Source organism: Acomys russatus, chromosome 30 (genome assembly GCF_903995435.1).
Source record: "Acomys russatus chromosome 30, mAcoRus1.1, whole genome shotgun sequence".
Classification (NCBI taxonomy): Eukaryota; Metazoa; Chordata; class Mammalia; order Rodentia; family Muridae; genus Acomys; species Acomys russatus.
This window is the reverse complement of record NC_067166.1, coordinates 32,410,831-32,482,919: the sequence shown is the minus strand read 5'-3', so window position 1 is coordinate 32,482,919 and position 72,089 is coordinate 32,410,831. Positions and strand designations below refer to the sequence as shown.

The 72,089-nt window shown below is 41.7% G+C and overlaps 1 long non-coding RNA gene across 4 annotated transcripts; it reads left to right on the top strand.

Annotated features, from left to right (window-relative positions):
• Window positions 1–31,324: 31,324 nt before the first annotated feature.
• On the top strand, window positions 31,325–55,292 carry LOC127212267 (uncharacterized). Of its 4 annotated transcripts, none has more exons than XR_007833535.1 (4): window positions 31,325–31,454; window positions 49,663–49,790; window positions 51,586–51,639; window positions 55,147–55,292. It is a non-coding gene; the product is annotated as an uncharacterized LOC127212267 (long non-coding RNA). The 4 variants fall into 4 exon arrangements; XR_007833536.1 differs by lacking the exon at window positions 31,325–31,454 and adding an exon at window positions 43,179–44,040; XR_007833534.1 differs by lacking the exon at window positions 31,325–31,454 and adding an exon at window positions 44,146–44,274.
• Window positions 55,293–72,089: the final 16,797 nt, after the last annotated feature.

Here is a 72,089-nt window from a genome sequence, read left to right as displayed (position 1 = left end):
AAATAAAATAGGTAAATTAATATGATTACATGGAGGCTCATGTGTCATATAATGACACACATCAAAAAAAAATTGACTACTTCAAGGGCAGTGGTATTATTTACTCCAGGACACTGAGTGAGTTTTAAATATTGTGCTATTAAACTCTTAGGCCATATTCTAATCAACTCTTATAGAACTCACATATTTCATCAAAATATAACAGAAAAAGAAAGAGGGGAATGCTCATCTTGTGTCTACAGATTATTCCCCACCCTTACACCACCCAGTTATTTTTCTTTGCAAAAAATTAAATAGAGCTTCAATATGTGCAATACCAGTGACAGTCATGGCAACCAGTCCTATTATAAACCACTTTCTTATAGAATTGGTCATCCATCTGCAACAGCACAAATGAAAATAAAAGGCTCAGGTACATATTGAGTGAAATTTCACTTAGTTAAGTACAAGACCTATCTGCTTAAGTATTTTGAAACCATGAGTAGAATTTGACAAGGGTTTGAATCTCCGGGGGAAGGTACACATATCAATGAGGGGATACACTTGAGCTAAGGGGGGCTTGGCAGGTAAATCTTTTAATTGCTTTTTGAAAAAACTATGTCATGCAGTATTTTCGTAAAGTACCAACCCCCCCTGTTCATATGCGTTTAAATGAGTACATGTATACTGCTAAGCATAACGTACATATTCACACACACATCTCATGTTCATGAGTTAGAATGACAGAGAAACTATAGGAAAGGTGCTTTGATTTAGGTCTGTTTGCTTTCCTGTCTCAGAAAGTAAAATATGAACAGAAGATTTCCCACCTTACATTGTGCACCTCCTTAGTCCATCATCACCACATGTCTATGTATTCCCAAGCAAGTAAGTAGTTAATGCCAGCCAGAAGATCAGAAAAAATCTACATTCTGCAAAGTATGCATTGACACCCAAATTATAAGATACTCAGATTAATATTCTATTTTTCCTAAGATTGATATTCTATTTTTCCTGAACAACATCAAAGAATGACTCGTTACTCCCAGTGTTTCTTCATGCTGAACAGAGAATGCATGTTTATAAAGAAGGCAAGCAGGAGGTCTCATAAAGGTCTCTTTGTCCAGGCTTTGGTTCAGCTATCTTTTCTAAACTCACTAGCCCACTCCTATCCTTGGAATACCTTTTTCTCTCCCTTTATAAACTGCCTCTATTTCCATCATTCAGGAAAGAGCCCATTTGCTAGACAGATATGGTGGTGCATACCTGCAATCCCAGAAATCTAGGATGCAGAGGCAGATGGAGCTCTGTGAGTTCAAGGCCTACTTAGTATACAAAGTGGGTCCAGGACACCCAAGACTACACAGAAAAGCCCTATCTCTAAAAATTAAATAAATAAGGAGCTCATTCACTTTATTCCAAGGTATCATGTAGATTATAGATAGACTCTAGTCTTGGCTTTCTATTTGCACCATGCAGCAAAGTCTCAAATCCTTAGTAATGTAATCTATTGAGCATTAAGAAGTATCTTAACTTGTCAGATATGGTTTTGTATAACTTTAATCCCAGCATTCCACAGGTAGAGGAAGGCCAATCTCTATGAGTTTGAGGACAGCCTGGTCTGCAACGTTAGTCCCAAGATAGCCAAGGTTATGTAGAAAGACCCTATTTTAGAAAGAAAGAAAGAAAGAAAGAAAGAAAGAAAGAAAGAAAGAAATTAAGAAGGAAGGAATGGGGCTGGAGAGATAGCTCAGTTGTTAAGAGCACTGACTGCTATTCCAGAGGTACTGAGTCTGATTCCCAGCAACCACATGGTGGGTCATAACCATCTGTAATGTGATCTAATGCCCTCTTCTGCCCTGCAGATGTACATGCAGGCAGAACACTGTATAGTTAATAAATAAATCTGAAAGAAAGAAAGAGAGAGAGAGAAAGAAAGAAAGAAAGAAAGAAAAAAGAAAAGAGCAATATCTTAATTTGATGTACAGCCATTGCAATAATGAACTACAACCACCATGGTTACCTGCCCTGAGCCCACACAAGATTTACCTTTTGATAGCTAGTTATAGAATGACACAGGCTAACAGAGTAATATCCCTTATTGAGAACTATTGCTCATTGATAGTTTCTGGAAGCAAGGGGATCTTGTATCAAGTTGCATATTCACTTCTGAGATCACCATTCACCAATAGATAACTGAGGGTCACTTAAATAACCCTGGTTAAACCCAGTGGGTCACAAAAGAAACAGACATGAGTGAGAGATGGGAATTTGTAAGGAGGAGAGAGGTAAAAAAGAAGTAGTAGGGTGTAAGAGTGGCCACATTCCAAATTCAATGAATAAGAAATTATTTTAAAGAGAAAAAGAAACATCTTAGATTTTCATGATGTCATTTACAGCATGTGAACACTAGTAACATAAAAACATCATAACATCCAAAGATTAGTATTTGAAATCTGTGTACTGGGGACATTGCTCAGGTAGGAAAACACATGTGGAAAAGGAGACAGAAAGAACAAATGGAAAAGAGCATTGTGAAGAGCCACTCTCTTTGGGAACATGGACACTAGAGGTTATTCAGTCCCCAGTGGATGACCCAATATCCACATGCATATAGGCAAAATTAATTGAATTTGGAGTTATTAATTTTAAAAAATTAAGAGGCTATAAAAACGTATTCCAGTTTTTTCCAAGATGGCAGTGCATTGTATATGATCTACAGGAAGGAGACTAAGGTCCCTACTGGGAGCTACAGACTGCAAGACCTGGAGAACACTAAGTGAGAGGGGTCTGAACAGTGCAGACCACAGGCAGGTCTGGCCTCTAGTCATCCAATGGCCCATGGAAGACGGGAGCTCAGTCCCCAGAATCTGCATTGGAACCTGCCTGTGAACTACAAACTGCAGTCCTACTCCATTGCACAAACTCAGTATATGGGACTGAACTCCAGGCAGTGAAACACCAGAGCTCCTGGCCTGGGGAAATCCCAGGAAACGGGTGGATCGGTCCTCAGACCTCCCCCCGCCCTGCACTAGTCCATAGAATGCCCCAGGTGCCACACAGGGGCCCAGGCGACTGTGGATACATTATGCAGCCACAGCTGTGTGCAATCTGAACATGACAGGGCAGGAACTTAGCTACCGCCCTAAGCAGCCTAGAGCTGCTGGCCCCAGGGAAAACACAGGAAATGGGTGGTTCTGTCCTCAGACCGATCCACAAGTCCTGATGAAGCCCCAGGTGTGAGCAACCACACGGGCACAGAGCCAAAGCCCAGCGCCAAGTGTGCTTGTCTCCCCTGCGCCCTATGTCTCCCTCTCTGACTGATCTGTGGGCCCAGGGGAAGCAGAGCATGGATTGGGGACCCAATGTCAGAGATAGCAAGATGACTAGAGGTCAACATAAAAGCATAAAGAACAAAAACCAAAACAATATGGTATCTCCAGACCCCAGCTATGCCAAAGAAATCAGCCCTGAGAAGTCAAGCACAATTGAAACACAAGAAAATTACCTCAAATTCATAGTAATGAAGATGATAATGGAGGAAACTTTAAAAAAAAAAAAAAACACACACAAACAAATGCAGGAAGAGGCAGCCAAACAGACTGAAGAGAGTAAAGTGGTCTATAGAGAGGCACTAGAAAAAATTCAGGGAAAGACAACAATCAGATGAAGGATGTCAATAAAACAGTTCAAGATCTGAAGGCCAATAGAAAGACACTGGAAGAAATTCAGGAAAATACAAACAATCAGATGAAGGAAATCAATAAAACACTTCAAGATCTGAAGATGGAAATGGAAACATTGATAAAAGCACAGACAGAAGAAATCTGGGAACAAGAGAACTCAGAGAAGCAGGCAAGTAATGTAGACCTAAGCTTCTCTAAAAGAATTTAAGAGATACAGGAAGGAATCTTGGAAATAGAAGATACTACGGTAGAACTTGAAACAGCCATCAAAGAAAATGCTAAATTTGAAATTTTCCTGAGACAAAACATCCAAGAAATCAAGGACACCATGAAAACATGAAATCTGAGGATAATAGGAATTGAGGAAAGAGAAGACACCCAGCTCCAAGGCCCAGGAAATATCTTCAACAAAATCATAGAAGAAATTTTTCCTAATTTAAGAAAGGAGATGCATGTAAACATACAAGAGGCCTACAGAACACCAAAAAGAATAGACCAGAAAAGAAAATCCTCCTGCCACATAATAATCAAAACAAAAAATATACAGAACAAATAAAAATTATTAAAAGTGTCAAGGGAAAAGGGCCAAATAACATATAATAGCAAATCTATCAGAATTACACTCGACTTCTCAACAGAGACCATAAAAGCCAGAAGGGCCTGGACAGAGGTCCTGCAAATCCTAAGAGACCACAGATGCCAGGCCAGACTACTCTATCCAGCAAAACGTTCAATAACCATTGATGGAAAAAACAAGACATTCCATGATAAAAACAAAGTCAAACAATATCTAACCACAAATTTGGATTAACAGAAGTTACTAGAAGGAAAAATCTAACCCAAAGTGACAAACTACAACCAAAATTACATGGGAAATAGATAACTACACCATCACAGAAGCAACCACACAAACACTCTACTGCAACCAACATCACAATCAAGGAACTTAAAAGTCACTGGTCATTAATATCTCTCAACATCAATGGTCTCAATTCTCTAATAAAAAGACACATACTAACTGAATGGATGCATAAACAAGACCCAACATTCTTCTGCATCCAAGAAGGATAGATATTACCTTAGAGTAAAATGCTGGAAAAAGGTATTTCAAGCAAATAGACACAGGAAGCAAGCTGGTGTAGTCATTTTAATATCTAATAAAATAGACTTTAAACCAAAATTAATCAAAAGAGATGAGGAAGGAGACTTCATACTCATCAAAGGTAAAGTCAGCCAAGATGACACCACAATTCTGAACATCTATGCTCCCAATACAAGAGCACCCACATTTCATTCTCCACAGTTGAGTAGAGAGTGGGGTATGACTTTCACACGTACTCTGGTGCCTCATATTTGACCATGTTCCCAGGATGGGGAGACCTGGTGGTACTCAGAGGAAGGATAGCAGGCTACCAAGAAGAGACTTGCTGCCCTATGAGAATATAAAGGGGGAGGAAGTCCCCCCCAGTCACAGTCATAGGGGAGGGGAGTAAGGGGAAATTGGGAGGGAGGGAGGAATGGGAGGATACAAGGGATGGGATAGTCATTGAGATGTAATAAGAATAAATTAATAAAATAAAATTAAAAAATTTTAAAAAAGAAATATTAACAAAGATTATGCCACACATCGACCCCCACATTGGTAGTGGGAGACTTCAACACCCCACTTTCACCAAAGGATAGGTCAGTTAAACAGAAACTAAATCAAGAAACAATGACATTAACCAATGTCATGAATCAAGTGGCTCGATCTAACAGATATCAACAGAACTTTTCACCCAAATATGAAAGATTATACTGTCTTCTTGGCACCTCTTGGAAACTTCTCCAAAACTTATCATATAATAGGTCATGAAACAAGCCTCAACAGATACAAGAAGATTGAGATAATACCTTGTATCCTATCAGATCACCATGGACTAAACCTGGACATCAACAACAGAAATAACAAAAAACCTACACACACATGGAAACTAAATAACTCTCTACTTAATGACAACTGGGTGAGGGAAGAAATAAATAAATTAAGGACTTCTTAAAATTCAGTGAAAATGAAGGAACAACATTCCCAAATTTAAGGAACGAATTGAAAGCAGTGCTAAGAGGAAAATTCATAGCACAAAATGCTTTCATAAAGAAACTGGAAACATCTCATATAGACAACTTAATGACACATCTGGAAGCCCTAGAAAAAAAGAAGCAGAAACACCCAAAAGGAGTAGATGGCTCGAAAGATCCAAACTCAGGGCTGAAATCAATAAATTAGAAACAAAGAGAACAATTTCAAGACTCAACAAAACCATGAGCTGGTTCTCTAAGAATATCAACAAGATGGATAAACTATTAGCCAAGCTAACTAAAAGGCAGAGAGACACTATGCAAATCAACAAAATCAGAAATGAAAAGGGAGACACTGAAGAAATACAAAGAATCATAAGGTCCTATGTCAAAGATTTGTATGCCACAAAATTTGAAAATCTAAGGGAAATGGACAGCTTTCTTGATCGTTTCCACTTGCCAAAGTTGAATCAAGATCAGATAAAAAATTAAATAGTCCTATTTCTCCTATAGAAATAAAAGTGATTATTAATAGTCTACTACCAAAACTGCCCAGGGCCAGATGGTTTCAGTGCAGAATTCTATCAGACCTTAAGAAGGAATAAATCCGATACTCTTCAAGCTACTCCACAAAATAGAAGTATGTGGAACATTACCAAACTCCTATGAGGCCAGAGTAATATTGATACATAAACCTCATAAAGATCCAACAAAGAAAAGGAATTTCAGACCAATTTTTCTTATAAATATTGATGCAAAAAATACTCAATAAAATACTTGCAAACTGAATCCAAGAACCCATCAAAGATATCACTCATCATGACCAAGTAGGCTTCATTCCAGGCATGCAGTGATGGTTCAATATATGGAAACCCATCAATGTAACTCACCATATAAACAAACTAAAGGAAAAAATACTTGATCATCTCCTTAGGTGCCAAAAAAACATTTGAAAAAATCCAGCACTTATTCATGTTTAAAGTTTTGAAAAGATCAGGAATAAAAAGTACATACCTAAACATAACAAAGGCTATATACAGCAAGCCAATAGCCAGTATCAAATTAAATGAAGAGAAATTCAAGGAAATTCCTCTAAAATCAAGGAACAGAAAAGGATGCCCACTTTTTCCATATCTCTTCAATATAGCTCTTGAAGTTCTAGACAGAACAATAAGACAACAAAAAGAGATCAAGGGGATACAAATGGGAAAGAAGAAGTCAAATTACCCCTATTCACAGATGATATGATAGTATACATAAGTGAACCCCATAATTCCACCGGAGAACTCCTACAGCTGATAAACACCTTCAGTAAAATGGCTGGATACAAAATTAACTAAAAAAAAAAAAATGAGTAGCCACACTTGGAGAAAGAATAAACAGGCTACCAAGATGAAACTTGTTAGCCTTTGATCACACAATGAAGGAGGAGGCCCTGTTCGGTCACAGACATAGTGGAGGGAATAGAGTGAAAGTGGGAGGGAAGGAGAGATGGGAGGATACATATAAAAATTTAAAAATCAGTAGCCTTCCTATATACAAATGACAAACATGCTGAGAAAGAAATTAGGGAAACTACACCCTTCATGAAAGCCACGAACAATATAAGGTATCTAGGAATAACTCTAACCAAGCAAGTGAAAGACTTGTTTGAAAAAAAAAAAAACTTCAAATCTCTGAAGAAAGAAATTGAAGAAGAAATCAGAAGATGGAAAGATCTTCCTTGTTCATGCATCTGGAAAATTAACATAGTAAAAATGGTCATCTTACCAAAGGCAATTTACAGATTCAATGCAATCCTTATCAAAATACCTACACAATTTTTTAAAGACACTGAAAGGTCAATTCTCAATTTCTTATGGAAAAAAAAAAAGAAAACCAGAATAGCTAAAGCAATCCAACAGGCTGGTTGCCCAATGGAATCGAATTGAAGACCTAGAAATAAATCCACACACATTTGGACACTTGATTTTTGACAAAGAAGCCAAATCTATTCAATGGAAAAAGGATAGCATCTTCAACAAATGGTGCTGGTCTAACTGGATACCTAAATGTAGAAAAATGCAATTAGACCCATATTTGTCACCATGCACAAAACTCAAGCTCAAGTGGATTAAAGACCTCAACATAAAACCAGACACACTAAATCTGTTAGAAGAAAAAAGTAGGGAAGATCCTGGAACTCATTGGCGCAGGAGACAACTTCCTGAACCAAATTTCAAAAGCCCAGGCTCTAAGGTCAATAATTAATAAATGGGACCTCATGAGCCTGAGAAGCTTCTGTAAGGCAGAAGACACTGTCAACAGAACCAAACTACAGCCTACAGACTGGGAAAAAATCTTCACTAACCCTACATCTGACAAAGGTCTAATATCTAAAATATATGAAGAGCTCAAGAAATTAAACTTCACCAAACCAAATAACCCAATTAAGAAATGGTGCTCAGCAGGCTAACAAGAAGAGACTTGACACCCTTTGAGCATATACAGGGGGAGGAGGTCCCCCTCAGTCACAGTCATAAGGGAGGGGAGTAGGAGGAAAGCAGGAGAGATGGAGGAATGGGAGAATACAGGGATAGGATAACAATTTAGATGTAATATAAATAAATTAATAAAATATTTTAGAAAAAGAAATGGTGATCAGAATTAAACAGAGAATTCTCAACAAATGAACATCGAATGGCTGAGAAACACTTAAATGCTCAAAATCCTTAGTCATCTGAGCAATGCAAATCAAAACGACTCTAAGATTCCATCTTACACCCATCAGAATGACTAAGATCAAAAACTCAAATGGCAGCACATGTTGGCAAGGATGTGAAGAAAGCTGGGAGTGAAAACTTGTACAACCACTTTGGAAATCAATCTGGTGCTTTCTCAGAAAACTGGACATAGGACTACCTTAAAACCCAGCTATTCCACTCCTTGGAGTATACCCAGAAGATGCTCTGCCATACAAGAAGCACATATGCTCAACCATGTTCATAGCAGCCTTATTCATAATAGCCAGAACCTGGAAACAACCTAAATGTCCCTCAGTCGAAGAATAGATAAAGAAACTGTGGTACATTTACACTATGGAATACTACTCAGCTACTAAAAACAAGGAAATTCTGAAATTTATGGGCAAATGGATGGAACTAGAAGTGATCTTACTGAGTGAGTTAAGCCAGACCCAGAAAAACTCACATGGTATATACTCATTTATAATTGGACACTAGGCCAAAAGGGATGTCCCACGAAAGTCTTCACTTACCAGGAGATCGGGATAGATGCAGGGACTTACTATTGGTACTCTAGGTGAGGGAAGTATGGGAGAATGGGGAAATAGAAGGATCCATAGGGTCCTAGAAACCCACAAGAAGAAAATCATGATGTGCAGATCTGGACCCAGGGGGCTCTGCTCAACCTACTGCACCAACCAAGGACAATACATGCAGTAAACATTGAATCCCTAGACAGATATAGCCAATCTACAGGACATTCTCCACAGTTGCATGGAGAGCGAGGACTGACTCTGACATGAACTCTGGCGCCCCACATTTGACCACTTCCCCTTGCTGGGGAGGCCTGTTGGCACTCAGAGAAAGGATAAACAGGCTACCAGGATGAGACTTTATAGGCTGTGACCATATTGTGGGGGAAGAGATCCCCTTCTGTCACAGACCTAGGGGCGGGAAATAGAGTGAAAGAGAGGATATAAATGAGGGGATAACAATTGAGATGTAATCTAAATAAATTAACTAAAAAACGTAATTCCAGCATGTATGAAACAGAGCCAATCAAATCTTTCTGTGAGTTTGAAGCCAGTCTGCTCTGTAAAGTAAGTTCCAGGCTAGTAAGGGCTATATAGTAAGACTCAAAAAAAAAAAAAAATCACAGAAGTTGGGGCGGGTGATATGGAACAAGAGCATAGAAGAAGGCGGTAACAGTAGCTGATCAATAGTACTGTAGATGAGCAAGATCAATATACATTACATAAATGCATTAAACTTCCAGAATAAAAATTCATTTGTCTTTGCAACCACCCTTTGGATGGATGCCTGGCTAGCTTGTACTCTGCCATATGGAACAAAGTTAATAACTCAAAAGGCCCTTTTTTCACACAGCTTTTCCCAAACTCATGGACCTAGCTTACCAGTGGTTTGCTATGTTAGAGGTTGATGGTCACACTGGGAAGAAGCAGTTGTTTATCCCCCATGAAAACCTGTGAGAGTCTAGTTAGGACCACTCACTTCAATGAGCTGCACTGAAATCATTATCCTTTCCCTGACCCAAGAGTTCTAAACCGCAGGTGAAATGTGCTTTAGCTGACTCTTAGTCTGTAGTCAATGGCCTGAGCATCTGGCCTGATTGAGAGATGACAGGCTGCCAAGAATAAATACAGTACTGTTTGGGGGCACCAAACTGAAAAAGAGAGAGAAAGTATGATCATTAATAAGATGGTCCACATCTCCCAAGAGATGGTGTCTCATGAGGCACCACACCCACCAGCATGGCCTGAGGTAACATGCCATAACTGCTACCAAAAGTAGGTCCATTTTATCAGTGCTAGCCTAATGTGCCCCAGATAAGTGACCCAAAACCAAACTTCTTCTATTTTGTTTGCTGCAGTTTTCTAAGGTGCTATAATGGAAGAGAATAAATTTTCACTGAGGAATGTCTTTCAACTAATCAATGAGTGACAAGAGTGGACTAAAATATATTATAACTTTTGAGTTCTTTTAAGTGATTTTTAAATGTACTTACAAATGTAAACTGCATTTGTATCTATTCACATTAACATCTGATATGACTCATCAAAGGAGAAAATCAATTTTGATATTACCTACAATAAATAGTCGGTTTTTATATAACAACATGGAAAATTCTTTTTCAAAAACTTTCATTTGGAGCACATCTGCATGGAGTCAGCAAGCAAAGCCAGGCAAGTGCCCTAGAAATTCACAAGTCAGCTATCATACAGAGAACACAGTGCAGAAACAAGAAAAGTCTTCCTCATAGGGAAAGCAAGAAACAGTGTCCCGGAGCTGTTGTCTACACGGACACTAGGCCTATACATATGCTAACTCTCTCACTCTCCTGTCCAGGTCTCCCTTTTCTCTTTCTCTCTCTCTCTCTCTCTCTCTCTCTCTCTCTCTCTCTCTCTCTCTCTCTCTCTCTCTCTCTCTCTCTCTCTCACACACACACACACACACACACAAAAGTGAATAAATTTTAATTATAAATACACAAATATAAACAGTCCTTTAACCCCTCAGGAAATTGAAGCAGTCATCAAAAGTCTCTCAACAACAACAACAACAAAAAAAAAAAAGTCCAAGGAGGGCAAAATGATTTTAGCACAGCATTCTACCAGACTTTCAAAAAATAGCTAATACCAATACTCCTCAAACTATTCCACAAAATAGAAACAGAAGGAACATTGCCAAACTCATTCTATGAGGCCACAGTCACCCTGTCACCTAACCACACAAAGACCCAACAAAGATAATTTCAGACCAGTTTCATTCATGAACATTGACCCAAAAACAGTCAATAAAATACTCACAAATTAAATCCAAAAACACATAAAAAAAACATCATGCAACATGATCAAGTAGGCGTCATCTCAGGGATGCAGGAATGATTCAGCATATGAAAATCAATCAATGTAATTCATCATATAAACAAACTGAAAGAAAAAAAATCACGTGATCTCAGATGCAGAAAAAGCCTTCAACAAAATCCAATATTCCTTCATAATAAAAAGTCGTGGAAATAATCAGGGATACAAGGCCCATACCTAAACATAATAAAGGCTCCATACAGAAGCAAATAGCCAACATAAAATTAAATAGAGAGAAAACTCAACACAACCTCTAAAATCAGGGACAAGACAAGGCTGTCTACTCTCTCCATATCTCTTCAAATTTGTATTAGAAGTTCTGGCTAGAACAATAAGACAACTAAAAGAGATCAATGAGATACAAATCAGAAAAGAAGAAGTTAAACTATTGCTATTCACAGATGATATGATCATATATGTAAGTGAACCAAAAATTTCTACCAGAGTACTCCTACAATGGATAAACACTTTAAGAAAAGGCTGGATACAAGATTAATTTTAAAATTCAGTAAGAAAGAAATTAAGGAAACAACACCCTTCACAATAGCCACAAATAACAACATATCTTGGTGTAACTCTAACCAAGCAAGTGAAAGACCTTTATGACAATTACTTCAAGTCTCTGAAGAAAGAAATTGAAGAAAATATGAGAATATGGAAAGATGTCCCATGCTCGTGGATTGGTAGGATTAACATAGTAAAAACTGGCAATCTTACCTAAAGTAAGCTACACATTTAATGCACTCCCCCATCAAAATACCAATACTATTCTTTGCAGATACTGAAAGAATAATTCTAAACTTCATATGAAAAAATGAAATATCCAGAATAGCTAAAACAATCCTATGCAATAATAAAACTTCTGGAGGTATCTCCCTCCATCCTGACTTAAAGATAGAGAGCAATAGTTATAAAAACTATTCACACCTAAGGAAATAAAGGCAGTCATCAAAAGTCACACAACAACAACAACAACAAAAGCCCAGGACCAGATGGATTCAGCACAGAATTCTACCAGACCTTCAAAGAAGAACTAATGCCAATTCTCTTCAAACTTTTCCATAAAATAGAAACAGAAGGAACATTACCAAACTCATTCTATAAGGCCACAGTCACCTTGATACCTAAACCACAGAAAGAGTCAGCAAAGAAAGAGAATTTCGGACCATTTTCTCTTATGACCATTGATGTGAAAATACTCAATAAAATACTCGCAAACCAAATTCAAGAACACATCTTAGGGGCTAGAGAGATGGCTCAGGGGTTAAGAGCTCTTCCAGAGGTCCTGATTTGAATTCCCAGCACCCACACGGAGGCTCACAAACATCTATAATGTGATCTAATGCCCTCTTCTGTCATGAAGGTAGAACACTGTATACATAATAAATAAATAAATAAATAAATAAATAAATAAATAAATAAATCTTTTTTAAAAACACATCTTAAAACTATCATTCACCATGACTAAGTAGGCTTCATCCCAGGCATGCAGGGGTGCTTAGTATATGGAAATCCATCAATGTAATTCATCATATAAACAAACTGAAAGACAAAAAACACAGGATTATCTCCTTAAATGTCAAAAAAGTATTTGACAAAATCCAACACCCATTCATGTTTAAAGTTTTGGAGAGAGCAGAGATATAAGGCACATACTAGACATAATAAAGGCAAAATAGAGCAAGCCTATAGCCAACATTAAACTAAATGGAGAGAAACTTAAATCAGTTCCACTGAAACCAGGGATAAGACAAGGCTGCCCAATCTCTCCATAGCTCTTCAATATAGCACCTGAAGTGCTAGCTAGAACAATAAGACAACTAAAGGAGATCAAGGGGATACAAATTGGAAAAAAGGCAAACTATCACTATTAGCAGATAGTATACACAAATGACCCCAAAAATTTTATCAAGAAACTCCTACAGCTGATAAACACCTTCAGCAAAATGGCTGGATACAAAAATCAACTCAAAAAAAATCAGTAGCCCTTCTGTATATAAGTGAGAAACAGGCTGAGAAAGAAGTTAGGGAAACTACACCTTCTGATAGCCACAAATAATATAAAGTATCTTGGTGTAACTCTAACCAAGAAAGTGAAAGATTTATATGAAAGAAGAACTTCAAGTCTCTGAAGAATTAATTTGAAGAAGATTTCAGAAAATAGAAATATCTCCCATGCTCGTGGATTGGGAGAATCAACATAGTAAAAATGCCCATCTTGCCAAAAGCAATCTACAGATTCAATGCAATTCGCATCAAAATACCTACACAATTCTTTACTGAGCTTGAAAGATCAATTCTCAACTTCATATTAAAAAAAAAAAAAAAAAAACAGAATAGCTGAAACAATCCTGTACAATAAAAGATCTTCTGGAGGAATCTCCATCCTGGATCTCAAGCTGTACTATAGAGCAACCATAATTAAAACAAAAAAAAAAACAAACAAACAAACAAAAAAAAAACTAAAAAAAAAAAAAAAAAAAAAAACCAGCATGGTACCGGCATATAAATAGGCTAGTTGATCAGTGGAATGGAATTGAAGATCCAGAAATAAACCTACATGCCTATGGACACTTGATTTTTGACAAAGAAGCCAAAACCATAAAATGGAAAAAAGATAGCATCTTCAACAAATGGTGCTAATCTAACTGGATGGCTACACGTAAAAAAGTAAAAATAGATCCATATCTATCACCCTGCACAAAACTAAAGTCCAAATGGATTAAAGACCTCAACACAAAACCAGACACACTAAATCTGTTAGAAGAAAAAGTGGGGAAGAGCCTTGAACTCATTGGCACAGGACATCTTTCTCAACAGAACTCCAACCCTAAGATCAACCATTAATAAATGGGACCTTATGAAATTGAAAAGCTTCTGTAAGGTGAAGGACACTGTCAACAGAACAAAGCGACAGCCTACAGACTGGGATAGATCTTCACCAACCCTACATCTGACAAAGGGCTAATATCCAAAATATATAAAGAACTCAAGAAATCAAACACACCTACCCAAATAATCCAATTAAAAATGGGGTTTAGAACTAAACAAAGAATTCTCAACAGAGGAATATCAAATGACTGAGAAACACTTAAAGAAATGCTTAACATCCCCAGCTATCAGGGAAATGCAACTTAAAATGATTCTGAGATTCCATTTTACACCTATCCAAATGACTAAGGTCAAAAAGTCAGATGACAGCACATGCTGACCAGGATGTGGAAAAAGGGGAACACTCCTTCATTGCTGGTGGGAGTGCAAACTTTGGAAATCAATCTGGTGCTTTCTCAGGAAATTGGGAATAACTCTACCTCACGACCCAGCCGTACCACTCCTGGGAATATACCTGAAAGACGCTCCACCATACAAAAAGGACATTTGCTCAACTATGTTCATAGCAGCTTTATTTATTATAGCCAGAATTTGGAAACAACCTAGATGTCCCTCAACAAAAGAATGGATAAAGAGACTGTGGTACATTTACACAATGGAATACTATTCAGCTACCAAAAACAAAGAAATCTTAAAATTTGCAGGCAAATGGGTGGAACTGGAAAAGATCATTCTGAATGAGGTAACTCAGACCCAGAAAGACACACATGGTAAATGCTCACTCATAGGCAGATATTAGCCACATAATACAGGATAACTACACTACAATACAGAGACTGAAACATCAACCAAGGACCATGTAGGATGTGGACCTAGACCAGCTGCTCAGATATAGCAGAACAGTCTCCTTGTGGATCCCAAAATGTGGAGAGTAGAGACTACTTCAGACATGTACTCTGGGCAGCAAACTTACATTACTTCCCCCTCACAGGATGGCCTTGCCAGGCTATAGAAGAAGAGGTTACAGGTAGTACAGATGAGACTTGATAAGCTGAGGTCAGATGTTAGGGGAGGAGGGCTCCCCTTTCTGAGGACTAAGGGAGGAAGGTAGAGGGGATGAGGAAGGGAGGGGGATTGGAAGGGAATGAGGGAGGTAGATACAATCAGGATGTGAAGAATTTAAACTGCAGAACAAGGAGGTAACTTATATTACTAATCACACTATATGGGAATAGCTCTGAGACTGGCTGAGACATGACCGTCTAGGCATAGACAATGCTTCTTGTTGGCTACAGAACCCCTATGAATTACTATTACATGCCATTCTCCATATGACATGAATGAAGATTTACAGATGTCTTTTTTTTTCTCATACAAAGAACCTTAATTGTTCTGTGCATCATTCACACCTTTACACTTATAATTTTAGGACTATATAATGCTTGTGAGAAATTATATGCTTTCAAAACACTGACATTGAGTCAGACATGACAGGATTCATTCCTCTCAGCATGCTGGACACTGACATCCTGTATCCTTCATGTTCCTGCACCAAGTGTTGCTGTTCCTCATCAGAATAAGACAACTCTCAGGACAGTTTCAAAGAAAGCTTCCAATCCCAATTGGTCCAGCATTTCAGACTGTCACACACGGGACTCTAAGCTTAGAATTTCTCAACATTTAGAAATTGCACCACAAATGCTATTCCTATCTTCTTTAAGCCTTTCCCAATTTTTATTTGGGCTCCTACTGAGGTACTATTCATCCCAAACCAACCAGAAGAAACCTTAAGAGAATGATGCCCCATTTCCTTTAAGGGGTATTGGGTAGGTTTCTTTGGTTGCTTTCTTGAGCTATAGAAGATTATTATCAATGAGAGTTGGTTACAAGTTATTATTGGTCTTATTTTGAGAGAAAACAAGGTTAGACTCAGAGATATCTCTCTTTTCTTTTATCTTTCATTCTTAGGTTTGGAGATAGGAGTTGAAAAGAAAAAAGGGAAAATATAGAAATATATAGGAAAGATAGAACAAAAAGTAGATTAGTGAATCTACTCCTCAACTTAATGCCTCAATTGTCACTCACAAGGTTGTTTATAATTCACTGGCATAGAATTTTGTATATAGATGCAAAATAAATTCAATTATATATACAATGCTATAGAGTTCAATGTAAGATTATTCTTCACACACAATATATATGCATATATATGTATATTTATCTCTACTCTAATATGAAGTATTGTATCCACATAACTCAATTTTAATACAAGGTTTCCTTCCAATACTTTGAAAGTGTTATTGCTGCAATTGCAGGCTGTTTAGGATAAATAAGTTATACAAGTTAATTGTTAGTTGATTAAATCATGGTCATGTCAATTACTAGTCTACTTTTGTCACAAGAATATACATCTTAGATGTGGCAGATAGATATGATTCTATAGAAAGATAAGATAGGATAGTTAGATAAGGTCTTCAAAAACCTCTGAGACATGTATGATATGGCATTTTAAAATGTTTTTATTATTTTAAAGATTCACTGACAATGAAACGGTTTAACTCCCGGCCTACCTCAAAGAGCATGATGAGCATCAAAGAACCTCCTTATGGAAATGGCTTCAAATGTGGCAAACAAGCCACTGGGAAAAATGTCCTCATTTCTACCACAGAAAGAATTCTGCCTAATAAAGGACAAGCTTGGATGCACACAGAGTCAATGGCCAAACTCTGCCATAACAGGGTAAGCAAGGTCTCAATACTTCCTGCCTCACAATATGTCTGTCAGATATATTGGGTCAGAAGGCTGAAGAAGATGCTCCAATGTTATAGAGAGTTTTTGGTGACTATTCAGGTAGCAAACTGTCTCTGTCATCTTCTCATTTGTAAAGTTACTGCCCTCCCAGCATACTCAGGTAATCAAGTTTATTCCTTCTCAAGTCTCTGATGGAGTTGAAGACCAGGAAGCTTTTACAATAAATCTTATCTGTTAAGGGATTAAGATGTTTTTAGGTTTAGATAGATGTTTTAAGTTGATAATAGCAAGATCAGATGGAGATTGATTTACATTCAGAATTTTAGACACACCAAGGTAGGAAAGATGATTTCTGCAAAGCTGTCAAATACAAATAGTCAAAACACTAAGAATGTAACATTTATATAATTCCCAATTGTGTGATGGTTCCTCTTGCTATAGATAGTTTATTGTATATATGTGTAATGATATAAATGTATATGTTAAAAATTAGAAAATGTTTAATTAGTAAAAAAAGGAAAAGAAGTAAATAAAAACTGCATGATACTGGCATAGAAACAAACTGGTTGATTAATGGAATCAAATCAAAGACCCAGAAATAAACTCACACACACTTTATTTTTGACAAAGGAGCCAAAACCATACAAGGGAACAACATACAATTCAACAAATGGTGGTCATTTAACTTGATGTTTACATGTACAAAATGTAAATATATCCATATCTATCACTCTGCACAAAACTCAAGTCCAAGTGGATCAAAGACCTCAACACAATATCAGATATGCTTTATCTATTAGAAGAGAAATTGGAGAAGAGCCTTGAACTCATTGCCATAGGAGACAACTTCCTGAACAGAACACCAACAGCTCAGGCCCTAAGATCAATAATTAACAAATGGGGCCTCTTAAAACTGAGAAGCAAAGGACACTGGCAATAGAATGAAATGGCAGTCTACAGATTGGGAAAAGATCTTTACCAATCCTACATCCAAGAAAGAGCTAATACCCAAAATATATAAAGAAGTCAAAAAATTAAATATCAACTAACAAAATAACCCAGTTAAAAAATGGGGCATAGAGCTAAACAGAATTCTCAACAGAGGAATCTTGAATGGCCAAGAAACACTTAAAGAATGTTCAATTTCCTTAGTCATCAGGGAAATGCAAATCAAAACAACTCTGAGATTCCATCTTACACCCATCAGAAAAGCAAAGATCAAAAACACAAGTGACAGCACATGCTGGTGAGTGTGTAGAGTAAAGGAAACATTCCTCTACTGCTAGTGGGAGTGCAAATTTGTACAACCACTCTGGAAATCAATCTAGCACTTTCTCAGAAAATTGGGAATAGTGCTACCTCAAGATCCAGCTATACCACTCCTGGGCATATACCCAAAAGATGCTCCACCATACAAGGAGGACACTTGCTCCACTATGTTCATAGCAGTTTTATTCATAATAGCCTGAACCTGGAAACAACCTAGATGTTCCTCAACCAAAGAATGGATAAAGAAACTGTGACACATTTACACAATGGAATACTACTCAGCTATTAGGAACAAAGAAATCATGAAATTTGCAGGAAAATGGATGGAACTTGAAAAGATCATCCTGAGTGAGATAATCCAAACCCAGTAAGACACTCACTTATAAGTGGATTTTAGCCACACAGTGCAGGATAACCATTCTGCAATGCACAGACCTTAAGAACATAAGTAACAAGGAGGATCCAAGGAAGGGTGCTTAAATCTCACTCAGGAGGAGAAATCGAATAGACAAATGTAGTGGTTGAAAAGAGGGAACAAGGTAGGACAAGGATTGCAGAGATCAGGGTGGAGATCAGACCTGGAAGAGTCATGGTGGCAGGACAGAAGGCCCATAGAGAAAACGGAAACTGTGGGTGGGGGCATCCCTCTGACAAGCTGGAGACCTAAGTCAAAGTAGACTTCTGGGAGGATATGAGGGGGAGTCTATCAAAGCTTCCAAGTAGCAGAGGTCACAGAGACTAAAGAAGATTCCCCTTAACTAGACAAGACTCCTAGTAGAGGGAGGGGAACACCAACCCACCCACAGAAGCTTTGACCCAAAATTTACCCTGCCTACAAGATGTGCAGGGATAAAGATAGAGTAGAGATTGAGAGACTGTCCAACCAATACCTGGCCCAAACCAACACCTACCCTATGGATAAGAGCCAACCCCTGACACTATTAACAATACCATGCTATGCTTGCAGAAAAAGGCCTAGCAGAGTTGTCCTCTGAGAGGCTCCACCCAGCAGCACCTTGAAACATGGTAAGACTGACAGCCAAACATTTGGCAATGCGTAGGGAGTCTTATGAAAACATGGGGGAAAGGAGAAAAGGACCTGGTAATGTCAGGAGTTCCACAAGAAGACCAACAGAGCCAACTAACCAGGGTCCAGAGGGCCTTGCTGAGACTGAAGCACTAACCAAGCACCATGCATGGACTGGACCTCAGCTCCCTACAAAGATGTTGCTGATGGACCAGCTCAGGTTTCATGTGGGTCCTCTAGTAATACAAGTGGGGGCTCTCTCTGACATGGATTTTGTTCCCAGCTTTTTGATCACTTCCTCTGGTGGGACAGCATTGCCGGGCCACAGTGGAAAAGGACATTATCAGTCCTGATGCAACTTGATGAGATGGCATAGACGGGAAGGAAGTCTCCCCTTTTCTGATGAGTAGAGTAGGGGAGAGGGAGGGAGATGGGGTGAAACTAGGAGGAGAGGAAGGATGGGCTAAGATGGGGATGTAAAGTGAATAAGAAAATAAAAGAAATTCAGTTTATGGGGATGGAAAGATAGTGCAGCAGTTAAGAGCAGTGACTGCTCTTCCAGAGGACCTGTGTTCAATTCCCAGCACCCACATGGCAGCTCACAACTGTCTGTAACTACACTGAATCTGGCACCCTCACACCAACATACATGTAGGCAGAACACCAATGCATGTAAAAATATTAAAAAAAAAAAAAAAAGAAAAGAACTGCCTTGAGGAATAATGGTATTCTTCAAAGAGCAGACCATTACAGTTATAATGAAAGATTAGCAGGAAAACAACCAAGCTATCTACAAGATCTGGGGAGAGCATCCTGGGCATGTTCCAGGCAATTATTTAGGCAAGGCCTGTTAACTTCAGTCCTCATGACAAGGCATGGACAACCAGTAAAAGTAGCTGTAGTGCCAAAATTAAAAATTAAAGAGGGGAAAGGGTGAGAATCAATGTTTGGGCAACTGACATCAAAAATATGGATACAATATGGCAGAGGGTGGGAGAAAGTGGCCTACCCTGCAAATGCAATATGCTCAGTGAGAGATGGTTTTTGTGAGCATGTCAACAATCAGCCTAATCCGAAAACCCAGCCACCAAGTGCCAGATGAAGAGTCCAAAACTGCCAAGAAACATACCAAGAGGGAAAGATATTCAGTTAAAAAGAACTTTCATCTTGTGGTAGTTTTATGAAAAGGATTTACGTAGAAATCAGGGGCTAATAATAAAAGCATACAAATTACTGTGGGAAAGGATGATTTGTGATAATAATTGTTCAAAAAAATCCTGTGAAGGATAATTTAGTTCTGGTGGCTAATGAATAATTCAAATTCATAACCTTAGGGCCAACCCTGTTGTCAGTATTTTTGTAGTCAGAATCAGAGAGATTATCAACTGAACAGACCCCAGTCTGACCTGTCCCTTACAAGCTATTTCCTTAATGTCATACTGAAGCCTAAAACCCAATTTCCCTCTCTTCCTTTTGTATGCATTTATTTTTATTGTCTTGATTTCCAGCAACACAATAAACAGCAAGAATGAACAAATAAAAAGAGAGTGGTCAAGACAACACAAAAGGCTAGTATACGGAGGAGGGGGGAGAAAGAACAAAGAAAAAATGGCCAACACGTGAGAAAGTGTCCTCTCTCCAAATGTTAAATGTCTTAAGGAAATTTTTACTCAATTTTAGAAGTGACTATGGAGTCTCGCCAATTAGATTATTATAAAAAAAAATCCTTTTCATTGCTCAGTGTTAACTTCTCAAATTTGTAAAATAAAAGAGCAAAGGAAGTGGAATTTAGACAATCTGATTAAAGGGCATTGACTTCAGAAATGATATAATTTTTTCATTTAAGTTTGAGGTATATGTGTTTGTCTGAGTGTGTATATATGTCCAGTACATGTGTGCAAGGACTCATAGAGATCAGTAAAGAGGTAAGATTCTCTAGAACTTGAGTTACAGATAATTGTGAGCTGCCAAGAGAATCCTGGATATTGAACCTAGATGCTCTGTAAGAGCACAAAGTGCCCTTCACCACTGATCCATCTTGTGGGACAACTTCAGAAATAATTTTATCTTCTCCCATTGGTTTGACAGTTCTATAGAGAGCCTTTCTTTTGCTTGGTAATTTGTCAAATTTCTCTAGAAAGCAGACAAAATAAATATTTTATTCTTTACTATGAAACTATATCAAATAAATATCAAGTGTTGTAGGTTGAATACAGGGCCCTGCGAATGCTAAACATGTACTTCACCACTAAGCCATATTCTCAATCAGGTCATAATTTTTTGCACAGTACTGGTAAATAAAATAATCCCAGCTACAAGGAAGCTTGGGAGATGAGAAGACAGTTAAAAGAATCTGAGAAAGGACTAACTGCATTACAGTTAGTTTTCCCTAGAGGCACAAAGGATTTTTTTATTCTTCTTTGAAAATTTCATACTTGTATACAATTTATCTTGGTCATATCCACCCCTAGCATCTCCTTCTAACTCCTGCCCAAACCCTCCAACTACATTTGAACACATATCCCCCTCAACAACTTCTTCTTCTTCTTCTTCTTCTTCTTCTTCTTCTTCTTCTTCTTCTTCTTCTTCTTCTTCTTCTTCTTCTCCTTCTCCTTCTCCTTCTCCTTCTCCTCCTCCTTCTCCTTCCTCCTCCTTCTCCTCCTCCTTCTCCTCCTCCTTCCTCCTCCTCCTCTTCTTCCTCTCCTCCCTCCTCCTCCTCCTCCTCCTCCTCCTCTTCTTCTTCTTCTTCTTCTTCTTCTTCTTCTTCTTCTTCTTCTTCTTCTTCTTCTTCTCCTCCTCCTCCTTCTCCTCCTCCTCCTCCTTCCTCTTCTTCTCCTCCCTCCTCCTCCTCCTCCTCTTCTTCTTCTTCTTCATCTACTGAATCCAAATAGTACTGCTCTCTGCATGTGGGTCATCCACGGTGGCATAGACCACCTACCAGTGCTGCTGTACCCTAACCCCCCAAAAAAGAAAAGTGACTCTCCCTCTCCTGGTCACTAGCCACTAACTGTCAATAACTTTTCACTTAGTGGTGGGCCCTCAGGAGACACTGCCTCCCATGCTGTAATTTTTAACTATCTTGTTTTTGTGCAGGCCTTGACCAGGTAATGGCTGATGCACTGATTTGAGTTCATGTGTGCAACAGGCATGTCATGTCCAAAAATCACAGCATTTCACAGTACTCCTCCCTCTCCTCGGCCTCTTACATTATTTCTTTTCCTTTCTCCACTCTGTTCTCTTAGCCTAGGGAGGTGTGATTGATGTGCACATCCTGTGTATGGGAAAGAGCTCACAGTTGTTTATTTTCAGCATTTTGAAGACTTAAGTGTCTCTGCATTAACCTCTACCCAGTGCAGTAAGATGTTTCTCTGACTGTGGTTGGAAATGACACAAGTCTGTAGATACAAATGCCACATGTTCTCTTTCCTAGCTTCAGGTCTTTTTGTGTGTTTAATCTGGAGTGTGGAAGCCAGGAAACTAAAAGGAGGCCAATGCCGGGATGCACTTCAGGAAAGGGGAAAAAGAGAATATAGGAAAAAGTCAAGAGGGGGGATATTGAGGGTAGAAAGGGTCAAACAGGTAATGAAATAATGGGAATGAGAACACAGTGGGGCACTGGAGGAGTTAAACAACAGGATGTGTGTGTGTGTGTGTGTGTGTGTGTGTGTGTGTGTGTGTGACAGAGAGAGAGAGAGAGAGAGAGAGAGAGAGAGAGAGAGAGAGAGAGAGAGAGAGGGGCAGTAGAACACATATGATACGAAACAATGGGGTAAGCATACTAGGAACTAAGTGTTTCCACAGAGATGTGGCCTTTTTGAGATGTAGGAGAGGAGAGGTGGGAGTTTGTTAACCATGAGTAAACATGTATGAAGGAGCCTTATGGAACCCCAATAATTTATAAGCTAATTTTGCTTTTATTCTTAAGAATCTGACCATCAGCCAGGCGTGGTGGTGCATGCCTTTAATCCCAGCACTTGGTGAGGCAGAGGTAAACCTGGTCTACAAAGCGAGTCCAGGACAGCCAAGGCTATGCAGAGAAACCCTGTCTTGAATGAAAGAGAGAAAGGGGGGAGGCAGACAGAGGGAAGGAGGGAGGGAGGAAAGGAAGGAGGGAGGGAGGGAGGACAAAACAAAATCTGGACCCAGGGAAGCCTGTGGAGACTGATGCACCAACCAAGGACCATGCATGGAGAGGACCTAGGCCTTCTGCTCAGATGTAGCCAATAGGGGCAGCTCAGTCTACATGTGGGTCCCCTAGTAAGGGGGGCAGGTGCAGTCTCTCCAATGGACTCTGCTGCCTGCTCCTACCTGTGGCAGGTAGCCTGGGAAGGCCACCTAGGAAGAGGATGCAGGCAGTCCTGATGAGACTTGGTAGGCTGGGGTCAGTTGGTAGGGGAAAAGGGCTCCCCCTTTCTGAGGACTAGGGGAGTGGGGAAGAGGGACTGGGAGGAAATGAGGGCTACAATCGAGATGTAAGTTGAATAAATACATAAATTTAAATTATATAAAAAAGAATCTGACAACCTTTTATTATTTGTTTTTGTTTGAGATGGAGTCTTTCTACATAATGCTGGCTGTCCTGGAACTCACTATGTAGACCAAGCTGGCCTCAAACTGGTTGAGATCCACCTGCCTTTGTCTCCCATTGCTGAGATGAAAGGTGTGAGCCACCACACTCAACTTAAGTCTGATCATCTTAAAGTAGTGATTCTGGTGTATTTTCACATAGGAGTAGATGTTTCTGTACTCTGGTAGAATATGAGATAGCAAAGGAATGATATGTTCCTGTTTAAAACTATGTCACAGCTTCTTTGTGTGTACATTGTAAGTGTGTGTCATTGTGGACTGTGTCTTTGTAGCTTCTGCTTTCCTTGGTTTAAAAGCGATTGAAGAGAGGCTGGAGAGGTGACTCAGCAGTAAGCACTGGCTGCCCTTCCAAAGGACCTAGGTTCAATTCCCAGCACACACATGTCACTCACAACTGTCTATGACTCCAGTCACAGGCAATCCTTTCTCTGACCTTGGTGACCACTAGGCATGGACGTGGTGCACAGACCTACATGCAGACAAAGTGCCCATACACGTAAAACTTTTCAAATGTTTTAACATGTGGTTGGGCGGTGGTGGCACATGCCTTTAATCCCAGCACTTGGGAGGCAGAGGCAGGCGGATCTCTGTGAGTCTGAGGCCAGAGACCAGGACAGCCAAGGCTACACAGAGAAACCCTGTCTCAAAAAAACCAAAACCAAAACCAAAGCCAAAACCAAAACCAAAAAAATAAATAAATAAATAAATTAAATGTTTAAGTGATCACAGAGGGATGACTCAGCAGTCTCTTATACACGATGACGAAGTGTTGTACATGACTTGTATTTTCTGTACAAGATGAGGACCTGAATTCAAATCCCCAAGCACCCACACAAAAGCCGGGTACAAGGTGACATGCACCCTGTAACATCAGCTCTTGTGGTGTGGAGACAGGAGGATTCCAAGGGCTTAATGGCCAGACAGACACTAAATAATTGAGCTTTAGGTTCAGTGATAGATTGTGTCCCCAAAAAATAGCATGGAGAGGGATCGATCAAGACACTCAAGTTACCTTCCAGCCTTAACAAACACATGTGCATGCATGTGCACACACACCACACACACACACACACACACACACACACACACACACACACACACACACATGATTGCCATGGTAAACACATCACAGTCATATTTTTAGAATGCTGATTTTAAATATTATGCTATGATCTACTTCAACTTGATGATAAGTTAATAGTAAATCTGCTGTTATGGTGAAAAAATAAAATAAATTAAAAAAAAAAAAACATAGTTTTCAAGGAAGACCTTCATTGTACTGGGACACATCTTTCTGGAAGTCTGACAGCCAGAGGAAGTGGTGTTCCAATTGGCATATTGTTGTCAGTTGAAAATATCACTTGCTGGGCAGCAGTGGCCCACAGCTTTACTCTCAGTACTCAGGATGCAGAGGCAGGCAAATCTCTGTGAGTTAAGGAACAGCCTGGTCTACAGAGTGAATTCCAGAATATCCAAGGCTGGACAGAGAGACCCTGCCTTGAAAAAAATAAAAAAAGAAAAAGAAAAAGAAAATGAAGAAAGATCTCTTGTTTTATTTTGTTTTTCAAAATGCCATTATGTGAGGAAAAAGTAGACAAGTCAAGTTTATTTACCCATGTCTCAGAAATAGATAAATTATAAGAACAAAATAAGTAAAAAGAACAAAAGGGTGCAGGATGTAGATGTAAAAAGGAAGCATGAGAGAGGAAAAAAAAAAGAAGGAGGCATGCAAAAAGAATCCAAATATATTGTTGGAAATGACTTTATTCAAATAAGCACATAGTTGTCCAGATGAATACTTTGCATATTTCAACACATTTATTTAAAATTTAAAATATGATTTCATGATGTATAACTAGAGGATGGATTTTTCTCTTTAATGTTATCTCTTTTGTCTGAAAAAAACAAACAAAAAAAATTCTCCATACAGAAGCTAACCAGATTCACTTTGAAAATAAAATCTTACTAAATGCTTTTTTTTTTTTTTTAAAGACATGTCTCACTCTTAGCCAAGGCTAGTTTAGAACTTACCCATACAGCCCAGGCTGCTCTTGGGCTCTGGCTTTACTACTCATCACCTGTGGAGTCTGCTGAGTGCAGGTTTATAAGCACACACCGGGGTCCCAAGCTGCTGCTGCTGCTGCTGCTGTGACTGCTTCTCCTCCTCCTCCTCTTCCTCCTCCTCCTCCCTGTGTGTGTTGGCATAATTGGTTTCTTATCAATAATTTTGGAAAGAATTTCTTTATAATCTTTAGTCCTAGTATGTAATTTCACTCTTTTTTTATTTTAAGATTTATTTATTATTATGTATACAGTACTCTGCCTGCATGTACACCTATAGGCCAGAAGAGGGCATCAGATCACATTATAGATGGTTGTGAGCCACCATGTGGTTGCTGGGAATTGAACTCAGGACCTCTAGAAGAGCAGTCTTAACTGCTCTTAACCTCTGAGCCATCTCTCCAGCCCGTGATTTCACTCTTAACACTATTTTACTGTTTTCCTAAATCCTACGGTCTGATTTTTCTTTTTCTTTTCTTTTCTTTTTCTTTCTTTTTTTCTTTTCTTTTCTTTTCTCTCTCTCTCTCTCTTTTTTTTTTTTTTTTTTTTTTTTTTTAAGCCAGTGAGCATAGCAAAGTATTTGCCTGGATTTCTTTTCTGTTGAAGTGGCTGGGTGGAGCCTCACTGTGTGACTCTGGCTGACATAGAACTCCCTGTGTAGACAAGGCTGAACTCAAATCCCACCTTTTTCTACATCCTGAGTGCTGGGACTAAAGGTGTGCACTACCTACCCTGCTTGTTTTTCTTCTAAAGGCATGAAAGCATCAATAAGCAGATTTTATTAACAGCATCTCGGGGAATCACTTGGCCCCTGTCAAGCCCTTTGACTTCAGTGCAAATACAGATGTGTGCCAAGGCTTCCACACTGCTGGTCAGCTTTGTCCAATCTACTCACAGGTTCTGGCCTAGTTAATTAACTGAAGCTTTGTTTTTGTTTTGTTTTGTTTTAATGGGCAGCCATGAGGTTCAGGGCCTACAAGTATCTATCCTCACCAGAGCTTCCACCTAGGGGTGCCAGAAATGTGTTCACTGACTAGCTCTCTCTACTTGTAAGAAATTCCACGTCCTGTGCCTCAGGGTTAAAGTTGACAGGAATGTAGAAACCATGGTAATATACTCCTGTAATCCTACCACTGTGGGGGATGGTGGCAGGGGAGGTGGGGAAATTGGGGCGGGGGAGGTGGGGCGGGGGAGGTGGGGCGGGGTGGAGGGAGGTGGAAATCAAGAGTTCAAGACTTCTGGTATTATATGGCAGAGAAGGAGCTGCTCTTTCATTAGTGTGAAACTTATGGGGGAGGCGAGAAGCATCCCACTCAATGCCTAGAGCTTAATGGACAAATACATTGCTTAGTTTATGACCCAGACACCTTCCTGATGATTTCTTTAAATGCAATGAAATGAAAATAAAGTCAAAGCAGTTTCTCCCAGCAGCGGGAGTATAGAAGCAGGGGAACTTTGTGTTATGCATGGTTTTATGGTTCTTTAAAAATAATCCCTAAATGAAAATTTTACAGTGTGTTTTGGAGCTTGGGGAGATGATATGTGAGGGAGAAGTCCCCTAGAGTAGATGACCAGCAGGAAATTGTCACTCCCTTAGGCTCACAGGGGTGATAGTCAGTGGTCTCAGACCTGGCCTTTGCTGGAGACTTTCTCTTGGCCCCGGGGGCTATTGGTGGAGAAGAGTGAAAACCCAGGCATTCTAGCTCCTACAGTCTCCTAGAATCTCAACCCAAATCTCAGGTCCCCACTCACTTAGGGTGGGGCATCCTAAGTACGTCGAGGTTCCTCTCTGAAAAGCAACACTCTTAGCTTCTCCTCTGAGCAACCCAGACAAGAGCTGGCAGTCAGAGAAAAGAAGTGCAGCTGGGGGAAGTGGAAAGATCCGCCTGCCTCTGGCAGTCGAGACTTTTCTCGGACAATGCCTCTGCCTATGTCTCTGCCTGTCTCTGTCTCTGTCTCTGTCTTTCTCTCTGTCTCTGTGTGTGTCTGTCTGTCTGTCTGTCTGTCTCTCTCTCTCTCTCTCTCTCTCTCTCTCTCTCTCTCTCTCTCTCTCTCTCTCTCTCTCTCTCTCTCTCCTCGCCTCTCCTCGCCTCTCCTCTCCCCATCCTAGCTCCACCTCTCGCTGCTCCCTCCCTCCCTCTGGTTATGAAAGTCCTGTTCTCAAAGACCATGTGAAGCGCATGACATCCTCTCCCTCAATCAAAATTTTGGGAACAAGAATCTAAGCCAACTGCAGGTTTGACTCGCAAATCGCGCTAGGGAGCCGGCAAAGAAAGTACTCTGCTTGGATTATCCTCCGTTTAAGGTGGAATAAGAGCGAAGGGGAAAACTGAATGCACGTTTTGCTTTCCTCAGGCTTGAGTGAAGGACACTCTCTCCCATCCTGATGCTAAAATTTTGCAGTTTGAGACATTCTGGGAATTCTGGGATGGGCGTGGGGGTGTGAGTAAAAGTCCTGAGAACTTAGAGCGCGAGGCTTTTTAGGTTCGTATATATATATATATTTCAAATGTGTTTTCCTGAATCTCCTCGCACATGAAATCTGTAACTCGAGCCCCCCCCCAAAGAAAGGTTAAAAAAAACCAATAGCTGAGAGCCAGAATAAGGCAGTGTGCCACCCTTCAAATCCAGGCACAGGTGCCAGCACCTGACTGGGAGTAGCCTACACCCTTTCCTGGCCACAGTCTCACCAAAGATTTGGTGGTCCCACAACTACCACATGTCCCCAGGGAAGTTCATCACTTCTATTCACCGATGAAGGACCTCCGAAGAATAGGCAGGATGGACGGACGAGCGGTTGTTCTGTTTTGAGCTTTTGGGCGTTAAATATACAAGCATTTCTAAATGTTTCTAGGTGGGGGCATTTGGAGGACAACGATTTAAGAAGGCAGAGGCAATGCCGCGTCCCCCACGCGTTGCAGCTTGAGAGATAAACGCTATGACCTTTACTTTGACACAGGCCACCAGCACACAGCATAGTAGTCGGGACCAGACTGCCACTGCGAACAAATGCTCATAGCTTGGGTCATTGTGGTAGGTACCATCCAGGAAGCCGGAAGTGCTGTTGGCACTAGTGGTGTGTTCCAGTCTGGAGAAGGGTTCTTTGAGGTCGCCTGAGTTGGGCCTGCTCTTGCCACATTCTACCACACACACAGAAAGAAGCACTCGCTTAGTCTTGAGTAAAAGGAGTAGAAAAGGCAGCCTGGCAGGCAGGATAAATGCTCAAGGTCTTGAGAGCACAAACCCTGTGGACTCCATTTTACAAGCTAGTAAGGAGGACTTGGGCAGAGCTGCCTCTCTCTCTAGCCCGCCCCTCCCCCCATGTCTTAGGTGTGCTGTTGCCAATCCAGCCAGACCCACCCTATGTGCCCCAAGTGGTGCCAAGGGTGACTCAATCTTTTTTCTTCTCTGGGCACAGAGGTTAAACTAGGAGGCAGGAACACACTACAATCTATTCCTGCTTGGGAGCCTTAGGTTTTTTGTTATCATTGATTCTGAAGTCTCCTCTGATGCCTCATGGTACTTTTGGGGTTCTGTTTGCCCTATTACAGACATAAAGGTACACGCATGTGTTTTAAAAATCGAGTTGTTTATTGGTTAGTTTACTGATGAAATTATTTTTTTAAGCAATTCAGTTTAATCTGTTAACACTGTGTTTTGTTGTGACGTAGATTTAACGGCGGGGTTTTCATGCGGTGTTTCCCTTCAACACTCTCAATCCTTCTCTGGTCCGCAAAGAAAAACAGCTCTTTAAATATTCGGTGTCTGTGGGCCCCATCTTTTATCCCTTCTTCCTCAATTTTGCCCTCACTGAGATGCGACACCCAGTCCCTAAGATAAACTACAGTCTAGACTTTCGCTGACGCTCCCATTCTACCGGCCTAATCTCCGGAGGAGTTCCGGGCCCCTTCTCCATCCCTTTTGTTGAAGGTGTTACAACCTGGTGGGGCCCGAGTTCTGCTCCTCTGGCCTATACAAGTCAGTCAAAGCAAAGAGAAGTTCTGAGAAAAAGCAATGCGGTCCAGCCTCACCCAGCCCCCGCCCTACTTTTCCTTCTCTAGCAATCAAATTGGCTACTCTCCACCAAGGAATTGACCGGGCTCATGGCTGTTCCCAAGTAGGGCCCCAAACAAGAATCGTGCCATAGATTTGAGCGCAGCCGGGACAATTGTGCTGCAGACCCTCTTAGTCCGCGAGGTGTGAAAATGTTCCCAAGCAACGTGAGCCGCCGCCGTCTAGGAAGAAGAAAGTCTTTGGACCTTGTTTTGTTTAACGTGGACTTAGTTGCCCACAAGACTTCCCAGGCTCCTAGTGTTTTGAAATGACCACTAACTCGTACTTCAGCCCGAGGAAGGAGAATGTGCCAGAAAGAAAAACTGAAGCTCCGTTGAGGGGAGGGGGCCCTCTACCGCAAGACCTCGGTGAGGTCAGAACGTCATTCTTGCTTGGGACCTTTGAGCTCTAGGGCTGGAAGACTTTGGTTTCTCTACCAGGGCGCAAGGGGGTGAGGTGGGGGGTGCAAACCACCTCCAGGGTCCTACTGCAGTCTGAAGAAAGCCAAAGTGAAAAGTTTTCTTTCTTTTTCTTTTTTCTTCTTCTTCTTCTTCTTTTTTTTTAAACAACAGTTCGTTCTGAATTATCAAGATTCATGGTTTGCTTTTAACTTGTGCGGTACCAGGACAATCATTTTCAAAATAATCAAGGGCACTAATTGGCTAACTGATGAAATACATGGATGGGGAAACAGATCATTGTTGAAGCTATTTTTAAGCTGAGAGACTTTTTTGTGTTTCATTTGCTCCCATCTCATCCAGCCTTACTTGACCGAGGAATGAAAAGTTAGGAAAAAACAAAGCAAAACAAAACAAAGCAAAAAAAAAAAAAAAAACCTAACAAACAAACAGAAAAAAAAATCATGGTTTCTTTTGCTCTCCTTGGTGCAGTTAAGCTTTCGGGAATACTTAGAGCTTTGAAAGCTGTTTTTCCCTAGGTTCAGAAACTAAAGTTTTTAATAGTCGCTTTTCAAACCTTTTCTGCATACTTTCTGTCGTTTGCCTTAAAGAACGGCGAAGACTGGTGAGAAGACACACACAGAGAGAGAGAGAGAGAGAGAGAGAGAGAGAGAGAGAGAATGAATGCGCTCACTCTGTATATGTGCGTACTGTATTCAATTGGTTCAGATGCTTCAGAAGAGCTAAGGCCCTTGCTGTACATCTCTTGCCGACACCTCGTTGCCCTTAAATCGTGCATTTGCCTTGCCCGCTGACATTAGATTGGGAGAAATTCCGAGCAGCAGCCCAGTTTCTCTTTTACCTAGCCTAGCGCGCCTACTCACTCGTGCTGCATATCCCCTCTTGTCCACTAGAGGTCACTGGCCCCTCGCGGCTCGCCTCTCGACCTGCTGCCTCCTGCTCTTGGAGCTCAAATTAGCCTCGCGTTAATTAACACCCGAGTCCATCAAGGCGGGTTCCTCCGTACAGTACATGCGGCAGGGCTTAAATAGACAAGTCACATCCAGCCAAAGCAAACCTCCCCAAACCCAACACTTCCAGCATGTCCAAACTGGGAGACAGGCGCCAGAGTAACCCGGGCCAAGGTATAGTGCCATCATCCCGCTTTAACTTCTTATGGGTGGGGCTTGCTAAATTGTTCTTCGTGGACACAGGTTCTGCTGGGCGGCCGCGGGCTTTATTCCTCGTTCTCTCAGGCTGGGCTGAGTGCTGTCTTACCCTGCCAGAAATTTCTTAGGGAGAATGTCTCCTGCACCCGTCACTATGCAAGAAGAGGGTTGCTGGTCTACACTCTTCTAGGCTCACACGAGTGGACAGGCAGGGTTTTTTATTAAGAGGCGTAGAGCACAAGGGTAATCCCCCAGAGGTCTTCGAACGATACACGACAGCGTTTCTCTCGCCTTTTACCGCAGAATGGGGCGGGGGGAGGGCGAAAAAGCGGGTAATGATGAAGGCTATCCACGACGAACAGAGCCTGGTTTCAGTGTGTGCATGGGAGGGCCCGAGGTGTTCTGGGAAGTTCTCTGACTCAAGATGCAGTTCGCATTGATACTTTTTTGAGTTGAGCAGGAAATCTGAGGTGTAGCTTTCATTTTACATTATTTTCAACGAAAGCCCCCGACGAATTTCGTCCTATGAACTGGGAAGACTGAGCCATGACTCCAGGCCTCAACGAATTTTTTTAACAAAAAAAACCCTTTATTCTTCAGTTTGTTTGGGTCCAAATATCTTAGCAGAGTAACAGAAAATCAAATTAGGACACTATCAAAATTCCAGCCTAAAGTAAAAGTACTATTTCCCTTTGTGGATTAGTATTTATAGGTTTTTCACATTTAATATTTATTTTATTTTTTATTAATTTATTCTTGTTACATCTCAATGGTTATCCCATCCCTTGTATCCTCCCATTCTTCCCCCCTCCCATTTTCCCCTCATTCCCTCCCCTATTCCTGAGAGGGATTACCTCCCCCTGTATATGCTCATAGGGTATCAAGTCTCTTCTTGGTAACCTTCTGTCCTTCCTCTGAGTGCCACCAGGTCTCCCCCTCCAGGGGACATGGTCAAATGTGAGGCACCAGAGTATGTGAGAAAGTCATATCCCACTCTCTACTTAACTGTGGAGAATGTTCTGTCCATTGGCTAGATCTGGGTAGGGGTTTAAAGTTTACCGCCTGTATAGTCCTTGGCTGGTGCCTTAGTTTGAGCGGGACCCCTGGGCCTAAGAACCGCAGGAAACGAAACCCTGTCCGTTTCTGTAAACCGCCATAACAAGCTCCTTTGGCATGGTGCGTTAGTACGTGGGCCACATCAAGTGTTCTTAATTTCTTTGGGGGAGGATATTGGAAATTTTAATTCAGATCTAAAGATTTACCTCACGTGAGGTCTTTTGCGGGGGGGGGGGGCGGGGGAGGGGGTTAGTAGACCGTGTGGGAAGGCGGGATGTGAACTTCCCAGTAGCTTGGGGTTGGCCATTCTTTATCTGGTTCCCCAAAGACCTGGACATTCGGCTTTGTGGGAGAATGGGATCCTTCGCGTTCACTAAACTACCTTCCCTGCAAACTGCTAAGGCACTGGCGAAAGAAGCGACACACATTTGTAGTGCTTCACTTGGGCTGGTTAATAATAGTCGGCATGTTAATGAAGCATTGTCTGCCTTCTGGGGAAAGGGGAGCCCCAGTCCGTGCTACAAACTATATCTGTGTGCTAGGCCGTGAGCACCAACAAAGTGCTCATCAATAGTATGGGGTTAGGAAAAGGCTGATTAGGAGTTACGGAAGAAGAAGAAGAGTCCACTTTTCTTGAGGTGGGAGGGGGGCGATTCCAAAGCTCCTTGAAGCTGGAACACCAACACCAAGGCACTTCGGATGCTAAGTGAATTCCAAGGCTTTGAAACACCATTTTGTATTTCATAATCCTAATTTTGGGGAGGGGGGTCCTTGAAACATCCCTCTCCAGGATCCAGCCCAACCTCAGTCATAAAAGAGCAAAAGAGAGCACACCTATAGCCCCTTTGACTGAACTTTGTTCAGTCACCGCTTGCTTTTGGCGGCGGTGCTGCCTAGCAGGGGTCTCAGCACATGCGGTGCAACCCGACCCGGCTCCAGTGTGGACACAGGTGTCAGTCTGAGCTGGAATTATGTAATATATTTAGCGGCCTGGGCTCCTACCAAAGAGAATTAGGGAGGGCGAGGCTTTCTCTTTTCTTTTCCTTTTGACTACATCTGGTGTCAGGTGTGCCGGATCTGTGGCAGCAGGTGTGATTTGAAGGAAAAGAACAAGCGAAATGGCGACCAGGGTCAAAGTGCTTTGGAAAGCTGCCAGAGAACCTGGCATCTCCTTCTCAGAGGCGCACCTGAGGACTGCACAGGTGCCCTGGATTCCAAGCAGAAGAGGCAAGGGAGGGAGCTGCACTCGCTCTTGTTAGAAGCTGTAGGGATTTTATCCTGATATGTTCTGGTAATTTACTGACCCCCTCATGAGCATGACTGAGTGAGTGTGAAGATAGATGCAAAGATAGATAGATAGATAGATAGATAGATAGATAGATAGATATAGATATAATCACACTGAGTGACAGGGAACCCCTCCTTTAAGAGTAATGATAACTTTTGGTAAGTGGTGCAGAGGGAAGTTCTAAATTGAAACTCAAGAGCGCATTCAGGACATTTTCTAAGTGATGAGGCCAAGGGAACACTCCCTGAGTGGAATTCATTTCACCAATTTTGGGAACTGTAGTAGAGCATTTCCAACAGTGCCAACCTGTGTTTCATTGGGCAGACAGGTAAGAGTTGAGGAATAATGTCTTTGCTCAACAATTGTGCATGTCCTTGCTAACGCCACATTGTTGCCATTCTGAAACTGGACAGCCACAGATATCTGAAGCCCTTAGATCACAAAAGGGATTATTTGAGCCTTAAAGAGTCACATGCTGAATCTGGAGAGTGGCCTTAGTTTTTAATGATTAAAACAAAGTGGCTTTTAAGTGATGAGTACGGAGTCTAAATTTGAACTTCCCCACTGATTTCTGAAAGGAATAGTCATTCAAGGTGACCAAAGAGTAAGGTTTTAAAAAACCTAACACTAAGATAACTGCAGCAGAAGATTCATATAGCGCCAGGCACAGAGTTGGGTATACAGTGGCTGTTCATGGGAGCTGTTAGAAAGACTTGTGTCCCCATCACACACATGAAGTCTCATCTCTGTATCCCAGAGCCCACTCACAGGACTTCTGCCTACAAAAACAAAACAAAACAAAACAAAACAAAAAAACCAAAGGGCTCACTCTATATATTGATACTGACATGAGCCCATGCCCTTGAGGTCTGTGGTAATTCTAGCAAGAACTAACTGCAGTGACTACCTGCAAACAAAGTGTTTACAGGTCTGTGAGAGATAAGCAGGAAAAAAATGCTAACATCGGTGTGTGTGTGGGGGGGTTCAACTGGCCCCATTAATGTGCCATAATCAATGTTGTTTGGTGATGACTAGTCTATCCTTCCTGGCTGTTGCCAATGCCATTGATTTTTACCTGAGTGGTGGAAAGAATCACTTCAGGACCACTGTTTGTGCCCTCCAGCACCCCACCCCTGCATGAGCTTCTACATGAATCTCAATGGCAGGTCTTCTACGCCAGCTAAATATCCTGCCGTGACTTGAGTGGAAAACAGCCCAACGTAGAGTTGTCTCTTCGATGACAGAAATGAGAGGGAGATCCTCTTCTCCTACCCTTCCTCCTTTTCCTCCTAGAATCAGGACAGATTTCCAAGCTCTCAAGAAAGCTACACTTCCTAGTGTCCGGCTGCAAAATGCCAGACATATCGTCTGCTTTACTGGCTTCCTGAGGAAGATTTCCACACCTTAATGACAAGGCAGGCTGTGTATCTTGGAGATGTCAGTGGCTACCTAGTTTCTACTTTAAGACTTCTGGTCTCATTTTGTAAGCCAATCTCAGAGTGTAGATAAATTAAAAGAAAAAGAAAAAAGACCTGGAGGGCAATTCATGAAGTTGTCTGTCTCAAGTATAAAGAGAAGTTGTGCAGACTGCTTAAACCCACCCAAGAAGATCTCTGGGCTTTCTGTGTGTTTCAGACACCTGTAATCCAAAAATTGTGATTGTCACAGTCCTCTGACCGTGTCTCATAATTTCAAACAAAGACAGCCATGCATTCACAATTAGTATCCAACAAGCAAGAGTGCTTAATTATTGTGCAACTGTTAAATGTTGAAAAGTAATAAAAGATCTATTCTATTGTGGTCTGAGTGCTGCCCTTATTAAAAACAAAACAAAACAAAACATTCACTTCCAAATGTGTGGGAGATACCTCGAGGTGGAGAACTTTTACCCTCAGACACTGGGTCCCTACCAGTGCAGTTTTCTGAATCTCTGCTGTAGCCTTGGGCACCAGTGTGGCCAAGATGCTTGTTCTTGGCCCAGTGATACACTGGTGCAGGCTGGGCTCCAGCTTTGTGCTTTTCATTTGGCTTCTTATTGCTACTCTCCAAAAGAATCTGGAGAATCCTAATCAGGTTGGTGAAATGTGGCTCCCACTTACTATAGTTCATAGCCAGCTCATTCTGCTAAGGGGAAATGTTGCTTTTATTTGCCTTCAACTAACATAATTTCTCAAAGAGCAACTTGGTCTTCCATTATTCTTCAAGCTCACGGTAGGCAGAAACTCGCAACATTTTATTATTGTTATCCTGAAGTAAGGCTTGGCAGGCAACGGAGTCATTACACCAGCTGAACAACCTAACGTCCAGGAAATTCTTTCTGCATTGGTTCTCTGCATAACCGTACAGCAAGGGTAGCCTCCCAACTAAGTACGCAAAAAACGCAAACCGGGTAGTGCTCTGAACCATTTGGTAGTCCCGCTGCACTGGGAGAAAGGAGATGGTTACCGTGACACCATTGCTGTTATCGACGTTAAAAAGCTTTGGGAGAATATAATTGCTAATAAAAAGGCTTCTTCTCCCTGCTCCTCAAGCCCCCCCCCCCGCCATGACATTTTATGACGCTCCATTCAGATGAATGTAAGGAGAATTATATGGAACCTAGCGGCCTACTGTACGAAGTCACATCTAGAGCTCAGCATGCGAATGAAGACGGGGAAACTCACTATATTTAGGCATGGTTGTCTTAGAAAACGCATTCACGTGTTTAGATATCGATGGTTAAACTTTTTCTCCTCATGAATGCGTCATGATTTTTCAAACCGACCGTGTGCCCCCTCCGTGGTGTTCTCGTGTCTGCGCATTAAAGGCGGCCATGAAATCATTGTATGGAGCTGGTTTAATGCGTTTAACAGAGAACTAATGGGTTGTCTGTGTCGGGAAGCATGGTCCCATTTCTAATCCCGTCACGTACGGAAGCGGTTTTGTGCGAATCTGTGGCTTCACCTTATCCATCCTGGACGCTCCCAGATGAGAAAATCCTTCCAAATGCTTCCAGCTTCCGACGGTTGCCAAAATGGTCTGCTTTCTGTGCCACTGTTTGTTTTTCATTTCAGCCTAAGTTCGTCATACTTAACAATAATAAACGATTCTTGTAATGTAAAACCTCAGTTGAAATGATCCGGGGAGCTCCTGCCTTGTCTTTGCTTTGAAATGTAATGTCAAATACTTGCTATGTTTAGCTTGCTTGTTTCTCCAAGCTGCAGAAGACCAAAGCTACTTTTGTGCTGGATTTTACTTTCTTTCTTGTCTAGAACATGCACTGCGCGCGCGCGCGCGCGCACACACACACACACACACACACACACACGCACACAAACGCAAACACATGCTCGTGCGTGAGCACAAACACACACTTACGCACACACGAACGCGGAGGGGGAGAGAGAGACAGAGAGAGAGAGAGAGAGAGAGAGAGAGAGAGAGAGAGAGACAGAGAGAGAGACAGACAGACAGACAGACAGACAGACAGACAGACAGACAGAGACAGAGAAACTCCGTAAGAAAGAAAATGAAGAAGTAGGGATGTCCAGTAAAGAAAAAGAAGAGGCAGGGATGCCTGGCGAGGCATGCCGCGGGAGACTCGCGGGGGTTCTGGCTTAACCCGGGTACTGGGAAAGGGGCACTCGGGGTGGAACAGGACCCAATAGACCAAAGCTTCTCTGACCAGGGTAAAAGGGCGAGAACGCCCTGCGGGCCCCCGCACTTCTTTGACACAAAACAGGATGGCTAGGCTCCCGTAACGAAGTAAAAGTTCCCGACTGCTTGAAGGCTGTAGATAGCCACCTTGCCCTGAGCGAGGACGCTGGCTGGTGAAGCGGCCTCTAAGGGCTGGCTGGACTGAGTGGAAGCCCTCGCAGGGGGTCGTGCTGCGCTAGCTTTTGTACCGCCCCGCCTAGGCCAGTCGGGAGCTGACGCACCAGCTCCCCAGAGACGCTGGGGGCGTCGCACTGCAGCTGGGTGGGGAGCAATTTATTCCTGGCGGTCACATCCCACCCCATCTTCTGTTACTCCACCCTACCCCTCCCATCCCTCCACCTCTTCCGCCTCCTCTTCTACCAACGCCCGCACTATCTTCTGGTTCTTCTCTTCGCCCTCTACTCTCCCTCTCTCCCTTTCTTTTCCTCTCTCCCTTCCCCCTCCTCTGAATAACCAAGCTTTTCAAGCTTTTGGCTCCAAAAGTCGAGAGAGAGAGAGAGAGAGAGAGAGAGAGAGAGAGAGAGAGAGAGAGAGAGAGAGAGAGAGAGAGAGAGGCCTGCGGTGACTGGAAGACAGGAGGGAATCTGGTGCATCTGGGAGTGGAAACTTGATGCTTCTGGACCAGGATTTAGCAGGGCCTCGCCTAAGGTGAGTACTCTGGGGGCCCCTGAGGAGTTCCACACTTGGAAGGGTCCAGACCCCGCCCAAATCTAAGAGCTTGGCGGTAGTCAAACAGCGGTTAGCACTGGGATGAAGTGAAGGTCAGGGGAAGGGCTACCCGCCAAAGAGTCCGGAGGCAAAAGGGTGCTGTTCGCCTCGCCTAGTAGCCCCTAGCTTCTAGCTCCGTCTTCTGCCCAGGGCTGCTGCCCAACTTGCGTAGGGAATCCGTGACGGACGGGCGCAGTGTCCAGCGTTCTCTCCCATGCCTACCTTCCCGCAGCTCCCCTCCTTACATCCCCGCGTTCAAGGGGCGCTCTGGCGTCAGGAAGTGAGAAAGTATGCTTCTCTTAGACCTTGAAAAGGGGAAGTTTTGCAAGGAGGATGCTCCTCGGTGCTACCACTCCCTCGAACCCAAATTGAGATCCCTAGATTATGCAGAATATTGTTCTTTTCTTTTCTTTTATCTCTCTCTCTCTCTTTTTTAAAAGAATGGCTTTAACGAAAATTCGTATACAGTCAAAAAGAACATTTATTGGATCACCATGACTGATCAGCTGCTGTTGACCTACCAATAAGCGTTTTTTAAATACACACGCACACTCATGCGTGCCCCCCTACACGCAAACACACTGGGGGCTACATGTAATGTGTAAGACAGCTCTAAGTTACCAAGAATTAAGAGAGGAATCTAAAGGGCTTTTAAATGTTATGTATGCATCCTCCATTTCTGTGCAGATTGTTTGGGGGGGGGCTGAAGGAGCACTCGTTGGCTGGGCATTCTCTCTGTGCCTATGTGTTGCGTGTGTTGTCAGCTGGCTCTGGTTTCTAAGCGTCGAGTGTTGCCAAAGGCTGAGGCGAGCATCCTCCATCCACCTCGGCACCCTAGCGGCGGAACAGGACTCATTTGTTTGGTGCAGAGCGGTGAGAACCTTGAAGAGACTGGCATGTAGTTAGGTCGGGGGGGCCCCCTGCCATCCATTACACCTGCGGCAGATGGCTCAAGTAGTAGAATGTTTTTGTTTGCCAGGATCAAGAAGGGGGGGGGGGGAATTCAACCTGGCCCCACTCAAAAGAAGTACCGTAATGAACCAGAGGAAGGAAAGAAGCCATGCCCATGCCATCAAAAGCAACAATGCTGCCTCCCCCCCCACCCCCCGCTGAGTTATCCTGGGCTGTTAATGACCTTGATGCCTGGTTCCAACAGATAACATGGCAGAATTTTACGACTGTGTTTCTGATCAAATGTTTTCTACACACACACACACACACACACCTCCATGTGAAAGCACACAGGTGTTCTTAGCATTCCTCTCCATGAAGCGGGGAGGGAAAGCCACCCAAAATTCAGGAGGGCTCATCTTTTCTCAAGAGCTTCTTCATTCATTCAGACCGCCAACTTACACACAACAAATGCTCCTGGCCCCAGACAACCAACTAGCTGGGATTTAAATGGCCTTCAAGGGTATCTCTCTCTCATTTTTTTTTTTTTAAACACAGAGTAACTTCCTTTCTGACCAATACTGTCATCCTTGAATCTCTTTCTTCATGTTACTCAACAACGAGGGAATGAAGTAAACATACCCTCCCTGGTGACAGCAGAGCATGGCAGATGTGACAAAGAACACAGATCCAATCCAGTAGCTCAGTCTGTTTTCATTTGTTCAATCCTATACTAAACAGGAGAGCTCAGAGAAAACTGTCTCCACCCTTCACACAAGTCATGAAAATCACCCACATCTATGTTTTTTATAGCAAATAATTTTCAGCATTGTTATGCTGACCTAAGTTTTTGTTCCAAATCAAGTAAGTTTCCTTTGCCCAGGGTAATAGTATGCTAACTCGTTGGGATTGGCTGGTATACAGACACAGAAGGATTCCACCATTTTTGAAGCATCCATTCCATTTTCTATAGTTTTCACATTAAGGCCCAACGATGTTTACAGTTATACAAAAGACAATGAAACAGGAATCCATTCTAGTTATGGCTGGAAGGGTCGTGAATGAGATGCTTTCTAAAAACCCCAACACAGAAAGGGAAAGAAACACTGACATTTTCCAACATGCCTTCAAAACCTAGAGAATGCCTTGAGCTGGGTTTGCTTGGCTAGGGCTCCCATGCCCACTGTAGTTTAATTGTTTAGCAGTCATTTTCTTTTTTTGAGAAGGAACTTTCCTATTTATCAGGATATAAGGCTCATTGAGAAGGAACACCATAAAATAATGCTGTCTTCCATCCAGTATTAGCAATGTGAGCTTATTCGCAAATCATACAAATTGCCAAGAATTTATTTTAAGGTTTGAGCCCATGTTTTATAAAAACACACTATTGTCCACTTGCAGGAGAATTAGAACAAGAAAATACCTTTTTTAAAAAAAACAAGAAGTAGAGGCTTCTTGGGCATATGAAAGACTTCATAATGAAAAAGAAAATAGAGAACTGTTTTTTTTTTAAACTTCTGCTTTTAAAACTTCCTGTTTTAGTTAAAGAAAAAAATAAAAGTAACAAACTTTTGCAATTATTAAGAATGAGGACAATAATTTGGTCAGAGCAAAGCTTATTCCTTGCCCTCTTTCTATTTTAAACACCTTAGATCCTGATTCCACCCAAATACTCTAAAGCTAAGAATGTCCAGTATGAAGTCTTGACCTTTGAATTAACAGGTGTGTTTATTGTTTTTTTAAAAAAAGAGATTTGTTAAGAAGTGACATTTTAAATCAAAACTCAAAGACTCCAACTAGTTCAAATGCTGCAGTGTTCAAGAAGAAAGGGTCTGCCCTAATATTTAAACAGGTTAGTATTGGAATCCCAGTAAGTTTTCAGAGGCTCAGAACCTGGCACTTGAAATGGAAACATTTAGACTAGGAGGGGATGCTGGGTCCCCTCCCTCCTCCACCCACTGCTGGGACCACCTACATCACATATTTTCCTATAAAGTGGCTATGTGGTGTTATGGAAAAGACTCATAAGACAAAGTCTAGAATACACAAATTGCATGCAGATATACTTTATATAAAATACATATGCTTTAACATATCTACTTTGATATACATGGTGTGTGTGTGTGTGTGTGTGTGTGTGTGCGCGCGCGCGCGCGCTTTAGATCTCAAAAGCATCACCATCACTCCAAGCTTACCTTAAATTTCTCAATTTAAGGTATATAAGATTTATATTTAAGGTATATAAGGTATATATTTAATGTGTATAAGGTATATAAATATTTAAGGTATATAACGTATATAAACTTAAGGTATTAAAATATCATAATTCGTAAAGAAAAGGGGTATCAAATGTCAATTTCTGGATGCAGTACAACATGGTAAAGCCGTGAAAGCCATCCAGCACACAGAATGGCTTAACCAATTTACAGGCCTATGGTGCCAGGCATTTGCAAAAATAACAGTCTTCATTTGGCGCTGAAATAGGTGTGGTGCTGAAGAGGACTATATTATAAACTCAAGTAAATTAGGATTTGGGCTTTTGCTTGGGTCTCATAAAACCGATGGTCACTGCATTAGCTGGTCCTTAGGGTTCCCAGAAGAAAGGACCTTCTTCTACTACAGAGAGGGTGTGTGTGCTGCTTGTGTGATCAGCCCCTTTATGAAGCCCCATAAGGCTCTCTAGAAACTATAGCTTTGTCTTTCGTGGTACAGTATTGGCTAGATAGGTCCTGAAAACCATGAACACAAAGCTCTTGAGGGCCCCCAAGTCCCGAGAATGCAGGATCTCCAAGTCAGGGCCGCCCCGACGACCCAAGCGTGATGCTCAGTAAGCCAGTAGGTGTCGCTGTTTCCCTGCTGGCAGGAGCCTGGAGCCCGACGTTGGCCCCTACAACCATTCATTTTTTGGGGGCCCTGGTGCTTTCCCAGACTCCTCTGAGCTTAGGGATGCGATCGCTCCCTTGTCTTGCTCCCCGAACGCCAGCCACGGTGACACCTGGCCGTGACCACAACAACACTGGTCGGACTAAGTAGAGGAACATCTGTGGAAAGAGAAAGGAGACGCCCAAAGGCCGCCCCGACGGAATAAGCTAAAAGCCCTCTCCATCCCATCCGTACCTACGCCCCCCTTTTTTCTTCAGAAGCCAAGAGTGGCGGGGGAGGGGCGGGCTATCGGAAGCACCCTAGTAATACCCTAAATTGAGGAATTCAGACACGGTTGTACTTTGACTTTGAAAATAAAAATAAACACGAGGTTCAAAATCTCCCTTCGCGGAAACTATTCACAGAAAGAGTTGTGATATCTTTGTCTCAAAGACAAGGAAGGAAGGACGAAGGAGGAGGAAAGACAGAAAGAGAGAGAGAGGGAGGAGAAGGGAAGAGAGGGAGAGAGGGAGAGGTAGGGAGGGAGACGGAGGGAGGGAGAGAAGGAGAGAAAGGGGGGAGGAAGGGTGGGAGGGAGAACAAGACAACTCTAGGCCTGGCCCTTGAGCTACCTATGGTCTTGCCCACACGCCTGTACACGGAATGTGATTGCGTTGGCCAGCCTCTGCTCTGCCTCAGAAAGGGAAAATTTGAAATACATTAGTGTCCCCGCCGTTCTCACCAAAGCATTGCTAACTAAGTATTAATCTCCATTGGATAGGGCTAGGTCGTCTTTGGAATATGTATTAAAATTCTAAGTATTGAGAATTCTGTTCCTTTCTCTGGCATCCTGCGGCCCCCTGGCTTTGACTCAGTATGCCGCGTAAGCGATTATTAATCAGAGGCGTTCTTTTTGTGTGTTTCAAAAGAGGGGCATTTGGCTTGCAGATTCCAAGAGAGACATTTACAATGGTTGCATCCTATAGATGGCTGGAGATTTTATGAAGATCAGGGTCTCTTTGCATAGGGAACTCACGTCTCTGATTAAAAGGTGACAAGGGAGGAGGGCATGAAGCACCCTAAATTCTTAGGCTTGTGCAGTCGCAAGAGGTACCGTGGAAATGGGACTAGCTCTGTATTTAATTTGATTTTAAAATAATATCTTCAGTTAAGAGTTTGCACTTTTTAAAGAAAAGTATACTGATGTTTTGTGTAAAAGTAAAACATTCGTAAAAAGAAAAACCACAAGAAATATAAAACTGACAGACAAAACAATTCTCACTTAAAGTCCCAAGTATATTGGAGTAATTTTTGTTGTGATGTCTGGGCCTAGGCCTCATCATCTCAGGACCCTCGGAGCAAGAGGGCTCCTACTAAGAGAGGCTGAATTTTTAGCCAGAGTTGGCAAGCGGCTTCATTAAATGTCACGCCCTTTGCTATGTTCTTAAAATTGGCTCCTTTCTTTAAAGTCTTATGTCTGTTATACAATTTTAAAGAACCATTTCTGATCCAGACGGTAGATTTATCTCTGGGAGGGGTGGGGGTAGGACGGGCACGTGTTTAATTGGAGGTTGTGAAGTTCGGTGAGATGATATTTTTAGGTTGGAACTCTCAAATTCATATATTTGGATATTTCTTCCGGTCTCACTCAACCTGTTTCCCCTGGTTCACTCAACCCTGCCTCTCTTTTTCCGCTCTTTCTTGCCTCTCTCTTCCTTCTTCCCTCTACAGCGCCTCTTCTCCTTTCCTCCCGCTTCTTCTGTTTTTCGCCTCTTTCTCTCTTCCCAGCACCCTTTCTTGTATAATTTATTGTCTGATTCTATCAGTCAAGTTCATATGAAACTAGCAAGTAGGAGGCCCAGCACCCTAATCTGGTCCTCTCCCCGACGCGCATAAGAGACTTTAGGGAGCTGTTGGTAGCTACCAGGTCACGGACCAGCGCGGTGGCCCTAGGTGCAGAGCGCGCTGCTTGTGGAGGAGTTGGGGTCCGCCTAGGGTTGCGGGGCTTATTCAAATGCCGCCCGCTGCTGCTGTGATTCGCAGGGACTCGGCCTCCATATGGTAATGCGGGCGCAGGGAGGGGGGGTTGGGTGGGGTGGAGGGAGGCGCAGAGGGGAGGGGAGGGGGAGGAGAGGATGGGGTTGAGGGCGGGAGGGAGGGGGCTCCGACACCGCGCGCTCTGCTGCCGAGCTGGGACAGAGCACCCGGACCCGAGGCAGCGGAGGCAGCGGCTCTACCCACCCTCTACCGCAACACTGTTCGAGCCAGGAAGCCACCAAGCCAAGGGCCCTCGGGGTAAGCCACAGCGCGCTCACCGTAGCGATGGTGACGCCAATGAGGGAAATTAGAAACAGAAAAGATTACAGAGAGATCAGAGATAAGAGGTGTACCTCTCTCTGTCCCTTGTCACACAGCGCGCGTGCACATGCATCTGTACAAACATGCATGCTCAGACAGCAATGCATTCCACAGTCCTTGCTACTTCCATTTAAATACATGCACCGACACTCTATACCCCGCAACGTGGCCAGTGTGTTTGTCCTGACCCTGCATAAAAGCGGGCAGGTATGTGCCAGAGCCCAGTCAAGAATAAACAGCCATGCATAATTGAATCGTGGCCAAACTCAGACATTCCGCCTGCTGAATTGATTCATTCGGCCAGGTTCTCCCCACCCTAAGCGGAATTCTGTAACCAGTTGAGGAATTCTGCAATTATTCATAAAATGTGCTGAAATTTTTACCTCTGGTAACGTAATTTTGCTATATATGGCAAGGTAAGGGTGAACCTGAAGGATGGATGTGTTTCCATTTTTTAATGTTTTACGCATAGCCATCTGACCACTTTTTATTGGGTGACATATCATATGAGCACTTTCGTGTAGGCTTGGAAAAACTATAACCAGAGGAAAGGCTGGAAAATGCCATAAGAATTAAGGGTGCTGAAAATGGATGCTAGAGAGCCCAACATGAAAGATGGCATACAGCTGTAGGTTTGCAAGGAAAGGAAATACATGTGAATATTTATACACAAAAGCCATTGGGGAGGGCTGAGCCTTGCCTTGAGTAGCTGTGCAGGTAAGTCATTCATAAGAAAACTAATTACCTGTGCATGTACTCGGACTTGTTTAATTGAAAAAGCTGCATGTGTGCACATTTTCTGTTCTTTGTGGTTATGCAATTATGGATTAAGTCTCTCTCTCTCTCTCTCTCTCTCTCTCTCTCTCTCTTACATTATAGCTTTGAGGAATGTTAATGTGGGATTTACATATACATATATCCAATAGTCTTTGTGCTGAATAGCTATATTGCCAAGAAGGAAAAATTCTATAAACAAGATTACTATTGCTTAAAATCCAACTCAAGGCCTGTATATTTTAAGGCACATCAGCTGGTTTAATACAGTTGGCTGTTTTGTTTGTGTGTTTTCACTTCAAAGTCTGGAATTACGGGTGCTTTGCAATCGAGGTAATGTCCTTTCATCCATACTGGGATACAATTAAACTCAGTACATTTTAAATGCTGCAGGCATTTTAAATGCTACAACATGGTTGAAAATGTCTTCCTTGCAGAAGAAGGCTGTCCACCGCTGTGTCTAGACAATTTAAAATAGTTTTTTTTTGTTTTTGTTTTTTGTTTTTTGTTTTTTTAAGAAATGTTAGAAAGCAATAGTTGGTGAGTATGGCATTCCCTCAGTTAATCAGCACAATCCTTTAGTAATCTTTGGAATCCCTTTGCTCACAAGTACTTTTTTTTTTTCACATATATTGACTCCAACCTATGTTTCTACTAATATGAAGTTAATCAGACAATCAAACTTTGAGCTTCAAAACCCTCACCCTCGGCATTATAGTCAATGGGGGGGGGGGGGCGGCGGCTATGTAAAGAAAGACAAGAAGGAATGTGTTTCTTTTATGATCAAACTAGGATGTTCTCCTGTTGGCATTGCATACATAGCACATATGCATATTTGTAATCTTAAGTAAAGAGAAGGGAGGCAACTGTGTATATAATCTAGATATAGCAGCAGACACTAGCAAAAAAAAAAAAAGACGGATAGCTAGGACAACAGAGACATAATAAAACAGGAAGAAAAAAGAAGGGGGAGGGGAATCAACAAAACTGTAGAACCAGAAAATTTCAAGGAATTTTTAAAAATGCAAATATAGCTTTACATATGCATCAGTATTAAAAATAATACACGCTGGACCCAAGGGGAGTTGCAGGAGAAGGAGGAGGAGGAGGAGGAGGAGGAGGAGGAGGAGGAGGAGGAGGAGGAGGAGGAGGAGGAGGAGGAGGAGGAGGAGGAGGAGGAGGAAAGAATGGAGGTGCCGCGGAGCCCTGATTATGCATGGGCCGGAGCTGCCTCCTCTAACCTGTTCTCGGAGCAGGGCAGCCGGCGGTCCTCAGCCGCCCACAGAACAGGAGCCGAAACAACCGTTCCCGAAGGCTACAGCGTTTATTTTTCTCTTTTGGGGGATTTTGGCGGTTGTTTCAGGGGCTAGCCAACAGGCCCCTTTAATTAAAAGCTTCAATAAAAGGCGATCGCTCCAGGAATGCACCGCTCCTCTTCACGCAGGATTTGCATATTTTTTTAATGCCCTAATTTCCTTGATGTATGTAAACGTAGCCGGACGTAGAGGGAGACAGGGAGCTGACGTCAATGGACGTGACCTCAGCTGCTAAACCTTGAACGTGAAGCCGGGATGGGGGAAAACACGGAGCGGCAACCGGTGGAGCCCGAAAGCCTGTGTGGCAGTATTTTCGGTGGCCGAACCGGGGCAGGAGTTGCCAAGGGCGCCCTTACCAGCCCCAGGGGAGAACAAGCCGCTGCCTGGTTACTGCCCCGCGGCAGTTGCCAGCCTCGCTAGCATTCCGGCCACTTAGGCAGCCTTGGGTTCTGCTCCTCCTGCCTCACCAAATAGACGTTTTCTTTCCCCTAGCGGGGGGGGGGGGGGGGGGAGAGCGGGAGATAGAAAGAAAGAGACACAGACAGACAGACAGACAGACAGACAGACACACACACACACACACACACACACACACACACACACACACACACACACCTAAAAGAACAAACCGAAAGCAACAGATAACAAACTAAACTATCCCAAGTGTTTTAGAACACTCGGGTAGCTTGTCAGAAAGAAGATTGACAATGGAACATTTTTTTCTTCTTCTTCTTCTCTCCACAAGAAGAGGAGAGGGAGACGACAGACACCAGCAAAGCGTTCCTAAAACACGATATGCTACACACGTTCCCAGTAGGGAGAGGTAAATTACTCAACCAAATGGTGAGGGTTTCTCTTTCGGCTACCTGTTTACCTGTGAACAAATTATGCGTGTCAGCTTCATTAACAACAGTGCCAGGGACGCGAATTTTACTATAGTGGGAGTGGTATGTGTGTGTGTGTGTGTGTGTGTGTGTGTGTGTGTGTGTGTGTGTGTGTGTTGGAAGGTGCTTAGACTGGTGAGGACAGAAGGAGGCGACTTGAAACACACCAGTCTTTGCATGGCTAAGCCTGTGGACTTCTCAGGCCAAGACAGCAGGGCTGAGGCTCGAGTTTCCCCCTTTGAAGAGATAAACCTAAAAAGACTTCGCTTGAACAGCTAGGCCCACCCAATCGCATTGTCTGAAGGACGGGAATTGAGGTGGGAGCCATCCTCTTAGCCGCAGCTTGGATTAGGCCTGATGTATTCTTCTTCTAAGAGCTCAGCTACCTCTCAGTGGCGGCGGCGCTGGGAGACTCAGCAGGGAGGCCTGCAGGCTCCCCTGTCCCCGCGCGCAGGCTAACGTGTGCCCGCGCACCAGGCGGGGGCCGCTGGCACCTCCCAGAGCATCCTCACCCCCGCCTACGATCGCCACCGGCTGCGAGCCGCGAGGGTTTGGTCTTCGGTCGCCACTGAGTTAGGGGCACAAAACGGCCAGCAGGCTAGGATGGGGCGCTAGAGGCTGCGGTGTCAGCTTCCCAAGGCTGCGGTTTCTGATTCCACCCCTCGGTCCCAGCTTTGTTTTCCTGACCTGTTCTCGGAGACTGGGCCGCATGCCCGAGAGGGGAGCGTGCGCTTGTGAGTGTGCGTGTGCATGTGCGTGTTCGCGTGCGTGTGCGTGGAGGCCGCGGGCGCGCGCAGCGGGCGGGGACCCTCCAGCCAAGGACAGGCTTGGCTGGCTGTCCTCCGGCTGCACTTGGCGGGAAAGCTGGGGCCCGGCAGCGGGGCCGCGCGCCGGCTGCTCTCAGGACTGCCTCCCTATTCCTGCGCGGGCCGCATTTACATACTGGCGGGCGTCGAATTTTTTACAGAGCACCACCCCCTCCTCGCCCTAGGTCGCACGCGCGCGCAGGCTCCCGCTACCGCCCCAGGCTCCTAGGTATCCAGCGGAGGCTGCCTCCAGCTCCAGGCGCGCAAATAGGCCCAAGGGAGCAGACAGCTCTCCTCCGGACAGATTCCTACACCGCCTCCCCCTCCTCCTACGCGCCGGCACCCCTGACAGCCTCCTGCTGGTGTTGCAGGACACCCACCTTCCCTGAAAGCCTCCACCTTTCCCGCTACACGCTTCCAGCCCCTCCTCCCATATCTCGGCCTCTCTGGCGCGCGCGCGCGCGCGCACACACACACACACACACACACACACACACACACACACACACACACGCTTTTTCTTCCTTTTCAACCTTTATCATGCGTGTTTGGTACCTTTTGAATAAAACTGTAGTTTAGAAAAGAAAATATCCTTATAATGTATTCCTTGTCTTTAGCCAAACACATTAACATCAAAAGGGGGAGGGGACTTGAACCAAAAGACCTTTCTTAAAAAAAAAAAAAAAGTCTTCAAGTCAAAAGGTCATTCTCCAAGTTTGTAAATAAAATTGCAAAGGGAACCCCTAAAGAAAGGAAAGAAGGAAGGGAGGGAGGGAGGAAGGGAGGGAGGGAGGGAGGAAGGGAGGGAGGAAAGAAGGAAGGAAAACCCACAAGTTAATAAAATGGTGCACTGGGAAAACAGGACAGGGGAATTCTTTTAAAAATGCTTTTAAGACACCAAGAGGAGAAAAGCTAGGGTGAGAGAGAAAAAAGAAAAGAGAGAGAGAGAAGAAAAGGTAGAAAAGGCAAAATAAGTTTCCAAAGAAATGTGTGCTTTGCATCCTACAATAGAAAAATGTAGGCATTGCCCTCCTTCAGACGAGACATTTCTAATTTGTTCCGTCTGTCAGGAGGGGACTATGAGAGGTTTGGGTGCAAATTCATTATCTCTGGCAACGCAGAACGGAGTGTGGGGACTGCAAAAGACCGTGGCAAAGGATGAACAATGGGCCTTCAGTTCATCAGTAACAAAAGCAGTGGGGAAATTGGTTGAGTTTCAGAGCACGTCCTCCTCGGCAGAGGGGGCTGGACTAGACCTTGGACAGCCCCCCCAAAAACTTGCCGAGCCTCACACACACCCCTTCACTCTGCACTCCGAGGCTCAGGGAGCAAGTGCTTGGAGTGGAGGGGGGGCGGGGAAAGTTGGCTTTTTCCCCCTCCTTGGTCTTTTGCATCCTTCACTCTCCCTCAGAAAGACGAGCTGCATAAACTATCTTAGACGCAGTCAAGGAAGAATCTCCCACCATGTGGAATTGAGCGGCAGTTTTAAATGTACTAAGAGAAGACTGATCTTAAAAAAAATTTTTTTCCCCTTCTTTTTTGGAGACGCCTAAAGGAGCCTGTTTGTGTGCTGTGGCCACGTTCTGCTGTGACTGGATCTTGCCTTCCGCCTGGCTCCTCGATTTTGATCCGACTTGATTTGGGAACAACACTGCCTGGCAAAGAGAGATCAAGTGAGTATCTCGGCGGCTTGACGGTTGCAAGCTCCCGGGGCAGTGTCAGGCCCAAGCTGCCGGTAGTTGACCCGGCACTCACACTAAGAGCCGGGTGAGGGCCGCTCCAAGGGCCAGTCCGGGGCTTTGCTTCAGCTAATTGATTGTATGTCTCCAAAGCCAAACCTGTTGATCCCGAGAGTTGTCCGAGCCAGGGCTGTTAATTATCCTTCGTGTTGACCCCTAATCTCAGAGATATGCCAGGAAAAATTCGCGCAGAGAAAAGAAATTTTGTATGAAAATTTGTGGTTTTGGTGGCGGGACCTTCTTCCCTTAGAATCCGCGCTAAATACAATTGGGTTTGTGTCCTTGAATTCTGGATTCTCATTTTAAATAATTTGTCTATTTTGGATCGCCCCAAAGTTTCAGTTACCTGGCACTGAAGCCACCGTCTGCTTAGGTACTGGTGGAAAACTTGTGTACACTGCATTTGGTAGATTCTCCCCTTTTCTTTGCTTTTTGGGTTTGGAGGTGAGAGACCACTTAATAGAGTCACTGTGAGTTTAGCTTTAACCGAGGGTTAGTGACTGGGACTTGGAGCTCTTCAGCCTCCAAAGCCTCTGGAATCGGAGCGAAGCCTGCTCTTGCTTTGGTTAGAGGCCAAAACCAACTGAAGGCAAAACCTTCTTTTGGTGGTTAGGAACTATCTGCAGAAAATCCTGAGCAAGGAGTACCGCAGCCGTGGTTTTATTTTGCATTAGAATCTGCGGCGTTTTTCTCTTGCAAATTTACCGGCGGTGCTTGAATAGAGCACTGTCTGAAGGGGTCAGGGCAATTCAGTGGAATTGATCAGAAGTTAGACCCCAGGCCCTGTCATGTCACGGCCACGGCCGTGGGGTGGGGGTGGGGATTTAGAGCTGTGGCTGCCTTGGGCCCACAAGGATCGTGTCAGATCGTTTTCTCACTGTCTTGGCGCCCACACCTGCCCACAACCCTCCATTTCCACCTTGGCACCAGTAACTAGGGCGCTGGCACGAAGGAGCCACTGTAGTCAGCATAATTGAACCGGTGCAGCATTTTCATTTTGCAAAAACAACAGCTCCAGTCCAAGATAATAGTAAGCATTAAAAAATCATTTTTAAAAACCAACCTATATTCGGGAGTATATAAGACTTCCTAATATTGGTTGGGGGGGTGGGGGAAGGGTATAAAAATCCACCACTTTACAGCAATCAGGTTTTACATTATTCATTGATTTACTGAAGGAAAGAGCCAATCAGGAGCCATAGATATGAATGCACATCTCACTGTGCTGTGGCTTTACAGTAAACTATTTGCATCTTTCTAATGGATTAGACATTTATCCTGGGATTCTCATTGTTTGAAAGGCCAGGAAATTCAGTCCCTAAAACATTTAGAAAATCAGACTTTGTTCCAGACTTAAAATCCTTGCGTGGTGGGGCTCTCTCTTCTCTTTTGTATGGCAGGTTACAAGGTTCAAATCCCTAATGTTTCTTAAGTCTCTCTTCTTTCCAAGCTAAAAATAAAGGGAGAAAGAAAAATTAATTTCCCAAACCCCTCTAGATCCTGCATATTTTGCATTCCCATTATCATGCATGTCTCCATTTAAATGCAAATTAGCATATTTAACCCTGTAGGTGCTAAGGCCCAAGATACACAGTACTGGTATTTTATATAATCTTTTGGCATTTTAAGGAATCACAGTAATTATAATGCTTTAAATTAAACCATATTTATATATGATCTACATTATTTATATAAACCATGGTCATTTGTTTTATTGCCTTTTTTTCAGATGAGACAGACTTCAAAGAAGCATAAAATGCATAGACTATTCAATCAAACAAAGGTAATTTAAATTTTTTTATTTGATAGAATCTGACTGATGTACAAAACCAAAATAGAATATGGTTTACTGGCAGGCAGGTTTGCAGTGTCTTTTCTATCTCCCTTTGCAGCAGACAGAATCTCAGAAACATCTTAGTCTCAGTGTGTTTAGCTTTGTGAATATGCATGTAACATATACATATATGCACAAAGGACAATATAAACATAGCCTGAAACAGCCTAGAAGAAAGAAGCTGATATTCAGAAGGAAATTAAGATACTTTTATTATAATGAAAGCCAGTTAGGTTCATTACTGGCACCATGGACATTGATGTAAGCGAAACGACTTTTTATAAAGACAATAGAAGGATTGATTATAGACTACAGTTTGCACACCTGTAATTCTTACAGACCAAATATTTAAAACAAGTTGATGTTAGGCCACTTTGTTAGGTATTCTACATTAATGTGAACAGGATTTCGACATAGTCTAAACATTGTTCACAAACCAAGTATATTTGAATTAATTAAATAGCATACTCCGGACTCAAATATGAGAAAATCCATAACTTTTTGCTTTAAAGCAGCAGAGACTATTTTATGCCCAAGTAAACCAGGATGTTTCAAACCATGTTTCAGCAATCTGGAAACTTATGAAAAGATCACAAAGCAAGCATGACAATCACACTGTAATCTACTAGCTACTAACAGGAGAATAAGCAGTCAGGGTGTTTGAACTCAGTACATCGGCTCCTTCAAGTGCAAAAATATCTGAGTTTAAAGTCTAGTTGCTGAGGCCTGCTCTTCACGTGTAACATTGCTAGGACTCCTTGGAGCTATATAAATGTAACATATCGTAGGTTGTACATGTAATAATGCATATGATAAACTAAGGTATAAACCTTGGCAATATTATGAATAAGGAGACACTCAAAGTTAAATACTAGTGTGCTTAATTTTCTCCTGTGTGCATGAGAGGTTGATAGAGAAATAAAATATTTAATTGGCTACATGGCTAATAAACAGACTGCCCATAATCCTGATCTTGGTTCATTTCACTCACTGGGGTTCCCATGATGAGCACCAAACCTGCAGCCCAGTCTTGCAGTCAGTTGGCATGACTGTATCGTGTTGCCCTAAGAATATGCTATTTTAACACAGTCTCTTAGTGGTAGAAGCATTCAAACATTCAGTGTGTTAACTCCCATGGTAGATACTGTTTCTAAAAGCACATTTTGTTGTTGAGTATGGGAATATAGTCATAATTATTTTCAAACTCACAAAATGTAAGGATAATAGACATACACACTGATGTACACGGACCTTGTCCTTACTCACCTAGATAGACATGAAGCAAAGAGATATTTTTAAAATATTTTGAGTTCTTGGGCTTTGACTTACAGAGTTGAGGATATTTGAGCCCATGCTTACTTTATGTAATACATGCCAAATCACTAATTATTCTGCTGCTAGTTCTTAGAAAGCAAGGCCACTGTGCTCTTTAATCTTCCAAGCTTCAAAGCCCATTAGCATTTTTACACTATGTCAGAAGTAGCATGGGCCTCACTGAGCTGTTTATGTTGTGACCATAGGGTATAAAAAGGAACAACAATTTCATGAATGTGCTTTTAAGACGATTGCAGTGTTCATGTGCATTTTATACCTGACTCCTTGTTCATAATTTGATAAGAAATATAGGTGAGTTTTTTCCCACATCTTAGTCTTTTCTAAATAAGCAATAAAAGAATGCTTACCATAAAAGTAAACAAATTAGTTTAAGGATAAATTGGCATCTCTGTTACTAAGCCATATCTTACCTAGTGTGATATTATGTTTAAACTCTTCATTGAAGATTTTTTTCCTAGCATAAAAACAACACAGAACAAAAAAAACAAAACAAAACTTGCCAGTCTCTCCTTTACAGGGTGTTTATTTGTAGGCTCTGTATGTGATTGCCTAAGCAGATTCCTCATTCTTCTCCTAAATGCATAAGTTAGTGAATTACTGAGAAAAATATACATTTCAAAAAACAGCAATCTAAAAGTGTTTTAGAAATGTGTACATTAGAAACTATTGTTGCAATGTTTACCTGTGCTGCATTCTAATGCGTATGCTCTTTATATGCAATCGTTAAAAAAAAAAGAAGAAGAAGAAGAAGAATCTCATCTGCCATTGGGGAAAATAGACACATTATGGAGTAAAGAGTGCTGTGATGCACTGGTGATGTGTGCAAGGGAGACTAAGAATTATTAATTCTCTTTTAGCATGTAACTTGAAGAAAATCAACACTACTAAAAATTAGTCATTTTGAATAATAATCCATAATGTTTACCCACAGAAAAAAATGTCTCTTATGGAGATTACCATGAATGTTTTGTTGAGAGGCATTTGGATGTTAGATATTATAAATGTATTAGACACAGCATCTGTTATAAAGGATGGAAAAGAAAAAGACTCTTTTAAGTGATTTTAAAGTAACACTTTAAAAACTTCTAAGACAATGAATAAAGTTAATTTATTAAATGACCTTCTGCTTCTAGACAGACAAAAATAGGAGTGGTTGGGGCAAGGGAAGTGTGTGACACCAGCTCTTCATTTCCAGGTGTTTTGTCTGTATTTTCAGGAGACAGTACTTTTGACGTAATTTTATCAGCAAGCCTAGTGCATTTTGTCCAGTGTGAAAATTGATGTTTAAGACAGTAGACAAAGGCTCAGTTTTTTAACTACAGCAGAGTTGTGAACAACATTAGAAAGTATTGCTGCAATGTTTACCTGTGCTGCATTCTAACGCACACACCCTTTATATGCAATCATTTTTTTTTTTTTCTAAAGAGATAGAGAGAAGCTCGTCTGCTTAGATCGTTCAGTTTGAACTTACAGAACAAAATACGCTACCCTATCGCCACGGTACACAGATACAAAACATCACTGAGCTGTGGAGACATTAAAAACACAACACCAAAGCAAATTGTCAATGTAATCACACATCGACTCACTGCGTAATACAGATCTGATTCCCAGCCCCAGAAAGCGAGGCCCCGCTTTAAGCAATAGCAAAGTGCCTTCCATCTGCCTGCCTATGCAATCTGCCAGAAGAGAAATGCAGGCAGAGACGTTCCCCAGACCTGAAATGCTTTTATCTGTCCTTAGAGAGAGATTTCCTCCAGTCTTTGGATATTAGAGCGATCTACACTAGCGCCGAAGAGGTAAAAGGCCGCGGGTTGCTTTTCCAGGAGCAGTCTGTAGTGATAGTGGATGAAATGTTGATTCAGAAAATAGGTCTTGTTGCAAAGCTGCTGCTGCCGTCGCCTCCACCGCTGCCGCCTCCGCGGCCTCCGCTACTGCTGGCAGCAGGCGTGGGGCAGTTGGCTGATCACTGATGCATATCAATAACCATGTACTTGAGATTTCTCATGACATCATCATTACCTTGGTCTCCCGCGGTCTCAAACCTTTGACCTTGCCGCGCTGGTCCACAATTTGGCAGTGAAAGCCCCTCCAATGACGGCCCTTTTCTTCTTCTTTCAGACCGGGGCAGCAGTACGCCAGCAAGACGGCATCTTCTCCCCACCCTAGAAGTCCTGAGAAATCGAGGATCTTCCCCTAAAACATTCACATACAAGATCTGTGCGATCAAGCTGCCAGCACTTGGTACAAAGCTCATGATGCCTAACCCAGTGATCCGGAGCAGATCTTTGAATCAGCTGTCACCTCTATAGAATGGGATTTTCCCTTTCTTCCTCTTTAACCAGCGCTGGAAACTGCCGATGGCTTTATATGTCTCAGCAGAGGAAGGCTAAAGAATCTTAACGTGAGAACCAAGCAATTTACAATGCAAATAGAGGCCTGTGAAGGGATGGACGTTGCCGCTCACTCCGAACAGCTTGCTGCACCTTAGTCGCTGGTCTTATTTTCTGATATTGATAGATGAATTGTTGGCTAACGCTGCTGGAGATTACTTGCTGGAAGGGGAAAAAAAAGTTTGGAATAAACTCTGAATGCAACAGATCTCATTTGGATGTTCTAGCCGCACACACGCAGACAGAAACCAGGTCATGTTTACTTGAAAAGGAGGAATCTTAAACCACCGCGGCAGCTATCCCGGAGGACTACGCTTCTACAAAGGCAGAGAGGATCCGGCTCTGGAGTCCAGCCAGAGGAAGACAAGCCTGTGAGGGAAGCGAGTTGTTATCTTTGGTTATCTAGCTGTATGAGTGTATTGGTCTTCATAAAGCTAGATAACCGAAAGTAAAAACTCCTTCAAGATCACCGAGGAGCGTTCCAGAAAGAAAGACTGCAACCAAGAGACAGTAAAAACCAGAAAGGTCAGGAATGCTTATTGAATCTAACTTTTTTTTCTTTCTCTTATGATTGAAAGTGGGATGCAAGGAAACTAAGTGACACCCATATTGAAATCTGAAGGGGCCAGGTTTTGAAGGGGCTAAAACAACTGGAAAGGAGAATTGCATAATGTGTTGACGGTTCTATTTGGAAGTCAACGTTCACACATGGAGATTGTTTTTCCTTAGAAAGCTGTTATAGAGATGCCTGGTACCTGGTTTGAAAACAAAACAGAACAAAAAACCCCGATTTCATAATTATGCAGATTTGGGCAGTGCTCTCCTGAGGCCCCTCCCCCCAAGTTTGAAGCTTGTGCTTGGAGAATTTCTATCTATTTTGGGCTGTACACTAAATCCTATGAAGTTAGACTTTCAGTAAAACTTATACTGGAAGGTTAATAATTTTTAGCTACCGAGTACTAGAGCTGGCAGGGAAAGCGAGGTGGGGGGGGCTGCAAAGGCTGATTTTTATTCTTCTATTCAAAATACAAGGACAGATGCTTCTCTGTTCACAGAGGGTTTCCTTGAGGAAGCTACTGAAGCAGAAAGACATGATGGAGACGAGATCGCCTCCCCTCTTGTCAAAGTGTTGAAAAAATGTTCTGTCTTACTCTGCGCCTAGCATTGGAAATGAAAGTGACATTTACGCCACAACCCACGTGTGCGCCTCCTCTCTTTTTGTTTAAGGATGATCAGGTCTATCCAGGAAACAGCTCTGGAATCCCAAACTGAAATAATTAGGACGTATATAGACCTGACAAAAATGGAAAGGGGGTGGGGAATCCGAGGGTCTGTCTTGCCTAATTGATTCTGCTAAACGGAAAGCGGGACATGTGAACGGCAGGACGCTCCGATTCCCACGCTCGCTCGGGGGCAAGTGGTAAAGCCTGGCCCGCAGCCTATGACAGACAGCCCTGTTGGGGGGTAGGGGTATGAAAAAAACATCAAGCACACACACACCATACTCATCTCCATCGCTTAAGAAAGTAAAGGCATTTCCCACACACAGCCATCTGCAGCCTCCCGAATGGCCACACCAACTGGTTGGTAGTTGCTGCTATCTACAGTCGCTGGTAATTTTTAAACCACTGTCTAATCTGGCCAGGATTAAATCTGGCTTCCTCCTATGGTTGGATTTTTCATTATTTAAGGAAAGCGAGTGCAGGGAGATACCAAGAACGGCCCCACCACTGCATGCCTTTCCCCCCTCAGAGAAATCCTCAGCCTGTGGTTTGGGCCTGTGATCTGTCACCTTTTGGGCTTTTGTTTTGGCTGTGTTATATTTTAAAGTCACGTCTCATAACACTCATCATTATGACTTCATCGGGTTGTTTACTTCCTTATGTGACACACAGAAACTTGGCATACTTCTCCTAATCCACACTCTTGAAATAAAGCTATAAAAACCATCAGTCTATAGAAAGCTGATTACAATCACAGTGTGTTCAAGAACTTGTTTTTACCATAGTCCTAGCAGCATGTGTTCTACCCTTCCTTCCTTCCTTCCGTCATTCCTTCCTTCCTTTTTTTTTTTTTTTTCTTCTTCTTCTTTTTAAACCCAGAAGTATAAACTTTGAGGTTTTGGAGAAACCCATTGCAGTCCTTTTCGAGATTTCTTGTATTTTGTTATATGGCATCAGGCAAACATTTGTAAAGGCATTTGCACATAAATACAGCCATTGCAATGGGGAGAAAAAAAAAGTCCAAAGTTGCCTGTTATCTTCCACATGGCCTAAACTACTGACACTCCCAAATATGTAGCTTTTCTTCAGGGACAATACATTTTTTCTGTCTAGCTTCGCTTCTTATAATACTGAGACTGGAAAGGCCTGTTAAGCCAATGTTGGTTTCATTCAGAAAAGCCGAGAGACTTTAATAACGTAAATTCTCAGTTTCGCTGCAGACCACGTGCCAGAGTTTTATGGTTGCTGTGGCTGTTGGGAAGACCCTTGTTTATTTACCGTTGAAGCACTGTTTGTGCAAACAAGCTTTCATTGTTAAGTGCCTGTATTCCTTTCATTTGCTTCATGTCCAGGGGTGCTATTTACCTAGAACCACTGTCTACTACAATTAACATTTACATTACAAAGTGTGTGGTTTTCTTTCTCAAGGAGCTTCAATTAAGGCAATAAGATGTTTGCTGGGGAAACCTATTGTTTACTCAAAGCACTCAATGGGGTCAAATTACTGAAGTTTTTTGCCTACATCTTGGTCGTTTATGTAAATATGTTAACTATAACATCTAAGGAAAATAAACAATATTAAAATTATGTGTTTGCCATTGTCATATCAAACTTGCTTTGTATCATACTAATGTTACATAACTTATCGATCAATAAAAATACATTTCAATGTTATTTTCATTTTATTTTTTGCTGTTCCACTGCTCTTGCTAAAACATGTCCCAAATTTTCTTTTTCTATTACACATCAAACTTCTGACATTTTGTTTTATTTGTGTGTGTGTTGAAGGAGGTACCATATGTGAGCATGAGTCCGAGATAATCTCTACAATGACCTTATCATAAGGCGATATTTCTTTTGAAATCTGAAATATTCCGAAGGCATGCACATTTAAGTCAAAAGAAGTGTAAATATCAGTTAAGTAGTTCTTTGAAAGCTAGTTTTAACCTTGGCAGAAACCGGATCACGTTTATTTAGCATACCACTGCATTGTAAAACAGGTGGAGTGAAGTTGCAGGTTGCGTGAGTATGCATGTTAACTAGTGGGAACCAAGGCAGCCTTTGTGAGAGGGGAGCAGCAGATTGCTGTGCAAGGCCAATGTTAAAAAGGCAGCTGAATTTAACACCATCTGGAAGAAAAGATCCCTTCACGACTTTCTCACACCGTCAGACAAAACTAGTGTCTCTTGTTCCAAGCCCTTGTCTATGCAACCATACAATACTGAGTCATTATACTTTTGCTGAGAGAAAATTTGAGAACACAATATGGGTAACCAGTGAATGACCAAGTTTCATTGTGCCCCGTCTAAGTCGATTGAAATCTACGTCTAGAGCTATGAATGGTTGTATTGTTTTCCTCACCAGGGCTGTACTAAATGTCAGCACAGTGTAAAGAAAAACTTGAAGTCTGCAAATAACTTACCAGATCTCAATTATAATATTTTCCCACACTAGAACTAATATCATTGCAAGGGGCTACATTGCAGAAAATACAAAAAGAAATTAGAAGGAATAAGAGAGTTCATTGCAAAGTTATTTTTGTCTAGACCAACACAACATTTTCTGATGGGAAGTTCAGGATGCAGGTCTCCTTAAGAGTGGAGTTCATTACTTGGCTGCTAAAGTTACAAAATTGCTTCTTGTGCAATTAAAATAGATTAAAACCAATACTCACTCTAACCTGAAACTCTAATTGAGCATAAATGGGAGCCACTTGGGTTGTATTGCTGTAGTTCTACTTAAAATTGTTAGTGTCACTGCAACTTACATTTTGATTTGAGTTTCAGTATAGTACTCTCTCAAAGTTTGCCACTATGATTTACATTATAATGAACACCACAGAGGTATATTTCCCAAAATACATAACAGCACACTGACATATTCTAGTGCCCTATAGGCTTCCTCTCTGTAGTTTCTAAATTGTTTTTACACATGTGTATCAATCAGTTATCTTTAAGATTAATGTTCATATGTTCTGTTTGACTGTAAACAATTAGAAAAGGGGACCAAAACAGTTCAGAAAGAGTGAAAGAAGTTGACTGTGTATGCTGTATTAAGAAGTGTATTTTAAATATAATTGACTTTGCAATTTTGTTATTGTGTCACTAAGTGTCACATAGTTCTTAATATGTAAGTGCAAAACAATGACTAATTGATGTTTTGCTGAATAATACATCTGTGTTGCCAACGTCAAAGGCATTATTTTGTGTATTCCTAATAGGAAGATTAGCTGCAATTTTTTACACTTAGAATATTTTTACGAAATACTTACAAAGAGGATGATAAAATATACCTTTAAAGATAGATATAAAGCTATAAGCAACTTATTTTCCTTGTCATTAATAATGAAAAGACACTCAGTAATCAAATTAAACACAAATAAAAATCCAACACAGCCACAAAAATGGCAATTAAATAGAAGCTAAAACACAGATGCATAGGAAGACTTCTATAATATCTTGGCAAAATATGCATGAGTATTTTTTCAGTGTCTTTCTCTCTCTGAAGTTACTATGAATATGCAGAATAATGAGATAACTGCACTATTTACACTTAAAATGGGATTTTTTTTGAAAATAGATTTTCTTTGTGTCTTCTTAAGGCATTTCACTTTGTAGTTCTCTTCATGTGTGTCTTAAAAATTAAAATAATTTTCTAAATTTTAATTTTATTTTGGGTAGTTTAGTGAAAATTTAAAAATCCATTTAAATAATGGGATGAGGATGGGTACATTTCAAATTTAAAGCAACTTCGTCACAGGCTACAGAAATATTTCGGGGTAGCTCATCATTTTAAGAATTTTTATTTTTAAAAAGGTTTTATTTTTTTTTTTTTAAGTGGAGAGACTGTGGGATGGAGAGATAACTCACTGGTTAAGAGCACTTGTTGCTCTGACAGAGGACCCAGGTTCAATTCCTAGCACCCACATGGCTGCTCACTACCGTCTGTAGCTCCAGTCCCAGGAGATTTTATGTTCTCTTCTGACTTCCTTGGGTACCAGGCACAGATGTGCTGCACAGACAAGAACACAAGCAAAACAGCCATACAAATAAGATAAAATAAAAATAAAAATAAATGAAATGCCTAGATAATCAACAACAACAACAAAAAAGATGTATATATCAAAGTATATATCAAACTGGGTAACCTGTGGAAATATCCTTGTGGCCTCAGAATGTTGATATCCATGCTATATCGTGTGTGTGTGTGTGTGTGTGTGTGTGTGTGTGTGTGTGTGTGTGTGTGAGAGAGAGAGAGAGAGAGAGAGAGAGAGAGAGAGAGAAAGAGAGAGAGAGAGAGAAGGTGTTTCTCTGTGTAGCCCTGGCTGCCCTGTAACTAGCTCTATAGACCAGGCTGGCTTCGAACTCAAGAGATCTGACTGCCTCTGCCTCCTGAGTGCTGGCATTAAAGGAGGAGGCTACTGTGCCCAGAGGTCATTTTATATATTTTTTTTTGTGATATATTTTTCTAAATTTGTTAAAGTAAAACACAGGATGTTATTTTGCACTGGGGTAGATGGATTCTGGGGTGGTTGGTAGTGGTGGTGAGATGGACGACAAAGGATAGATGTCCCTTGTGATTACAAACTAGAATTAAAGTTGTTGAGTAGAAGATATTTGTAATACTAGGTCAATTGTCTTACTGGAACTTTGCGACTGTTTAATAGATCTTACAGCAGTGAAGCATGTGAGGCAGTTCTTCAGTGTCTTCGGATTAATGGATGGCTTTGTTATCCTGTTATTCCGTTCACCCCCCCATCCCACTCCCCCCCCACCCCCCGCCACCAATCCTCCTCCAAGTTAAACAAGCTACTGTAGAAACATTCTTTCCCATTTGCCTAGAGAACATATTTCACCTGTGCTGCAGATTGTTGGACTTTTCCTGTGGAATTAATCCTAAGACAGTGAATGAGAATGAAAAGAATATAGTTGTGATTGCTATTAAGGATCATTTGCCTGCTCTCAAACAGGGCCGCCAGCCAGTCAGTACACTTCCTTAGAGAGGTGATGGCCATCGTTTGAGCTAGAAGCATGTGGTTTTCTACTTTGTAGCCAACTGCCAGACCACAGCGGGTAGAGTCTAAAAAGTGCAGCTAATCGACTTTATTCAGAGAAATAGGGACTTCTGAACCATGTCGGTTCAAAGAGAAGCACATCGCTGTGCTTGGTGGTTTGACTCGGTTTTACCTCAGAGTCTGCACAACGCAGCCTAGAGGTCTAAAAATAGCCAAGCTTCTCCTCTCAAGGTGCTTGGTGTGGGCGTTGTGCAGAACACACATCAGGCTGTGACTGGCTGCAGAAGTGGCTGGGTCAGGCAGTGGCAGTGGCTGATGCTGCGGGTCCGCCGCTGGGCATCACAAGGCCTGCCAGCCCTGGCCAACAGCCGGAGTCCTCCCTCAGCTGCCGCCGCTCCCGGCGGGCGACAGAAAGCGAGCGTCTGATTGGTGTTTCCCGGGAGACCAGCTGCCCGATCTGCAGGAGCTGGTGCGCCGGCGTGCGCGCTCCCGGCTGGAGCGCGGGAGAAAGGCGAGGGGAGCGCGCGCGCGCGGTGGCGCGGGTGACAGGGTGGGAGGATGGCGGGGGCGGGGGGACGGGGGGGGGGGAGGCTTCCCTGGCTCGTGGAGCTCACGTGCTGGAGCCCCGCCACCGGGAGGCTGAGGACCCCTCGGGGCTGTGTCGCCCAGGCCGCCCCTCCTTTGCCAGGCGCGCTGAGTGCATCCAGAGCGGCTGTTGAATGTGATTTGCTTGTCCCTTGGCCGGGGTACCAGGGGCCAGGCCCTGTCTGTGCTTCTCCAGTCTGCATTTCCATAGGAATTCCGAAGTTGAATTTGCGGATGGGTGGTGGTGGGGCTTAGTCTCGTTTGGACAAGGGTTTCTGACGAACAGGTGTTTAATGCCTCAGAGCTCCTTCCTTGTCTGGTCTGCTCTCTGGTTTAGGGGCTTCTCCATTGAGCTTTTCTAGTTCTGCCTAGTTCCTGCCCCTCCCTTACCCCCCACCCCGCCTCTGCCTCCGCCCCAATAGTTCAGGTTTAATGATGATGTCTCCACCACCTCCTCATACTTTTTTTTCAAACTAGTGAGTTGCTGCTAACAGAAAAGGACCTCCCCTGCCCTAACACACCCACTGCTCCCCACCCTCCCAGCTGGAAAAGTGGTTCAGGGGTGTTCCTGGACTTGGGTTCAGGGAGCACCCACTTGAATTCTCTCCAGGAGTCGCACCCACCTCTACTATAGCCAGTGGGAACTCCAGGCATCTTCACTCTATTAGATTTGCTGCAACTATTAATCTCCTTGTTGGGTGGATACAGTAGAACTTGTTCAGAGATTACTTTAAAAAAATCTGGGTCTTAAGCACTTACTAAAGCCAGTTAATAACATCATGCATGGACATTTAAACTTGTTGTAAGTTGCAGGCCGGATTAAGGGGAAGTCACGCTGTGCGCAGCTAATGATACCATCTTAAGTCTAACTGGCCTAAATCCACCTCCCCTGGCTCAGGTCCGGGTCTTAGACCCTTCAATGATCCTAGAAAAGAGGGGGCGGGGGGGCTTGGATGAGTGAACTGGGCAGAAATTAAGAGCATCTTTAGTTGTTGCTTTGGGTGAGTCATTTATCCTGGGAGGCTATGCTGAGTCTCACTGCTGGGATGGGCACGGCCACCAAGAGGAAGTCCTAGCCATCCTTGTGTGCCCATGCATGTGATGGTAGTGACACTCACTAAAAGGTATTGGCCAACATGTAGAACAATTTTTGTTTTATTAACCACAGGTGTGAAAGATTGTTGGCTGCTCAAGCAAGGGTCTTTCAGGTTCCGAAAGTGGTGGCTTCTAGGCACTGGTCTATTTGTATGGCCAAGGCCAGTTACTTTCCCCGTCTACTTTGAAAAAGTACTACAGTGCAGTATCTTGCAGGTAAATGTCTCAGAGTATTACTAACAACCTCTTGTCAGAAGTTTCAAACCGATTACTGTTTGTGACTGTTTTATGACAGGGCCAATTAGAAATAACCTTGGGAAAATGCTTCAAAAAAATGCTGTGTTATTAAGGCAGCTGATACTATCCATCTGGTTTTGTCACTAAGTCGCTATCTGGCAGATTTCTGGTGCTTCTGAGTTTCTTTTAATAGTCATTTGGGAAAACAAGTTATCAGGATAATTTTAACTGCAGATTAGTTCTGGTCATTTTAAAAAAAAAACTTAAATCCATATTTGACAAGGTTAAACTGTTTATGCCTCTTATCATTAATAGTGTGAGACTGAAAATAACTATAGTTTCTGATCACTGTAAAAACTGGTGAAAACCTGAAAATTGATGGCTAAGGAATCACTTGAAATGAAGGTTGTGTGGAAAAGTAACAAAACAACAAATTAACAATATTTTTTACTAATTAGGTTACAAGAAACAAATTGCAGAATAGTAACCATAATGTCTTTTAAATATTTGTCTTTTAGAGAAAAAAAATCCCATCAACATGTGTGTGAACAAAATTTATTAGAATATACAAATTACTGACATACATGACAAAAATATTTTTATTGAATAAATATTTCAAACAATTTATATATTTATCAAGCTCATTCTAATGAAAAAAACCTTCCATAATATATTTGGACTTAATGCCTTCATGAGGACAATAACAGATTTAATATCATTGAAATTCAGATTCTACCAACTAGCTTCCAGTGAAGGCTAAATTTCTTGTACAGTAATAATAAAAGTGTACTTAGTTCTTATTTTTAATTCAGTGAATATTATGAAGGAACCCGGAGCAGTTGCACGAATGTCAGAGTATTGAGGAAGAACCCATACAATAGATTTTAAGCCTTATATTTTCAAAGGCAGATATTTTATAGACATTATTTTAAATTAGTACATTATCCTTAAAATGCATGCTGTACTCTAGTGTTAAAATCATCACTGGATAGCACTAGGCGTCTGAAGTGGACAGTGTCAAACAGTATGTGGTAGAGCTCGAAAACTGCTTAAGAGCTCTAAATATGAAACTATGGCCATGACTAATGATGGCAAGCGGGTTTGAAAATAATAGGAAAAAAAGTGTTTGTGAGCCAAGACCTCATTTTGTAATCCATGATGGCCTGGAATTCAATATGGAGCCTAGATTGGAGTCGAACAGAAATCCTCCTGTCTCATCCTCTGAAGTGATGGGATTACATGTGTAAGCCACCATTCCAACTCAAAAACAAAACAAAACAAAACAACAAAATCCCGGAGTTTATATTAGATGCTCCTTGAATGGTTTTCATGGTGAAAATACCAACACAGCCAGGAAATAGGAATTAGCAAATGAACACTTGTGTTGCTTTATAAGATGACTCTTGACAGTTTATATACACTTAAGTTAATACAAGACATAAAAAGCTTAGTTACTCCAGAATCGTACCAGAAATTGCCCGTGTACCTGAAGTTTTCCTCCCGAAGACTCATGCTCAGTTATAGCCTGAAGTCTCAGTTTGCAGACATGACAAGGGATTCTAGTGACTCAAGCAGCAGGGTACCAATACTTTATCTATTTCTACCAATTTGTCTCAGATGAGCTAGCTGCTAAGGAGAAATGTATAGCAGGACTGAGTTAGCTGAACTCGGGCTCTCTCTCCAGTGGGTAACCCTGTCTCCATTAGTATGTCATGGACAGGAAAGAGGACTTGAATTTCTACCCTTCTAGACTTTAGTCTTATGGTCTATCTTGTCCCATTAGGATATATGAAGAGAAAAATATTCCTGTAAACCAATTATTATTGACTAAATTATTTTCTTACCACTGGAAATAGAAATTTGGCTTTGTTTCTTATAAGCTGATCCTCAACGAGCTCTATTTCATTACAGATTGTCTAATTCAATTTTGAGTTTTCAAATTGCGTTTTATACGATAAAAAGCTCTTCTGCAGAAAATGCAACTTGAAACGGGAAAATATTTATGCCTTTATTGTTACAAGTGATCAAATGGTACAATGCTAGATATTGCACTATCCTGAGCACCACTACATTATTAACCTAATGCAATGTTCAGAGTCATTACCACATTCATGGGTGTCTTTCTGATATCTCTCCAGTCCACTGGATTTTGAAGTGTGATTATGTAAATTTTCTACTGATAAATAAATGACTATAATTGTACTTGAAATACCACTCAAATTCTTAAGACCATGGATTCTAAATAATATATTATGCATTCCTTAATTATTTATCAAGACTAATTCAAAATAACTGTAGGGCAAAGCATACATTTATTTTTAAATAGCCATCCCCATCCCCAATTTTTTCAGATTAAAAAGTATTCCAGATGGTGAAAAACATGGGGCACGAGAGAAAGATTTATGACTGGAGTAAGTAGGAAGTTTATTCTTCAAGGAGACATGTTTACCTTGTCCAGTAGTACTCCTACCTTGATGCTATGTTTATAACATGTGACCTTAATGCTCTTTTAGTAAAGCATATTTTGGTGGTAAAAAGAAAAGAAGCATTTTTAAGTGGAAATGCCAAAATTCCTCATCATTGTATGACAAAGGAAACATGGAAGTTAGAATATATATATTTAATCCATGGCTATTTTTGAAAGTACTTTTATAGTCATAAATGAAGAAATTGTAAAATTTGAGTATGAGTTCTATCAGTCAATGGTACTAAATTTCAAGTATGACCTTTTTTTTTTCTTCCCCCATTTAATTTTGGATACAGAAAAGCACAGTAATTGGATGGTGTCTTTTCATTGTTCAACCTTGCGAGGCTGCTTTCAGCACTCTGGGTGTACTGTGCCTTTAAAGGAAGCATGTGTGTTTTACCTACATAAATCCTAATTGCAGAGTCTACTCTAATCACCGTGTAGAAATCATCTGGAGCCTCAAGTTCATGAGCTACACACTTCCCCTCTTTATTCTGCCGACCACACCTTATCTGGTTGCTAATGAAATACAGGAGATTGATTGCAGAAAATCTTCAAGGGAATATTTGCTGTAGCACATATAGTAAGCTCCACTTGGTGCATTAGCATTTAGCCATTTTATGCAAATTTAGAGAAAATGACTCATGTATATGATTTAATATGCATCAGCGATAACTCATACCAACCACCCTTATAAGAAAAAAAGAAATTAAAAATTCATTAGAAAACTAGACTAGTGTCACTACATGGTTAAAACATTATTAAAGCATATTTCAATGTTTTGCTTACACTAGTGTTCTCATCATGGTTCCACCATTTCATGACAAAGGCCGCAGAGGAGAAAACATTCAACTTAAAATGTCTGCTGGCACACATCGCTGGATTTGTGTGTCACTAAACAATGAGCGAGCGTAGCCTTGAATACCAACTATTTAATTAGCACTTTTGGAAGCCATGCATAGAAAATAGCTCATTTACATGCATCTGCTTAGTGATTTGTCCCATAAAAAGCCACCATTTTTTCTTGTTGTTGTTGTTATTGTTTAATATTCTGAGCATTTTACCATTCGGCCATGAAAAAAAAATCAAAACATATGTCCTTATTTTCAAATTCTGAAATTCAGATATTTAATTAAAAAAAGGCAAACGTGTTCATATTTCTTTTCAAGATATATTTAAATTACTTACCCTTAAGTGTACCATAAAATGCTGGATACAAGTAATAATTAAGAACTTCAAAGGGCAACAGAAACCCTCTAACAGTCAGTCCTTGGTTTAATTAAAGGCTATTATTGGAAAGCTCTCAAATATACAGTTATGTTTAATGACAAATAATGACTACTAAAAGCAGTATTTGAAAGTTATGAGCGTCTTATTTTAAATATTACTGATCTACTTTAGAAAGTATTTTTTATCATTGCATTTGAAAATCAGTGACATACGTTTCCTGCAAAACCAAACTGATAACGCTAAAAGCCTGTTTGCTTAAGATGCTTTTGCTTTTCATTATTTCTCAATTCTACATGTACCTGTCATTATCACAAATTAATTGTATGAGTCTTTAAAATCATTTCGCCAACTTAAATGCCTTTAATAGGGCATGTTTTTCTAATGCAGTGGAGCACTTGTGAAGACACATATACAAATGTGCAAGGGGGCATTAATAACAAGATGGGCATTCTTCAGCTGTTTTGGAAGACAGCATTCTTTTTTTGGATGCAAATTGATATTTAATATTACCATAATAAACTATTTGCTTTAGATTTTTTATATTATTTATCACATTTTGTCAGACACCTAGAAAATTAGTCAGGAAAAGAAAAACCCAGATGATACTAAGTAAACTATATATAAAATAGGAATGCACATTTATGTCCATTTTAAAATTTATTGTGAGTATTTGTACTTATACTTATTGGACTACTTAGCTTTATGAATATTTATTTCTATGAGAAATTCAGTTGAATTTGCATAGATACAATTCAGGGATGACAAATGAGTCGTCTAAATATAGGATTTTTGGTTTTTGTTTTTAAAGATAGGATTTCAGTATGTAGCCTTGCCTGGATGTCACTATGTATAGCAGGCAGGCCTTGAACTCACAGAGATCCACCTGCCTCTGCCTTCTTAGTTCTAGAGTTGAGGGTTTATACCACTATACCTGGCCTTATGTATGCATTCTGTTTTTGGTTTCTTTGTTTGTTTGTTTGTTTGAGACAGGGTTTCCCTGTGTAGCCCTGACTGTCCTGGAACTTGCTCTGTAGACCAGGCTGGTATTAAACTCAGACATCCACCTGCCTCATGCTGGGGTCAAAGGTGTGTACCACCACCGCCTGGCATACATAGATTCTTAAGTGAACTTTTAATGTATGTTTCACTGATCCTGTTTGTTAATTATCTTTCATTATTGGCTCATAAGCACATCTATAATTTAAAAATAATCTATTTATTATGCATGTAAAATTTACTTTTATGGGTAATTTGTTATTTTGCAGATGTGACATTATTTCCTTTGTTCGCTCAATGGGCCAATGAATATCATGCAATGTATGAAGTTACAAATATTGTTTAGATTAATTATGGATATGAATTTATCTAGCTTATCTTGCTAGCTAGATGGATTATATAAATATGTATACATGCACTTTCCACAATGCAATATATAGTTTCCACAATGGAATATATATGTGTATATGTTTTTATGTATACATATATATTTCTTTGTTGAAAGTGTTCCTCATGTGCCATTTATATAGCATGCTCATTATTTGTTTTTTGTTTTTGTTTTTGTTTTTGATGGTTTCAAGATAGGGTTTCTCTGTGCATCCTTGGTTGTCCTGGAACTCTTTTTGTAAACCAGTCTGGCCTTGAACTTAGAGATTTGTCTGCTTCTGCCTCCCAAGTGCTAGTATTAAAGGTGTATGCCACCCCCACCTGGCTTATAGGATGCTGTGTAATTTGATTTCAATTCTATTATCTATTATAGTTCCTTTAAAACAGTACTCCCCCTTTTTTTTCTGAGACAAAGTCTCCCAAGCTAGCTTGGGATTCACTGTGTATTCCGAGTGATGGTAAGCTTGCATTTGTCCACCATCGTCTCTCCAGTGCCGCTATCCCAGGTGTGTATGACCACACCCAGCTAAAAACAGCCTTGTATCTTCCTGATCACTCTCCTCACATTCCCTCCCCAAATACAAGCGCTCAGGAGAAATGGAAGCTTTTAAGGGTGTAGAACCTACTTGACTTTCACATTGCTGAATATTTCGTATCTGGAACAGCAATGACACATAGTACGTCTCATTTATTGATGAACGAATGAATGTAATTTTAATACAAGACTACTATTTCTGAAATAGCTCTTGCCCTATTGGCTAAGTGATTGTTTGGAGATGGCAGGGTTCTTGCGACAGGAGAGTTCTCTTGAGGCTGCCCAGCTGTTGAGATTAAATTTCCTAAGAGAAAATAGTTCGTTGGGAGCGAGTGACTGAAAACGACCTCTAAGCTGGTTTTCAAATATGTTAGAGGGCATGTTTTGAGAGGCAGGATTGCAGACGAGGGGAAATGAGTAGGACACTGGATGGCGTCAGCCAAGTTAACTGAACACCTTGGGACTGAATCCTCAAAATCCTAAAACAACTGCGTAAGCTCATTTCAAGCAAAATATTTGGAGGTAGTTTTTTTTTTTTTTTGTATCATTTAATTATTTTGTATGATTTTGAAATAATACATGCATGAAAATGACTGGAATGCTTATAATTTTCTCAGTGAAGAAATAAATGAAGGTCAGTATCTTTCAGATCTAGCCTCCTTGATTAAATTAGCATTTTGTTAAGTGGTGCTGGCATCAAACTCGGGGACTTTAGTGTGCTTGGCAAGGGCCATTGTGTGTGAGTGTGTGTGTGCATGGATACGTGCATACATGTATGTTTGTGTTTGTGTATGGTATGTGGTCTTATGTGTGGGTGCAGGTGTGTGAGGTTGCATGTGTGTAGCACATGTGTGTGTTATGTTCTCATGTGTAGGTGCAGGTGTGTGTGCTAGTGTGTGCATGCATGTGTGTGTATGTGTGTTCTCATGTGTGAGTGGAGGTATGGGTGGGTGCAGGTGTGTGAGGGTGCATGTGTGTAGTATGTGTGTATGTGTGTGTGTGGTATGTTTTCATGTGTACATGCATTTGTGTGTGTTCTCATGTGTGGGTACAGGTATGTGAGGTGCATATAAATCTGACATTGGGTTTCTTCCTCTGTCGATGTTCACTTTATACTGAGGCCAAGACTCTACTCACTTTAACACAGATCCTGCAAATTCCAAGCAGTTTGCTTGGAGAGTCTCTGAGATTACAGGCAGGCCTTCATGCCTGCCCAGCTTTTATATTGGCTCAGGAGATCTGACGTGAACCTCAGCCCCCACAGTTGTGTGACAAATGCTTTGTTCACTGAGCCCCTAGGACCAGTTTTGAAAGCTTCGTTGGTTACCTTAGAATACTAGAAATTATGATTAAAGATACACTAGAAAATGGTACCCCTGTGGTTTAACAATTAGTCTTTCCAAGTACCTAACCTGCAGTCAAAGAGCTACATGGAGAGTTTAAGTCATTGACGGTATTTCATGCAGAAATATTTCATGCAGAAATATTTCATATACAGAAAGCAAAATAGAGACTTCTCACATTTTCACAGAACACAGGTTCGAAATAACAAGAGAGGGGCTGGAGAAATGGCTCAGTAGTTTAGAGAGCTGGCTGCTCTTCCTGAGGACCTGGATTCAATTCCCAGCACCCACACGATGGCTCAAAACCATCTGTAAGTCCAGTTCCAGGAGTTCCTATGGTCCTCTTCTGGTCTCCATAGGTACCAGGCATATATGATGTAGGGCACAGGCATAGCAAACAAAACACTTATACAATAAAGTATTTTTCAGAAACTGAGACAAAGATGCAAGAGTAAGATGGTAAACTATGCCCAGTGAAATGGTTATTAAGTGTATGCTCCACCAACAAGGGTCTATGTCTCTTAGAAAACAGTGAATTATTGGGTTAGGAAGGAACAGTCAGGGGCCTGGAGAGATGGCTCAGCTGTTAAGAGCATGGCTGCTCTTCCAGAGGACCAGCCTTCGATTCCCAGCACGCAGATGGCAGCTCACAACCCCAGTGCCAAGGCATCTGGCACTTACACAGACATCCGTGCAAGCAAAACACCAACCATATAAACTAAATAAGTAATTAACAGAGCTTAAGAGTGAAGTCACACTCATTTATGTTCACAAGATTGAGTAGGAGACAGTATCAAGTGGAGGATGCCCCCACTTCTGCACCATTAAGATAGACTGTTCTGGATTGGGATTAAATAGTTGTTAATCAATTTCTCGGTGTTATTAACATATTATGTTGGCTGATGAATGACATTTTAAATGCAATCATTTCTGCTTTCATGCTAAAAGAAAAATGTTCTGTCTGTATCAATGTCACGATTTTTGTTTTTACATGAATTATTTATTTATTTTTTTAGACAGCTTCTCACCATATAGCCCTTGCTAGCCTGAAACTCACTACGTAGATTAGGCTACAACTCAGAGAGATCTGCCACTCTCTGCCTCCCGATGCTTTTGGCTTTTAACAACAAAAGAAATTCAACGCACATGTGGCCATAGTGTTCCTTCCTACATTAACATAAAGCTAAGTCTATTAGCTGGCAAGTATTTATGGGGTGACTTACAAGCATAGAGAATGCTAGAGGATGTTTATGTTGTTGGGAATGTAGGGTTCAGAGAGAGAAAGCTTTGATGAGAACCACTGAGAAAGCACGAGAAGTGACTAGAACAAATCAACTGTAAACATTTAAGCTCTGTTTGAAGAAAGTAGATTAATAAACATGAAAAAACAGCAAGCACATGCTCATAATTAGTAAGAACTTATTGCCAATATCATAGAAACTCATAGTAAATATAAATCGATATAGAAATGTAATATCAGCAGCTTTGGATTAGAGTTATGAAAGAGTTATGGAATTAAGAGAGATAGAAATAGGAGCATTATGGGCCAGGAAAAAAAA